General features: G+C 40.9%; 2 protein-coding genes across 10 annotated transcripts; one reads left to right on the top strand and one right to left on the bottom strand.

The window, feature by feature from the left end:
- Positions 1-275: 275 nt before the first annotated feature.
- Positions 276-2,155, top strand: LOC124259998 (cytosolic phospholipase A2-like). The gene is made up of 2 exons (XM_046694229.1): positions 276-522; positions 1,007-2,155. The coding sequence occupies exons 1-2, from the start codon at positions 276-278 to the stop codon at positions 1,663-1,665; spliced, it is 906 nt and encodes a 301-aa protein (XP_046550185.1). The 3' UTR covers positions 1,666-2,155.
- Positions 2,156-28,143: 25,988 nt separating this feature from the next.
- On the bottom strand, positions 28,144-69,172 carry LOC124259944 (transcription factor SFP1-like). Of its 9 annotated transcripts, XR_006893973.1 has the most exons (4): positions 67,991-69,172; positions 35,707-36,042; positions 31,046-31,424; positions 28,144-28,722 (listed from the first exon to the last, which is right to left on the bottom strand). XR_006893973.1 is itself a non-coding variant. In XM_046694209.1 (3 exons), exons 1-2 carry the CDS (start codon positions 68,844-68,846, stop codon positions 35,711-35,713), a joined length of 1,188 nt encoding a protein of 395 aa, XP_046550165.1. In that variant the 5' UTR covers positions 68,847-69,172; the 3' UTR covers positions 28,144-28,722; positions 35,707-35,710. The 9 variants fall into 9 exon arrangements, 7 of the variants coding, with proteins under 7 accessions (XP_046550165.1, XP_046550133.1, XP_046550155.1 ...); XM_046694209.1 differs by lacking the exon at positions 31,046-31,424; XM_046694177.1 differs by lacking the exon at positions 35,707-36,042.
- Positions 69,173-70,286: the final 1,114 nt, after the last annotated feature.

Below are 70,286 nucleotides of genomic sequence, written 5' to 3'. Positions count from 1 at the left end.
TGAGTCTGGACCAGACAGTCTAGTGATTGACATCATGAGCATCGATCTGCGTAATTTGGATACCAAGTCAACCAAGTCGGCAAACCTGACCACCCAAACCCGTTGCAGTGTGGGTTGCTGAAGACCAATTCTAATTCGGATAAAAACAATTAAGAAGAAACGGAACCATCACACATTATAAATTGATGGTCAGTTACACCACAGACAAGTCAACCCTATATTTTTCACACACTAATTAATGTATTTTATAAGCATTTATTAGAGTATGTGTGATAATGCCTGTTTGGACACTTGTTTGTTTGACCCGATATTTACTTATATGTTTTTCTCCTCAGGAACTTCTATTGGCTGAGACGTGGGCCAAACTGAACCGGTTACCATTCCCTCCAATTGACCCTACAGTGTTTGACAGAGAGGGACTGAAGGAACTGTACATCTTCAAACACCCCACAGACCCTCACTGCCCAGTCGTAATGCACTTCTGCCTCGTTAATATCAACTTCAGGAAATTCTCCAAACCTGGTAGGTGGACTATATTTAAAAAATACGAAGAGTGAGTGAGTGAGTTTAGTTTTACGCCGCTTTTAGCAATATTCCAGCAATATCACGGCGGGGACACAAGATATAAGCTACACAGTAAAGACAGTAAATTATGCAAGTTCGTCTTGGTCATTGCTACCAGTGCTTATTCTGGCCCTGGGCCCCGTTCCTCAAAGCGATCGTAGCGCTACGACAGTCGTAAGTCTATGTTAAAGTGTGGGAGTTACGATCATCTTAGCGCTACGATGGCTTTGAGGAACGGGGCCCTGAACACCTGATATTGTGTCAGATTTACAGAGATCAAAGCGTCAATACTATTTTTGTCTTGTACCGTTACCGTTATTTTTACCTGAGCAGGAAAACATTTTCTATAAATGGTGATATAGTTTGGTATTTTCACGTAAATCTAATTCAGAAAACTTGTGAAACTTGAACTGGAAAGTGACTGTAGTGTTTTGTTTTGCAGGGGTAGAAAGAACCACCAAAGAAGACCTTGAGTTTGCTGATTTCGACCTGTTTGACGATCCAGCTACTCCCTATTCCACTTTCAACTTCTGCTACACTCACCAACAGTTCCAACGCTTGTCGAAATTGACGGAGTTCAATACGCTGCTCCACGTGGATGACATAAAGAATGTCATTGCAGATAAGATTGAAACCAAGAGGTCATGTCCTCCAAGGCTTCCGTTCCAGTCAAAGGACATGAAGCTGTTGAGAATAAAGAGTGTCCAGGAGAGGAGAAGATTGAAGAAGTACCTTACACGCGTAGAAAGTATCCATGAGGCAAACTCCCCAACTGTCGAACCCACTAGTCCTTTCTTCACAGCACCGGAGGGTTTGGAGGATCTTCCAGAGAGTCCTGACCCAATGCACAGCGATGGGGCAAAGAGGAGGAGAGTGAAGTTAACGAGACAGGATACAGTTGGAACTTTAAACAGCATCACCGAATCTATTTCCCTGGATTCGCCTAAAGCACTTTCGGGGAAACAGTTTGACATGTCTCAAAACGGACTTCCCGACGAGGACATCGACAACGACTCCGACGGTTTTGAAGACATCTGGTACGATGCCCAGACATACCACTTCGACCCCAAAATGAACACCGTCACATCTTGTGCATCGTGAAAGGTTATATAGAACACAAGGGCTATAGTTCTTGAGTTTGGTGCTAACCGAATTCACTCACCTCCCATAGTGGGTAGATGCATGTTCGGTCGAGGCAGAAACAGGTGCTTGGAACACCGGGTGTTTAGGTGCCTTACACGACGAACTGTTCGGCATCCGCTTGGCCAACCTCTGATATCTCATGATAGAGGATAGCATCTCAGAATATTTTGTGAATTTGCTTGATAATTTGCCTTAATTTATTACCATGGTGATATCGTGTGTTACGAAAGTACTGTGCTCAACTTATTTATTGCAAGGCTTGGAACAGCCAGACTGTGAAACAGGATATGTGGGACCACTACATGACTTTAATGCTCCCATTCTGTGATGTGCAATAGAGTCACTATCTCGGCATTTTTACTAATTTTTGTATAGCTTTATTTATTGTTTTATTTGTAAGAAAAGAGTAAAACATGTCAATTTGAATAAATTGAAGATACGAATATAATGGTACTTTTCTTTACTTGACGCGAGAATACAATCCAACAGCGAGACCACTGTTACTGGCACCATAAATGGAAGGTTGTTACCTGTGAAGATCGAAGAATTGGTCTTCAGGAACCAGTGCATTTCGTAAAAGGCGACTAACGGGATCCGGCTCGATGACATGGCTGACACGTCATCGTATCCCGAGATCAGTGCTCATGTTAATCACTGGATTTCCTGGTCCATACTCGAGTATTTACAGACCACCCTCATAGGGCATCATTTATTTTATGTGTTCCACGTAGACAACAAATTCTGAACATGGGTCAGTCGGGGGAAAAAACAAACTTAATAAAGACAAATTTAAATGATCTGAATAATGTTCTTGATACACATTTATAGTTATTCTTATTACGAGTGTTTGGACTTGTGGCAGCGACTGATTATAAGATAAACATTTTTTTATGACGAGGCGGTACGTTTTAGGCGGTACGTCGGTGGTGTTGGAATGAAAAAAAGAAATAAAATAGAATAAAAAGAATAAAATTAGAAGGGTCGGTCGGTCGATGAGAAACACAAACAATATAAATGCTGCCCATATATATAGCTGAAACACTGCTGAGTGTGGCATTAAAACAAGGAAACAATTGTTTACAAACAACATCGTACAGCTGTAATACTACTGAAACAAGTATATACTCATGATATAGTCACAATTGTACAATCGACTCTGCTTTTAGCACAGATTTCTTATGGATGTGGAAAGGTTTTGTTACTTGTATACTAGGCACTTAAAGAAACTTTGCATACAAAAATTTAAAATCTAAATTTATCAAACCTGTGTAGACACATAAGGATTTAAACTCAAAGATTAGTGACATGTATCCAACATTCATGCACGTGCCACGTTCCGTGACGTCAGAGGGTTTGTCCTTGAGACGTGCAATACGTTGTTGCACGTGTATTCCGGGAAAGAGAAACATAGCAAATGAATGCCAAGCAATACTGTCACTTTGGAAAGCTCAACCCCTGCCCTTGCAATCGTTCAAAAAATTAAACGGCTATTGAAACGCATAGCATGCCAAGGCTAACGTCTGCACAACGTCATGAGGCCATTGGAATGGTCCGTGGGGGAATGTCTCAACGACAAGTGGCTGCACATTTCCACTGCCACCGGAACACCATTTCTGCACTGGTGAGACGCTACCAGAACACAAATGACGTCATCGATCGGCCACGTTCTGGACGTCCACGTGTAACAACGCCAAGACAGGACAGATGGATAAGGGGGACCCATCTTCGCCACAGGTTTCAGACTGCAGTGATGACTGCCCGAACCATCCCAGGACTTCGCTATGGATTTCTTGCAACACCACAACGTTGACTTACTGCCTTGGCCTGCAAATTCACCGGATCTCTCACCCATAGAGCATGTTACGGACGAAATGGATCGACGTCTACGCCGTCTTCCTCATCCGCCAGATAACGTCCTTGACCTTGCAACAGAACTTGAGAGAATCTGGCGTGACATCCCACAAGCCTTCCTTGCACGTTTGATAGGCACTATGCGTCGTCGATGCACTGCTGTTCTCAATGCCGATGGTGGACATACCCGTTATTGAGCTTGTGACATGGTCGTTTGACCCCTGTCCCGCTTGTGGACTCGTGACGTCATTGTGATTGACTTTTCAATTGAAATTCTCCCGACTTGTTATGGTCTCATGATCCCTCCATTAAAGTTTATATGTACCTTTGACATTGTTATCGTACTTATCAACTGGGATAATATTTTGACAATGCACAGTTTCTTTATGTGGCTAGTATATTTGCTATTGTTTGGCCAACTGGGAAAATGCCAAGTAGATAGGATCGTTGTTCGTTACAGACATAGCCGTAATCATCTCTCGTCTGATACTACTGTATTGACTTAAGCACTGGTTGACTTTAAGTGAGTGAGTGAGTATGGTTTTACGCCGCCTTTAGCAATATTCCATCCGTAGTCGGGAAGAAACACTCACTTCTTTAAAACTTAGTTTAATTTTGATTTTTTTTTTTAACAAAAGGACGAATCTGAAATGAAAAGGAACTGGTTTAATTATATTCCGACTGTTGTGGCCTCTCATCTGTATGCAGTCTTATTAAGTGCAAATAGCTGCGTAAGTGCGTGAGTTTAGTTTTACGCCGCTTTTAGCAATATCACGGCGGGAACACCAGAAATAGGCTTCACACATTGTACCCATGTGGGGAATCGAACCCGTGTCTTCGGTGTGACGAGCGAACGCTTTAACCACTAGGCTACCCCACCGACCCCGGCTGACTTTAAGTCATAAAACTATGTCAAAGTGAGTGAGTGAGTTTGATTTTACGCCGCTTTTAGCAATATTCCAGCAACATCACGACGGGGACACCAGAAATGGGCTTCACACATTGTACCCATGTGGGGAATCGAACCCGTGTCTTCGGTGTGACGAGCGAACGCTTTAACCACTAGGCTACCCCACCGACCCCGGCTGACTTTAAGTCATAAAACTATGTCAAAGTGAGTGAGTGAGTTTGATTTTACGCCGCTTTTAGCAATATTCCAGCAACATCACGACGGGGACACCAGAAATGGGCTTCACACATTGTACCCATGTGGGGAATCGAACCCGGGCCTTCCGCGTGACGAGCCAACGCTTTACCCACTAGGCTACCCCACCGCCCCAGAGCTATGTCAAACCACACTATTCAGCAAAGAGATATATTTGATAGTTCACACCGAGTTTGTCAGTTCTTTGGAACACATTTCACATCAGAAATGGAAGTAGCCGGACATATGTAAGGGATGTAACAAATGTTTTAACATTTCTTTACACTTCCAGTTTATATGAACGAACTGATTTAATTTGGCAATACACAGCTTGAGGGCTTGTGTCTTCTCAATGCTTCCTTGTCTTCATTTCTCGTTTAAATATGTTAACCCTTTGTTGAAATTATCAGCTTCCCGGGTACCCTTGAACAATAACGTGTACAGGCAGTTCTGGTGCCCATGGGGTCAAAATGGCCGCACGTGTTAGGACATCAGATTGGCGTTTAGGGCCATGAATAAGATTAGTCTGATGAACGTTACCTCATATCCTGTCAGCAAATATGTTGGGCATTACCTTTCCATTTAAGCGTTAGGTTAATATTCTTTTCATCAGTGACAGAACACAATCTTGTGAATCTTCTAACGTTAAGTGGGGAGGTGAAATAGCCTAGCGGTTAAAGCGTTGGCTCGTCACACCGGTCCGGGTTCGATTCCCCATATGGGAAACAATGTTTGAAGCCCATTTCTGATGTCCCTAATCGTGAAATTTCTGAAGTATTGCTAAAAGTGTCTTGAAGGCATTCCGCTCACTCATTAAAGCATTCCACTCATTCTGTCAGTAGTGAGTTGCTACCAGACTGCATTTACAGTTGTTAACAGAAACCCTAATGTGATTCTTAAGGGCACATTCTTTTTTTTCTAACACGTCATAAAAAACAGAAACGAGAGGGAATGAAAACAAACCCCGTTTTGATCTATGTCCCATGCATCGCCACCTAAAGAAAAAACAACAATACTTTTTAAAATTATATTTAGAAGTGATACAGATAGAGTAAGAATATACTCCGAAACGTCCTATTCCCCGTATTACAGAAGTTGACATCCATAAATTTCCTCTTTAATAAATTATATATTTCATCCAAATGTACCCATGAAGATCCGGGTTACAACTGGCCTTCCGTAACCCATGTTTGTCGTAGGTAACTAACGGGATCGGGTGGTCAGGCTCGCTGACTTGGTTGACACATGTCATCGTATCCCAATTACGTAAATCGATGCTCATGCTGTTCATCACTAGATTGTCTGGTCCAGACTTGATTATTTACAGACCGCCGCCATATAGCTGGAATATTGTTGAGTGCGGCGTTAAACAACAAACCAACCAACCAACCAATCATCCAAGTGTATTCAAGGTCAGTCTAACAAAGAGCATCCAGTGCGTGTTCAAAGATTGATAGTCCCCCTTTAACGTCCGGACTCGACGCACAGTAGACTCGCGGAATAACGTACTTATATGATGTATGGCCGTCCGTTTGTGTTGACCTCGACTGGAAGGGCGTTAATCCATCATTCAAACAAAGGAATCCCGCTTTTTGTTCTCCTGACATCGTCCGGGATTATTTGTCATTCTCTTAACTGGTTAATGCCTGGGCATGACTTTTGTTCGGTCGAGTTAATTATGAAGCTAAGCCCTGATTCTATGACGTTCACTGCGCCACCTGCTGATCACGTGCAGACTTCAAAGTGCGTCACGGAAGCCAGACTGAGAGATGTATACTCATTGGTCGAGCAGATTTGAAGCTGCACTGTGGTTGGTTTATATTCATTCAATCAAAACTAGTTTAATTCAGTTCGCTTAACGTGTAATTGTTAAAACCACAAATATTTGATTTTTACTAGTGGTGTACTGCACTGACTATTGATGAGGCAGTTTTGAGGGGAATTGTCTCCCTTGTTTACACGTTCGTTAGCTTCTTTGACATTATTTGTTGTTTCCGTTACAGTAACGTGTTATTGTTACCATCTAACATATGATGCCATGTATTTTTCTCAAACTTGATGTATGACGTGGGTTAACAATCTGTGAGAGGATCTCATCTGAGGGAGTGTGTAAGTCGATATAAGCTCCAGGACATCAAGTTGAGGCCCTGATTCAGTTGTTATTCAGTGGTCGACCGACATGACATACCTGTCTTTGTGCGATGGATGCTCGCCATTAATTGTACCATCAACTATCTCCTATTTTTATTTATAAACCGTTGCCATAGACCCTGTTTTAACCAGGTGTCCTATACCAAGTCATGTCCGTTACAACCAGGTGTCCTATACCAAGTCATGTCCGTTACAACCAGGTGTCCTATACCAAGCCATGTCCGTTTTAACCAGGTTTCCTATACCAAGCCATGTCCGATGTAACCAGGTGCCCTTTACCAAGCCATGTCCGATGTAACCAGGTGCCATATACCAAGCCATATACAGGTTTCCTATACCAAGCTATGCCCGTTGTAACCAGGTGCCCTATACCAAGCCATGTCCGATGTAACCAAGTGCCCTATACCAAGCTATGTCCGATGTAACCAGGTGCCCTATACCAAGCTATGTCCGTTGTAACAAGGTTCCCTATAACAAGCCATGTCCGATGTAACCAGGTTCCCTAAATCAAGCTATGTTCGTTGTAACAAGGTGCCATATACCAAGCCATGTAAGATGTAACCAGGTTCCCTACACCAAGCTATATACGATGTAACAAGGTGCCCTATACCAAGCCATGTCCAATGTAACCAGGTGCCCTATACCAAGCTATATCCGATGTAACGAAGTGCCCTATACCAAGCCATGTCCAATGTAACCAGGTGCCCTATACCAAGCTATATACGATGTAACCAAGTGCCCTTTACCAAGCCATGTCCAATGTAACCAGGTGCCCTATACCAAGCCATGTCCGATGTAACCAGGTGCCCTATACCAAGCCATGTCCAATGTAACCAGGTGCCCTATACCAAGCCATGTCCAATGTAACCAGGTGCCCTATACCAAGCCATGTCCAATGTAACCAGGTGCCCTATACCAAGCTATATCCGATGTAACCAGGTGCCCGATACCAAGCCATGTCCGATGTAACCAGGTTCCCTAACATATAAGTTATCACATCCTTACTCGGGACTGATAAAACTCCGTATTTCCCTCGACACGATGTGATAACGCATTTATCTAGCCGAATGTTTTTACTAAATCAAAAGAAAACAATACGCATCGAATCAACTTGTTGACAACAGCTGATCGATTGACCTCAATGCAGTGCACGTTACTAAAGGCTTGGCGATGCACGCTTTTCTCACTTAGCGTGGTCACCGAGGCGTGGCGGGATGATATGACTTTTGTACTCCCTGCTCGCGGATCGTGACGGGTGTAACCAGGTGCCCAATACCAAGCTATGTCCGATGTAACCAGGTTTCCTATACCAAGCTATGTCCGATGTAACCAGGTTTCCTATACCAAGCCATGTCCGATGTAACCAGGTTTCCTATACCAAGCCATGTCCGGTGTAACCCGGTGCCCTATACCAAGCCATGTCTGATGTAGGCAGGTGCCCTATACTATGCCATGTCCGGTGTAACCAGGTGCCCAATACCAAGCCATGTCCGGTGTAACCCGGTGCCCAATACCAAGCCATGTCTGATGTAGGCAGGCGCCCTATACTATGCCATGTCCGGTGTAACCAAGTGCCCAATACCAAGCCATGTCTGATGTAGGCAGGCGCCCTATACTATGCCATGTCCGGTGTAACCCGGTGCCCAATACCAAGCCATGTCCGATGTAACCAGGTTTCCTATACCAAGCCATGTCCGATGTCACCAGGTTTCCTATACCAAGCCATGTCCGATGTAACCAAGTGCCCTATACCAAGCTATGTCCGATGTAACCAGGTGCCCTATACCAAGCTATATACATTGTAACCAGGTTCCCTATAACAAGCCATGTCCGATGTAACCAGGTTCCCCATGCTGAGCCTTGTCCGATTTAACTAGGTTCCCCATGCTGAGCCTTGTCCGATTTAACCAGGTTCTCCATGCTGAGCCTTGTCCGATTTAACCAGGTTCCCTGATCAGTAGACATAACATAAAAAACCACCCCAACTACTGAGAAAACATATCAAAGTAAAATTAACTCAGGTACTCAGTTGTTTACATTTTTGTGTACTTAAAAACTTTTGCAGGCAACAATTACTTCATGAATAACTGAAACAGAAGTTTGTCATACAGTCCCTGAAAGAAATATGTCGAAGTAGGACGATGCAAGTCTGGAATATAAGTCAAGTCTAGATTTCATCATATTTTATTGTTATAATTTAGAAATCGTTTGTCGTTTGTTTCTCTGTAAAATATGTTCTTTTCAGAGACTAGGCGTTAGTCTAAGAAGGATGCATCATCTAATAGAGCTAATCTGATTCAGCTGAAAATCAGTCGCAGAAGCAGGAAATTCGAAGTAACTGACCGTGTTCGTGGAGAAGCTGATTCGCTCTTCCTGAATGAAATAGGATATGACAACTTGATAAAAAAAATGGGTCCTGTCGAACGAGAGAACAATGGAATGACATGGACCTTGGCAACAAGAGGAAACAGCACAGGCGACAGGAGAACCGTTGCCCACTCCCGTTTGTACATTTCCGGATGTAGTAGATTGGCATCTGGTATTCCGGCACATTAGGTGACTGGACCAGCGTTATCCCCTGCTGTTTGGTAATCGTGGATATAGTACATCAATACGACCCGTGAAGATCCTAGTTCAGTAACCCGTGTTTGTCGTAAGAGGCGACTAACGGGATCGGATGGTCAGACTCGCTGACTAGGTTGACACATGTCATAGGTTCCCACTTGCGTAGATCGATGCTCATGCTGTTGATCTCTGGATTGTTTGATCCAGACTCGTGTATTTACAGAACGCCGCCGAATATTGTTGAGTGCGGCGTAAAACTAAACTCACTCACTCGCCCATCAATACATTTTCTGCCGGTACCATAGGCGTTTGGACCAGCGTTGTCCCCTGTTGTTTTGATAATCGTGGATATAGTTCATCAATATCTTTAGGAGAAAGAATTAGCATTGCCCCCTCTTGTATATTGGTACAGTAGGCATTTATACACTAACCGCTCAATAACTACACCTTTCTACAATCCTTTCAAACGGAGGCAGTAAAATTATTACATCCAAATTAGGCGCCTTATTTAGTACCAGACATCTTTGAAAGCCCGAACACTATTTCAAGAGAATACGAAACTGGGACTCGTTAAGGAGTTTACAAATTCAGACGGGAATCTTTCATGTCACAGTACCATATACTCCATTATAATATTGATACACTTGTAATATATCCAAGAATTGTCTAGCGATACAAGGAGGCGATGTTGGCCTGGTGTCTTCAGGCGACGGATTTCGCCGTGCAGAGTTGCCTCCCTTAGGCATGTCAGAATCTCAAGCCGCTTCGAAATCGAATGATTGGTCTTTCACCTTTCCGAACTTTCTCCCAGACTCTTTAAAGTCCCCGCTGTGTACCCACTGACTCCTGGCTGTTTGAGATGCATTTATTCACATCTCATCTGGGAATACAGACTCACATCCTTCTTCACGGTTCTGCTTAATGGTTCGGAAATACTGATTTCGTGAGATGAACCATGTAAGATAACATCGCATAACACATCCCTATTTTCGTCACTTATCTTTTTGTGTCTGTATCCAAATGTATGCACAAGTTACTACGGCTTGCATTCTGTAACAATTAAATCATGTCCCGTTTCAAGATATTTCCTTAAGACTCTTAGAGACATGTACTAATTTTCTGAATGCAATTTAAACAGTGCACGTCTGACTTGCATTTTCTGAAAAGTGGCCCCTCCTGCTTGTCCTGATTGCTAAAGTTCCTCGAAGGACATTTTTCAGCTTGTTAGAGTTTTGTAACATATGTTATATTTGGGATTACACTTTCTCAGTTAAGTACAGATTTGAGTACTTTAGTTGGGTTGAGTCCCATCCAGGATTCGAACCCACACTCTCAGAGTCAGGCACCAATCGCTAGCCAAGTCAGCCGCCTAACCCACAAAAATGGAAGTCGGACAACTGGTAGTCTAGATCACGGGCTTTGGGCACATGTACCCCTCTGGGAACACCAGAAATGGGCTTCATACATTGTACGCATGTGGGGAATCGAACCCGAGTCTTCGGCGTGACGAGCAAACGCTTTAAGCACTAGGACACACACACACACACACACACACACACACACACACACACACACACACACACACACACACACACACACACACACACACACACACACACACACACACACACGCGCACGCACGCGCGCGCGCACACACACACACACACACACACACAGAGGCGCACACGCACGCGCGCGCGCACACACACACACCTCCGTTAAAGATGTCATCTGAGCAGATAACGACATAATAATTTCTCATTCAACTTTTCCATTGACATATAAACATAACAAACAAGATACCATCATGTACAGGGGATTAATTGCTGTGTACCATAATTGGCCTTTCCTGATGTGTGTGTGTGTGTGTGTGTGTGTGTGTGTGTCTGTGTTATTTTGCAATTCGTCGTTTTCATTTGGAGACAAACGGAATATACAAGTATTATATGTTATAGTTATAATGTCAAACATAAACGTTCAGAAACTCCTTTGTGAAAGAGCGCACATACAACCCTACTGAGTATGACAACGAGTATCTGTCTGATATGACAACGAAGATACTGTTAAATACTAATTCTTCCAACACGATGAAAGGGTTTCGTCGTTTGAGCTGCAACAATCATGACGGTTAACACAAAGCGACTCATATGACCCGTTCTACCGAATTTACATGACCCATTATTCTCCAAGGTATTATCATGAACATTTTAACTTTGGAATGTTCAGGTCTAGACGTTTAATGTAAACTACAAAAGGCCACTGTGCGTATTTCCAGTGAAGGTATGCCTTTAAATTATGCCAGCGTTCTAGCCTACCCTTCAAGCAGCGGTTGCTGTACTGTTCCTCTGTGTGAGAGCAGTCAAACGAGACCATCATGTATGTATTTGTAAGTCGTGTATTTTTTGCGAAAAAACGGCAATCGTGGACTCCTGAAAGCAACGTATTCCAAAGTTATTGTCATGTAGTAACATATTTATATAATAGACAGACAGGAAGCAATTACTGCAGAAATTGTGATGTTATACAATATTCACTCAATCGACGATCAAAATTGGACTTCACATAGACAGAGATATGGACAGACAGACAGACAGACAGACAGATAGATAGACAGACAGATAGACAGATAGATAGACAGACAGATAGATAGATAGATAGATAGATAGATAGATAGATAGATAGATAGATAGATAGATAGATCTAGGGGGCGGTATAGTAGCCTAGTGGTTAAAGCGTTCGCCCGTCACGTCGAAGAAGATTCCCCACATAGGTACAACGTGTGAAGCCCATTTCTGGTGTCACCCGCCGTGATATTGCTGGAATATCGCTAAAAGAGGCGTAAAACCATACTCACTCACTGTTGTTTCTCTAGATACTTCTTTATCTGTTACAATGTGTGAAGCCCATTTCTGGTGTCCCCCGCCGTGATGTTGCTGGAATATTGCTAAAAGCGGCGTAAAACCAAACTCAGTCAGTCAGTCAGTCTTTATCTGTGAAAGGATCTTAATACTTAAGCATTTTATTACATATTTTGTTAACTGTTCCATCTCTTGCTACTGTTGACAGCCTGCAGTTGCATTGTATCCATTCGCTGTAACATATAAAATTAAATTTATGCAATTGTACTATAGGCCTCACAGGTCATCTTCTACGATTTCAAGAGTCTGAGTCTGAGACTGAGTCACTCACTCACTGTCTACGGAAAGTTGAATTAACGTTGTTAAACTCCTAAGTAGACAGGATGCACGTGGTCAGGTTGATGCTCATGATGTCAGTCACTGAATTGTCTGGCCCAGAATATTGCTGAATGCGGTGTTAATCTATACAGATAGAAATGCATCAAAGTCACATATATTGACAGAAATCAACAATTTATTGAGATGTATTTACTTGTTTGCTTCTTAACTGAGTCTACTTGCATTGTTTGTTTACAAAATAAAACTGACATTTATAAACAAGACGGAATCTAAACTCATAATGGGTTGAAAAATATAAATCTACATTTTGTTTGCACAGTGAACCCATATCTCACTGATATTTTACGTTGTTAAACGCTCGTGAACACATGGCATCACTGATTTTGAGAGATCAATTCATATACAATGTTCTTTTCACAGCTTTTTCTCCTTTACACCCAATTGGTTCCTGGCGTCCTATATATTATATTACATTGACCCATGTCACGTGACGGGCGTTTAAGTCACGACAGACGAGCGGGGGAAACTGAATCTGCACACGTGACACCTAGTTCCCCCTTGAGTACATGGGAGTACATGGCGTCCAAGGTATCCACGCCTCCTGATTGGTCTATCTGTCATGATAATCACTTTATCGTTCTGTTTAATACTTGTGTGTGTCGTCATCCCGCGTCATGCACACGATCTCTGGAATGTTCAACTTTTCCGTTCAGTCTGTGCAATATCAAAATATTTGTATACAAAAGAAACCTTCAAATAAGTGCTAAGTCATCGTGAGTAGCATTACAGGGATTGACAGCGATGTGTGAATGAGTGTAGGTTTGGGGAAATCTGCATTGGCTTGGTGCTTTGAATATGTTGCAAGTCTGACATTGCCACACTTTTCACTCCTCTAATCTCCTCTAATTCATAAATATATGATGAGATTGATAGAGATGTGAAAGTGGGGTTAGCTGAACGAGGATCTTTCAGCAATATACCGCCAATATCACGACGGGGGACACCAGAAATGGGCTTCACACATTGTATCCATATGGGGAATCGAACCTTGGTCTTTGGTGTGATGAGCGAACGCTTTAACCATTATGCTACCCCACCGCCCCGTTGGTGAGATATCCACACTATGTAGCAGTATTGCGTTTCACATCAATGAAAAGTCTGACGCTTTATCGTCATGTGAATGATATAACGGGTTCAAATTTGATTTAAATTTGTGCTTTCATTATAAGCCTCAGTTTGCGTAATGTCACAATTTGGTTTGACATTAAACTGTGATCTGTGACAATAAAACTGAGATGGGCACATGTGACCTTAAAGTGTGATTTATCACGTTGTCACGTGATTATGGACTGATGTGATGTTATGCTGTTTTATGTGATCACGTGATTTCCGTATCCGATTTTGGTGTGATTTGTGGTGTGATAATCTTCGGAAATACCTGGGGCGGTGGGGTAGCACCCATTTCTGGTGTCCCCCGCCGTGATATTGCTGGAATATTGCTAAAACGGCGTAAAACCATACTCAGTCAGTGAGTCAATCGGAAATACCTAATTGTTTTGATGACATACTGTAATTTGTGGCGTGATATCCTTATGTGATGTAAGAAATTGTGAGGTCCCGCTACGAACTGTAACGGCGTGATATCATTGTAAGCATATTTTTTGAATGTGCGAGTGAGTGGGTGAGTGAGTGAGGTTTTACGTCGCTTTTTGCAATCCTATTCTATTCTATGTCATTACATTATATTTTCACGACAGTATGACGCAATATATGAGTGTTATTCGACATGGTCTGGAATGAAGATATCGTACAGCATATGTGTGTTGTAATGGAGTGAGTGAGTGAGCGAGCATGGTTTTAGGCCGTTTTTAGCAAAAGTCCAGCAATATCACGGCGGGGGGACACCAGAAATGGGCTTCACAAAATGTACCTGGGGAATCGAACCCGGGCCTTCGGCGTGAAAGGCGAACGTTTTATAACCACTAGGCTACCCGGCCGTTTCTTCAGATCATGGAGATAACCAAGTCACGGCGTTGGTTCCAACACTTGACAGGCATCGTGTTCGCTATCATCACCAGTCTCTGGTTACAGGCGGCTTGTTCTTACATGCATTCCCAATTAACGAGCTGACATAATAAGCACCCGGTTAGAATTCATCTACAGCAATCCATGCGTGGCATAAGAGGCGACGAACGGTATCGGGTGGTCAGGCTCACTGACATGGTTGACATGTATCCCAACCGTAGATCGATGTTCATGACGTCAGTCACTGGGTTGTGTAGTCCAGATTGGATATTTTCGGACCCCTGTCATATAACTTGAATATTGCGTGGCGTTAATTTAAACAACAAACAAGCAGTAATCAAACACAGTGATCCCTCTCAGAGATAACGACGATAAGTACAGCCTGGTTCCCTGGGTTTGTTGCGCCTGCGCTAACGCACAGTGTCGGAGCGTTAGCGCAGGCGCAACAGACCCAGGGAACCAGGCTGCGATAAGTACTGCACTCGTCTTGAATACTACCGGAAGTGACGTCACACAGAGATTTCTGTACAGATTAACACAATGTCGGCTTCCGTAAATACTGACCGTTAGCGTATCCGGTTACAATGAATAGGAATAGTGTTGTGGGTATGTGAGAAGTTACGTGGCGACGACAACGAAGATCTGTGACACCACAAAGCGATGTCGGCATGGACTGAGAAAATACTGCACGGAGATGTCCACCTCTCGCCCCTTTCGGCAATTCCCCTGTACCGATACAGCCTCGACCGGCACGGCTATGATATGATCACTATGGGCATATATTCAATTAAAATGACTTTCCGAAATACTATTAAAGAAACTGAACAAACCTGTAACAAGCACATATGGTGGATACAATGAAGAACAGGCACTAAGATGAAGAAGCCAAAATGGCCAAAAAACAAACAAACTCATTTTGTAGCACCGATAACTATATTTCAAGATTTGGGTATACAATCACATACGTATCGATAACCGGGCACAATGTCAATACCTGGTGTAACCTCCGCCAACTGGAATAAGATCCTTAATGCGCCAAACACGACCGCGGCCATACTAGGAGAGCAGCGACTTATATGCCGTGACCAATTGGACCCTTCCCAAACACGACCGCGGCCATACTAGGAGAGCAGCGACTTTTAAGCGTGACCTAGTGGACCCTTCCCAAACACGTCAAATTCCAGTTACGTCGAGCTTAACACTAAGCTAGTCGTACTGCTTTGTGCTCTTGGCATATAAAAGTACATGCGATAGGTCGTCTGGGTCTATACCAGTCTGATTTTAGGCAATTTTGTACCATTCTGTGGAAGTGACACTGTTTTCAACATGCCATTCGACGTGAACTGGTGAAGTCTTGTGATTCTGAGAAGGGGTGTACTCCCTTGGAATTATCGACTCGTGATCGATCTAAACGTTGACGGCCCTTAATGTCACTAGTTTCCTGATATGTTCTGGCCAATCAGCTGATAATCGATGGATGACATCCAACATCTTTTGCAATAGCCCTCAATGACATGCCAGCATTCTGCAAACCGATAAAATATAACTTGCTATCTTGTCAGTTGAGGAGTTGAGTTGTCTGTTGAGGAGGCCCCATATTTGCTTATCAACAACGAAATCAATTTTTTTTCCAAGTTATCGAGTTTTGAGACTGGGCCCTTATTCTCGAAACGTTCGTAGCCCTAAGAAATCTTAACTTTGATCGTAGCCAATGTGCTAAGAATGGGCTTAAGAAGTTCGTAGGGCTACGAACGTTTCGAGAATAGCAAGCCAGTTAACTAAAATTTGATATTTACTTAATGATAGGTACATACATGTGGTATACCCGAAGAGTCAATATTTTAGTCATATAAACAGACATAATTAAGACATGAATTTAAATGGTTATATTGGGGTTAAACATTATATGTGTTGCGATGCCGTTTCCCATGTATATGGAGGATATTATATCAGTGCCCATGTCATACTATCATGTTTACGACACGAGTTGCTAAATGTTGGTATTTCTCGAGCGAGAGCGAGGGGCATACCGATATTTAGGCACGAGTGTCGTAAACCTAGTATGATATGGGCACGAATATAATATTCTGTTAGTCGTCAAATTGAGGGAAATAAACCAAAATCTACTTACAAACATAGGCAGGCTACCCGCCTTCGACGCATGTAGAACGCAACGTCGCAGATGAAACGTGACGTCATAGCATTGTTCATGACGTCACGTCACAATGACAAAGTGAAATTTTGCCTAGGGCATCGTATGAAAAATATGAAACCCGATATTTTCGCCCTCTTAGGTAATAAATAGTATTTATTTATTACTCACCCGTTGAAGATATCACTGTTTAATAATTTTACAATGTTATTACACATTGTGTAATAAGATCACGTGGTGCCGTACGTATGACGTAAAACTGGTTTACAGTTATGACGTCACAATAATACCTCTGTCACAATACTATTAGACCTTGCTTGACTCGCGGAAAGCTGAGAGTCATCATCACACTCGTTGAATTCTTTGGAAAGAAGTACTTTGCTCGATATTAGTTTGCTAATGTTGGGTGAGTAATAAATAAAATACTAAACTATGTCCCGTGCAATACCATATTTATGAAACTCGTGAATGGTACTGGTATCTCGTATCACTCGTTTCATAAATATGGTATTACACCGGACATCGTTTAGTATTCTCTATATATCCCAGGGGCGATGGGGTAGCCTAGTGGTTAAATCGTTCGCTCGTTGTGCCGAAGACCCGGGTTCGATTCCCCACATGAGTACAATGTGTGGAGCCCATTTCTGGTGTCCCCCGCAGTGATATTGCTGGAATATTGCTAAACGCGGTGAAAAACCCAACTTTACTACTCGTCCGTGGAAGATAATGTAGTGTAATATTTTTACGGCAATATTACACTAGTGTAACACCGCTAGACGTATGACGTCATAATGGTTACAGTTATGACGTCACAATGCTAATACCTCTGTCACAATGGCATTAGACCTTGCTTGACTTGCGGAAAGCTGAGAGTCATTACACTTCGTATAGTCAGGGAGCTAAGGGCTATTTTCAGGGCATTTGGTTCAGATTCTTCCAAAAGCACCAAATTTGGCACAGAGGTAACTTAAGGCATACTAATTCGATTCCAGACGGGCGCCAAGATGGCGGCCCCCTGTGGCGGCCATATTGGACAAAAAACAAAATGGCCGCCACCCCGATTTAAGAATATTTTTTTCCTATGGTTGTATATGGTCATGTCACATATCAAATGAAAGATAATGAAAAGAGCTTTGTAATGATGTATACATTGATTTATTGTAACCAGTGTGACAGAGCTGACCGAAAACTTCAAAATATGATGCAAAACCCATCAAAATTCATACAATACTTGGAATTTGAAGATATTTTCACTTTGGAAATTGTCAATTCAGTGTTCGGTTTTAAGAGGTATCATATTGTAAGTGACTTAAAATGGAATTATGTAGAAATAATATTTATGTTTTAATCCTAAGATGTTTTACCTATAAAAAATATCCAGTCAGTAGTGAATCAGAGTACACCAGAATAACAATAGTATACACGGAATGTATATATTTTACTTGCACTGACTGTCAGTGATAGATATAGTAACTATTTTACCTAGTTACTGTCAGTATTTGTGCATCCTCCTTCACAATGGCAGAGGACTGTGCATCGTACACCAGCACTGTTGCATTTACACCTTCCCACACAGCCCTTTTTGCAAACACAGTGTAGGAGGATAGAACATGCTGCTGAAGCATCACTGAGGGTGGTCCATAGAGGTTGCCAGTTATGGCTGTCGTCTTTCTGCTAACCCCAATCACTGAAGTCAGGGATTTCCTGGTAAGCAATGGTTGCCTGCTCCCAAAAAAGAAACTCGTCTGCGGAATAGATCGTGTCACATGTTGAAACAACGCAGCTTGAGTAGGCAGAAGTTCTTCCAATGACCTGCTTCCAGTAGTGAAAAGGCGATGCCTTGCTTCATTCATGCGCCCTACTCCACAACTTCTGCTGCACATCAGTACAACAAATCTTTCAATCTGTTGAATGTGACTCGACTCAATCACGAAGTGTTCAGGATCCTGTGTGAGAGCCACTAGTGTGTCTGTCAGGTCAGGTAGACTTGTCCAGGTTGTCCATGCAGTCTTCTTTCCACATCCAAGAATATGTGAAGTTGTGTCACAGCAAGTAAGACTGTGGAAGAGGGGTAATGCCAAGGACTTTGATGTACCAAGATGAGAGTACATATCATGGATTGGGATGTCTTTGCACTTTTTACCAGTTCCAAATCCGACCCAGAGCTCTGTTAAGCCTAAGGTCTCAAAGACCCTTATTGCCAAAATCACAACATCGCTGTCAACAGTGCGAACATAGGCTGATGTGTGGCCGTGCTCTGCAGCATGTCGGAGATGTAGGATGATTCTTGTGTCAGCCTCGGTATGGTTGCATGGCTGTAGTGTACCCAGGTCACACTGTTGGTTTGAAAGCACATTTTCACAGTGGGTACTCAGGAGGAGCTTTCCATCCATATCCGTTTTGGAGATCTGACTGCTGCTGAATGAGAAGAATTCCCTTTGTTCTCCTCATTCTTGAGGAAACCACTGTTCGATTCATGTTTTGGTATCAGGGTGCTGCCATCACCAACTCTTGTTCTTGAACCAATCCCAGGCCTAAGATTATTACTCTCTGGGTAGTTATCCCATACCGCATCAATCCGTTGGGCTCCATTCTTCATCTGGGCCTCAAGATAAGGAATGACTTGAAGGGACACATAGTCAGAGAATGTTTTTGCTACTGTTGGGCGCAGCATGTGGATGACTGCTGCCATATCCAAAACCACGACTGTTGCTAGTTTGGAGCAGTTGTACGGCCAGTTGGTTCCTTGATACAGTCCAGTATGTCTGACTTTGTTCCAAATCTCACTGACCCTCTGTCAGCTAGGCTTGGTGGTTCCTTTTGATTTTCATACATGAAAAAGTCGGCCAAGTCTGCATCTGGGCGGGACTGCAAAGAAAGGAAGAGCTGTGTCACCAATATCATGTTTTGTTTCTGAACACCAACATCCTTAGGTTCTTTTCTCCTTGGGTCAGGTCGATTTGCAAAGGTCAGCATGTTATTTCTTTTGATTGCATCTGTTACAGGCACAGATATCTGCACCAGTCTCTCTTGGACATAATCTACATGCAGGGCTTTGCCAGCTTCAGAGATTTGTAACAGACTGTTCACGACAGACGGCTCCATGACAGTTTGGGTATCCAGAGCAACAAGCGTCTTTTTTAAATTTGACTTGTAAATGGTGTCCTTCCTCATGATGAGCTGTTGCCTGGGGTGAAAGGTCATGTGTTGATTCAAACTCCTTTACCATCCGCACACAGTCTGATCCTGCAAGCATATAAAGGGTAAGTGCTTCAGGATTCTCATAAAGACCAGTTGCTCCACCGTGTTCCTGGAGGGATTTGTTGGACTGTTCATGGGCTTGGTCCTTGGCCGTAAGACTGAACTTCTTGGATGATTTCTGAACGACATTGCCCTTCATAAATTCATCATGTATCTCAGGGTGATTCTTGCTAAGTTCAACCATGTCACGTACATGTACTGGAAGCCAACGTGCATAGTTTGTGTGGTCCAATGCGTGAAACCAATCACAAAGTTCGTCACATGATTGTACATAAAGTTGGAAGTCTCCTTCCCTCAAGGACCTCACAAAACGAGCTATGAGCAGTTCTAGTTCAATGATAGTAGACCAGTATTTGAACTGTGGAAAACTTTGAGAACGTTGATCCCACATGTTGAAGGATTCCGGTGGACCCATGACACCCTTGCAATATTCAGAATATGCATTCTGCTTGAGGATGTTCAGTGATATGAGGGAAACCTGGTGGGCATATCTTGTGCGCTTGATGTGATGCTCATGGAGGGTTGACTTAGCTCGACCAGATGTGAGGATCTCTGCTTGAGTTAGTACCGTTGCCCACCCTGAGTCACGAAGCAGCTTCCCTATCATTAGATGCATCTTGTCTTCGATGTGCAATGCACCCATCATAGCAAAACGCTTGTCTTCCCCGTAAGCATCTGGGAACTGCCATTGGACTGACTGACTGACTGAGTTTGGTTTTACGCCGCTTTTAGCAATATTCCAGCAACATCACGGCGGGGTACACCAGAAATGGGCTTAACACATTGTGCCCATGTGGGGATTCGAACCCGGGTCCTCGGCGTGACGAGCCAACGCTTTAACCATTAGGCTACCCCACCGCCCCACTGCCATTGGAGGAGTTTTATAATGGCATATAGTGGCTGATCTGCTCGAAGTACTGTGGTCTGGCCCGGGTGGCCCGGGTTTAAGAACCCGCACAGACAAATCCATAGCATGTTTCATAGAAGATGCAGATGCTGCTTTATCCGTGAAGAAAGAATATATACCAATCTCTGCTGGAGGTTTCACAGATCTGTCACTTGCAAGAGACGAGTTGTACCATGCCCAGGTGATGATGTCACCCTCTTCTACTGGACCCTTGTTCAATACCTCTGAGACGAGTGTAAGCCATGCCTGATCCTTATCCATTGAATCTTCTACAAGGAGACTTGGTCGAACTTGGTTTGTAGTAGATTTTGGAGCATAGACATCTCTCTCAGGGAGTTCTACTGGTTGTTGAATCGTATAAAAGTCCGGCAACTTTGGAGGGTTGTGTCCATTGGATCCTGTTTTATCGGAGCATGCTTTACTCCCATATTCTCCTTTGATAGATGATTGGTCACACTGAGTGCATAGCCATGAAATTCATCTTGTGAGAAATTTCCTTGTGCTTTGCTGTCAAGATTATCCACATCATGTGTAGTGAACCATATTATATTTTTTTTTTCTAAAATGGCATTTTCTACATAAATCGATAAGAAACTATAATAAAGCATGTTCTTAGAAAAGAAAGAGGATATATTTTGTATTTCTTCGTTTGTTTATTGACATTTTGATGTTTTTGGTCCACCCTCTAGATCTTATTTTCATCTAACTTCTTTAATATCATTCACACAAATGTTAAATTTATGACAATTGTATGACTAAAATGGCGGCCATTTTGTTTTGTACAATATGGCCGCCATTTTGTATTTTGTCCAATATCTTCACAGGCGCCCTTGGCGCCCGTCAGAAATAAGCTTAGTATGTCTTAAGCTACCTCTGTGCCAAATTTGGTGCTTTTGGAAGAATCTGAACCAAAATATCCCTATGCCCCTTGACTAGTAGGCAGTTTCTATCAAATTATGTTGGAGAGTAATAAACAGAATACTAAACTCGTTTCCGTGAAATATCATTTTTATTAAACTCGTGAAAGATTTAGTATCAAACTAGCTTTCGCTCGTTTAATATAAATGGTATTACATGTACACGGAGGGTCGTTTGGTATCCTCTACCACTTACTCACTTATATATCGAAAGGTATATATACTTTAAAGTCCCATTGACCAAGCTGAGTCTTCTTTAACACCAGCAAACTCTTGAATGTGGACCAACCATAGGGTATAATGTAGATGTAAAGTAGACTACGGTTATAACGAACTCGAGGGGACCACTTATTGTAGCTCGTTATAACACTACATAACATGCATTTCGACTAAAATATACAATATATAACGATATAATATGCCAGAGGCCTGGACCGAAAATATAACAGTTCGTTACACCTGTCAGTTCGATATAAGCGTGTTCGTAAAAAGTTGAGTGTAGTTGGACTTTACGTCACATCGGCATCAATCCATCCATATAGTGACGAGATCGAGTCTGCATTCATAATCCTTCTATGAACAAAGTCAAATGAGTTTGTTTTAAAAAAAAACCCATATATATTCATAACATTATTATTTACAAACAGAATATGTTATAGCACCAAATTTAAAAAAACCCCGCAATTCGGCATTGACATTACTTGGTTACAATTTATGATACAGGTCAACTTCCCTCAGGTAGTTAATAATGAGATGGCCACTCACGAGGGAACACAGATCTTTCAGATTTGTCGCTTTGTAATGTGAATCCCTTGCATTTGAAATGTCCGCACAGTCAAGCCGAATATGCTTGATAGTGAACACTTCATCTCCATCCGTTTTGAGAAGATAGTCATGTGTAAACCGACTGTGGCCAATTCGACATCGTCGTAGAACTACCTCATCACGTCTTGACTGACAACCCAAGTAGGTATAACCAATTGTTGGCTTCAGTTCATGAAGTTTATTTCTTCCTACTTGGGTGCCCCACCGTTTTTGCATGAGGTCCCGAGTATAACTTTTGATAGTTGGTTTGAAATCACTGTATGGGATCAGCAGTGGCGATAACGGCTTGTCAAAAGCTGCAGCATCGGCCTTTGTGTTGCCTGCTATGCCGACGTGACCCGGCAACCAGCGATGTCACAGTAGCCAGGAGAAAGATCGCTGTGAAGTTCTAAAATGTGCAGGATGATGGGCTGACTTGAAGTAACTGTATGAAGTGCCTGAAGGCAAAATAATAAATCAAATCAAATCAAATCAACTTTTTATTGTATGAAGGCCATAGGCCCATATACATGAAGTGTACATGGTACAGTAAAGGATCTATTAAACAAAAGATTCACATTTAAGTTCTACTCTTGAATGCATCTTTGAAATATAACATTACAGAATTTAAGTCTTGATAGTTTGTGGTTGCCATGAGACGAAACAAATTGTTGTACTGAAGGGCGATTTGTACATTCAATTGGTATGTATTTCTTTCGAATGTAAAAACAATGTTTATTAGTTATAAACGTAGTTTGCTGTCCCAACACAGCTTCAAAGACTAGTCATTCATCACCAGCAGTGAGTATGGTTTTACGCCACCGCAAGTTAGCAATATTCCAGCAATTCCAGGACAGGGGACACCAGAATTTGGCTTCAGACATTGTACCCATGTGGGGAATCGAATCGTCTACAGGGTGACGAGCGAACCCTTTAACCACAATGGAAATAATGGACTGGAACCTAAAATTGCAATACTGATACACATAATTTCACATTCACGTCTGGAGCAGGCGTTTCAAAAGATGAAGAAGATCTCACGAGTTACCTCCCTCTATGAGAAGCAAAATGTGAAAGGTTCCGTTATTTTGTTCATCGACTCTGAGAGTATGAACCAGTTACTAACCAGGGCCTAGATTTTCGAAGCTCTCTTAGCGCTAAGATAGTCGTAAGTTAATGTTAATGTATGGCACTTACGACTATCTTAGCGCTAAGAGAGCTTCGAAAATCTAGGCCCAGGTGAGGTGAGGTGAAATTGGGTTTTACGTCCTACTTGAGAATATTTCGCTCATATGACGACGTGCATGCGTGTATGTGCATGTGCGGCTGCTTGTACTGGCCCAGGTGAGGTGAGGTGAAATTGGGTTTTACGTCGTACTTGAGAATATTTCGCTAATATGACGACGTGCATGCGCACCCCGAGTGGGTTCCGAGGATTGGGGTGCACCCCACCCCACCCCCAACGAAAATCTTGTATCCGCCCCTGCATGCGTGTGTATGTGTATGTGCGGCTGCTTGTACTAGACCAGACTAAGCTGGTTTTATAGTGCCAGCTCACTGAGATACCATGCCGCAGTGAAGCATGAATACCCTACTCAGACACATTATACTGACTCCGAGCCGACCAGTCCTTGTTGTACCCAATAATGCCGAGCGCCAGGCAGGGACCAACAAGTACCATATTTTAACGTCTTTTGGTATAACGCGGTCGGGGATCGAACCGCGACCTTCCGCTCTCCGGGCAGTTACTAACCACATTGTGACCTTCTGTGAGTACACCAAATACTGGCATCATCTACTTGGCGGTGTATCATGTGTATTCTTGCAGCGCCGAACTCCAATCACGGACAAGATTTGTTTGTTGTTTAATGCCGCACTCATCAATATTCCAGCTATATGGCGGCGGTCTGTAAATAATCGAGTCTGGACAAGACAATCCAGTGATTAACCGCATGAACATCGATCGACACAATTGGGATACGATGACATGTGTCAGTCAACCAAGTCAGTCAGCCTGACCACCCGATCCCGTTAGTCGCCTCTTAGGACAAGCATGGGTTGCTGAAGATCGGTTCTAACCCGGATCTTCACAGATAAGCATCAAATGGTAGTTACCACTCACACCAAGGAGAGGTATATTCTGCCAGATAGGGAACCACAGAGACACCTACACTACTACTCAGACCAAGACTGAGGGGTGACATATTTATATACAAGTTTTCCATTAGCAGGAAACAACAAAATAACACAATAAAAAAACCATTTTATTAACGATACTGATGAAATGATTCAATCAAAATGACATAAAAATCATATTCATTTACATTATTGAACAATGAAATTTCTTAGTTTCATATATGAATATAATAAAATACAAATGAACTGAGGAAAAAAGCTTCTTTTGACATATGGTTAACAAAATTAGTGGTACAATATTTTACAGTTTGAGTGGTCAAGGAGAAACCATATATACCAACTCAGGACTCGAAAACCAACTTTCATCTTAACTTCCACTCTTTGTCACACCTTTCATCTTTCACATTCTTAAAAAGATCAGTAAAAATTATGCTTTGACATTGCATAAACAAAATTTAATATTAGAAAAGCAACAATTCTGAAAGTAGTGAGTGAGTGAGTATAGTTTTACGCCGCACTCAGCAATATTCCAGCCAAATATAGCAGAGGTGTGTAAATAATCGAGTCTGGACCAGACAATCCAGTGATCAACAGCGTGAGCATCGATCTCAGCGCAATTGGGAACTGATGACATGTGTCAACCAAGTCAGCGAGCCTGACCACCCATATGAATACTGAATGGTTTGAAAGCATATCACCTTCATAACTTGACACTGATGACTTACATTCAATGCATACATATATGTTGATGATATATTGCATGATATACTGATGTATTCTCACCATTTATGCATTGGGTGATCATATTTGAATATTAAAGTCATCACTGATATCTTCTTTGAGTAGTGGGGTGGGTGGGTAGCCTAGTGGTTAAAGCGTTGGCTCGTCACGCCGACCCGGGTTCGAATCCCCACATGGGTACAATGTGTGAAGCCCATTTCTGGTGTCCCCTGCCGGATGTTGCTGGAATATTGCTAAAAGCGGCGTAAAACCAAAATCAGTCAGTCACTCTTTGAGTGGCATATTTAGAAGTTGGAGAGTCAGAGGAAGGACAAACTTTATGGATGAACCACTTCTTTATTCATGTGAATGTTCAATATAGAAGTCGTTTATCCATAAAGTTTGTCCTCTCCCATCATTTATATCATGATTCAACTTCAACGCTTTTGCCAACTTCAACGCTTCTGCCAACTTCATCGCTTCTGCCAACTACAATAAATATGATATTTAGAGAAACAAAATATATTACGCATTTTCTGTCAACTACACTTCGTTTCGATCCGTGATTAGACGCAATATATATGATTGTGAATTCTTTGAATAATGTGGACCAAAGTTATAATTATTGGTAACTGCCAGTGGTCTGTGGTCTGTGTTTGCCGCGATTAGGACCCCATCTCGGGGGATCGACTTATGCACGAAACATACCATTTTGACACTGATTTTAAGGGTCAAGTTTGGGGGTCGTCTTATCCATGGGGTCGTCTTATAGACAGTAATATACGGTACTATGGAACTCTTTGAATGACATTTAGAAGTGCCACATGTAAAATGATAGAGGGTAATTTATGGATGTGAACTTCTGTAATTTGCTGAACAAAACATTTAAGGTATATTTGTACTCCTTCTTTCACCCTGAAATGACATGTTCCAATTATCACAGAAATTGACATCCCAAAACTCCTTCCCCCGTCATCCACAACTCTCCCATTAACTGTGCCACCCTTGCCCTCCTCTGTAGAGTAACCTGCCCCAGAGCACTTGTCAAATGTCAAATCTCAAACAATAGCACATTATTCTAAATGTATTTGTATGATGATCAGTGAATTGGGTCAAATGCTGTTTTAACACTTTGTTAGAGAGCAGATATAATGTTGGATGTTCAAGGTGAGGTGAAAACCTCCATTCACTCAGTGTTGGTCTGAGAGGGCAGGAATATGGGCCATTAATGTTTAGGTTTCAAAATCCTGTTGTTTTCAAAACATTTTTACTGTTAAAGTGAGCACCAGGACATGTTTATATAAAATTAGATTAAATCGAAAAAGAATTACATCAACCTCTGTTGTGCTTTGTTTTCAGAACTCAAGGATAACATAATTTCTGTTCTTTTTCTTTTGTAAAATCTCTTGGAGCAAGTGACCTTATTCTCATGTAAGATCTTGGTGTCGTGTGGCGTAAATAAGTCTGACAACACGGAATGAATGTTTCTATATAATAGGAAACTTTTGGACACGTCAAGAGACTGGATTCACTTCACAATATGTATAGCACAACACACAATTCTGCATTTTTCAACATGCTGTTTTTCTGATATTCTCATCCTAAGGTATACAATGATAAGGCAAGGAAGTGTTTTCATTTCTCCCACATCACTTGAATGTATGCCCTCATGTTATGATAACAACACAAATATTTCACTCAAATGTAAAACAGTCTTTACCTGATAGTAAGTCGGTGAGTATGGTTTTACGTCGCTTTTAGCAACATCCAGCAACATTACGGCGGGGGAAGCCAGAAATGGGCTTCACACATTGTACTCATGTTGGGAATCAAACCCAAGCCTTAGGCGTGACAGGTGAATGCTTTGACCACAAGGCTACCCACTGCCCCCTTTACCTGATAGCCCCCAAATGGTGACACAGTTTGAAACCCAGAAATGTACAGGTTATTTTTGAAACAACATCTATCAACACTGAAACAAGCATGCAATATTCAGCATGAAAATGTTGTCAACCATGCTTTTTGTTTGTGTGTTTAACACCATACTTAGCAATATTCCAGCTATATGATGGCAGTCTGTAGATATTCAAGTGTGGATTAGACAATCCAGTGATTGACATAATGAGCATTGATCTTCACACTTGGGTATGATGACATGTCAAGGCTCGATTTAAGAGATGTTAACCTACTTGCACCAGGTGCAACCTAAGATAAAAACCTAGTTGCACCAGCTAAATTCCAGTTGCAACGTAGTGTGTTAAAACGTCAGAGGTTTTGGTGCACATAAACATATTTCCGTGATGTTGTAGCCATGAAACCATAGCAACACAGAGACACAGCTGGTTCCAGTTTACTAGAGCTGTCATAGCCAAGAGGTGTCTATAACCAGCAATGTTTTGGTGCCATAGCTATCCAAAGTTTAGAAGAAATATGAGCTGACATATTTATGCTTATAATGTTAGATTTATTGTTGATTTATTTCTCGAAACTTGACTTGCACCTGGTGCAAGTTAGACTAATAACTAGGTTGCATTTTGTAATATTGGGTTGCACCAGTGCAAGTAACAAAGCACTAAATCGAGCCCTGCATGTGTCAACCACGTCAGCCATTAGTTGCCTTTTATGACAAGAGGAAGTTGCTGTGGACCAATTCCAACTCAGATCTTCACAAGTCTGCAACAAAGCATTATGAACAATGTCATCCATATTTCTTGTACCAGGGAGTCTGACATCTGCTGCTCATCCTCGTGGCATCAACCACGTTTCCATGGACACCAGAAGCTGTCATCTGTGAACATGTTTCTCTATATTTCTCCGACTTACAAAGATTTCCCTTCCATGACCATGTCATGAGTGACAAGCCGAACATGTCTTCTTGTGTCTCTGCAAGGCTCTAGGATGTCGGTACACTTTACCACAGACACAGGAATATGTCGTGTTGCCGTGGACACTTTCCACGTGGATCTGTTTGTTCTGAGGTCGCGTGAAGGTCTTGCCACAGTGTTCGCAGACATACAGCCCTTTCTTGTTACAGTCCACAGAGAAATCATCGGGAAATAGTTGCATTGTTTTACTGAGAAAAGGTAGGACCTGCTGTGAAGACAGTATAGTTCTAGAATCTTCTCCTCTGTACATGTCATGGTAAGAGTGGTTGTTGGACCTTTGGTTCCATCGGATTCCGAAACCTGAAAGCAACAAGAGGTAGCAGTGCTTTGAACAGTTCAACAGGATACATTTTCATATTTCCTCATGCTTGAAAACGGTATAAGTATCTATACCGAAAAGTCGCTAGTGTACAATAATAATAATAATAATAATACTTTATTGCCTATAAATAAGTTGATCATCCATAAAGACCTGTCATTCCTATATTCATATTGCTATTATTTGGGGTGTCAGGGTTTGGGACTGATTGACTCTTTTACACCACAGTCAATTTTTACACACATTACTTACTGGATCAGACTTGCTTGCCCCTGGTTTTACAAAAATAAATATTTATTGGACATGTTGGATGTCATGAAAATTATGTGTTGCACAAAAAAGGGGTGTTTTGCTTTCCTTTCAGGTAAATATGGACATGTTGAACAGAATTTTACCATGACTTACAAAAGTGGGGGTCCAGGGGACCCCATCATTAAATTCTATGGGTCGTTGCTGGTAATATGAGAGTCAAGTGGACAGTGGTCAAGTGGACAGTGGTCATGAGACAGTGGTCACATGGACAGTGGTCATGTAGACAGTGGTCATGTGGATAGTGGTCATGTGGACAGTGGTCATGTGGACAGTGGTCATGTGGATAGTGGTCATGTCGACTATGGACAGTGGTCATGTGGACAGTGGTCATGTGGACAGTGGTCATGTAGACAGTGGTCATGTAGACAGTGGTCATGTGGACAGTGGTCATGGCTGATGGGTGAAATTACCGACACACAGATAACTACTCTGTAGGTACACTGTCAGCATTTTTGTGTATCTCCCCGGACACCATATTTCTGGTTTTCTGCTTCCATCCTCTACATTAGCAGTGATGGAAATATGTCAGCCTTCTTCAACTATTCTGTAGGAAAGCATGTGATAACAGTTTTAATGCATGACAACTTGCATCCAGTCGTGTGAGAGTTGTTGTAGCTGATGTATGGTCAAGACTGTATGGTGTGATAAAAAAGAGGTTTCTGACTCCTTGAGTTGAGCTATCAGATTGTTAAGGGTAGCTGTAGTGTAACTTTGCCATGGACACTAAATGGGCAAATGGCCTCAACAATGAGCAGGTGATCAGATTTGTTTCACCAAAGTCAAAAACTTTCAGGAACTTTCTTCAGGCATTCCAAATGATAGTCCATCTGCTCCTTTCTGCACAATTTGGTCTTATAAGAGTGATCTACCATTTGAAAGTAATTTGTCAAAGATGCAGGGGTTTTTTTGTCACTGGTATCTTTAAGCATTGCCATACAGCCCAACACATGCATACACACACACTGCCAGGCACAAGCACACACTGACAGACACAGGCACACACTGACAGACACAGGCACACACTGACAGACAGACACTGGCACACACAGACAGACACAGGCACACATTGACAGACACAGGCACACACTCACAGACAGGCACACACTGACAGGCACAGGCACACACTGACAGACACAGGCAGAGAGACAGACACAGACACACTGACAGACAGACACAGACACACACTGACAGACAGACACAGGCACACACTGACAGACAGACACACACTCACAGACAGACACAGGCACACACTCACAGACAGACACAGGCACACACTCACAGACAGACACACATACACAGAAAATACTATGAATGGCCTCCTCCATGTGACATGCTGCTGTTAGTAAAACAACTAACACAAACTGTAACAGACCCTTTCTGTGAGTGAGTGAGGAGGACACTCTTGAAAGTGACTGTCAACACTATTTCACCTTATTCTCTATTTCTGTACGTATTGAACTAATGGCTGTTTGTTTGTTGTTTAATGCTGACTGAGCCATTTTCCAGCTGTATGACAGCGGTCTGTGTATACTCACATCTGGACCAGGAAATCCAGTGAAAGACATCATGTGCATCAACCTTAGCAATTGGGATAGGATGACATGTGCCAACCAAGTCAGCGAGCCTGACCACCCGATCCTGTTGGTCACCTCTAACGACAAGCATGGGTTGTTGAAGACCAATTCTAGCCCGTATCTTCATGGGTACAGTGAGTGAGTGAGTGAGTGAGTGAGTGAGTGAGTGAGTGAGTGAGTGAGTGACACATTGATCCTGAGCATCCATTCATTCCTATATTTGTCAACATTTAGACAGTATTAGACAGTCTTGCCACCAGTAGACCATCTAAACTAGAACTGTAAAGCTAGGACACTTCAGACTGATTAAACTAAGCCAACTGTAGACTGCCTGGCCAGATGTAGACAGTAGGTTGCCTGTTCTTCTAACACATCCAGTTGTAGAAAACCATCTGATACAACTCTCAGAAACATTTACCTGTCAGATGAAGACTATTGTTGTACACTGTCGGATTGACTGGCAACTTGTTTGGCCACAGAGCAGTCATTCCTGTGTCTGATCAAGTTACACGGATATTTATACTGCTTCCCACAAACACAAGTGTAAGTCTTAGTTCCATGGACGGCCTCAATGTGAAACTTTTTGTTATTGGAATTTGTGAATGTTTTGCCGCAATGTTCGCACTGCCAAAGTCTTTTCAACGAAGTACTGTCACCAAGCGGCAAAGAAAGGTATTCGTCAAAATTCTTAGTAAATGAACTTCCATATATTTTCCCAAAGTCAGCGTTGATATCTGCCCCCGATATAGCCTGGATATCTGCCCCTGATAAAGTCTGGCTTGGAATCAGTCCCAAACCTGCAAGCAACAAAAACAGGTCTAGTGACTTGGAAAGTTACCTCAACTAATAATTTCTTAAAATAGAGGAGTCATTTTTCATGTTTCACAATATTACTTAGATAGACAGATACAACATGACTTAAATGTGACTTTGGCAGCAAGTTCTTTTTCAGTACACAGTCGAACCCTATTTATCCAGACATTTTGGTTACACTCGGAAATCGTCTGGATAGTGAGGCGTCCGGTTAACTGGATCAAACAAGCAAAACGTATTGATTTAAATTTATTCATGTACAGTACAATTACAATGTAGTTAATCCTAATTAATGTGTTTTCATTACTGATGAGATGTTCTCACACCTGCTAAATCCTAATTAACAACTGAAGTGACATGCGTCCCAAGTGTTTTGATGGGTAATTAATCAATTCACATCAAACGCCTGCCGAGAGAGATTAACAAAGAATTCACTTAGTCGAGCGGTAAACATACACATACACATGCATATGCGCACAGATCTATCCATCTGGATACCAGGATCATTTTTCAATGGCAATCTATGGAAATGGTTTGAAAATTCTCCGTCTGGGTCCAGAAGCGCAGGGTCCGGCTAAGCGAGTACAATTACTGAAGGTAAGTTTCGTTTCACCTAAAAATCGTCCGAGGAGTTTCCGGATATACGGGGTCCGAGTAAACGGGGTTCGACTGTATGTACTTCAACATGTATGATGTCGTGTGGATCCTTGGGCTGATAAGTTTCCAGTACCGCAAGTTTGTGATCTCAGATAACTTATTACATCATGTGTTCTGGGTTATTTTGAGTTCCTTGGTTATTATGTACAGCTGTTATATTCGATCATTTTGTGTCTCTTTGTTCCGACAGCATGGCCATAAGCATCTTAACTCACTCCGCCCTGTGTCGACATCTAAACTCACAACACCTGTGAAGATCCGGGTTAGAATTTTCTTTTCTTTTTTTGTTCATCAGCAACCTATGCTTGTAGTAACAGGTGACTAACAGGGTCACATGACCAGGCTCGCCGACTTGGTCATCGTATGATAATTGTGCAGAGCAATGCTTATGATGCGAAGCACTGGACTGTTTGGTCCAGAATCGATTATTTATTCCTGAGTGCAGCATTAAACAACAAACAACACTTATAGAACATATTCCACCTTCTTTTGTCTTCAGTACATAATGGTCAAGGAAAACATTAGAGTTGGTATTTGGTGGGATTTCAAAAAACAGAATAGGTGCCATCAGTGTAAGCACTGATTACAACCGAGATTGGTGGTGACAATATGACCTCACAGATTGTAAGATCATATCCCTTACGGATCAGCCATTGGTTTCTCACATCCAGCCTTGATTTTACTATGACATTGCTGTAGAACAACACCCCCTCACAGAAATAAACAGAAAGACTCTTCAGTAAACCAATTTCAATCACTTACTCAGTAGCTTGTGTCTAGCATCACCTAAACATAGTATCCCAAACACTTGGTAAAACCAAACCTGGAGATCCTCTCATTCTGCTCCCGATGACATCAAGGAGATAAGGTATTCAAGAAGATAATGTATTCAAGGAGATAATGTACTCAAGGAGATAATGTATCCAAGGAGATAATGTATTCAAGGAGATAATGTATCCAAGGAGATAATGTATTCAAGGAGATAATGTATCCAAGGAGATAATGTATTCAAGGAGATAATGTATCCAAGGAGATAATGATAATGTATCCAATCCAAGGAGATAATGTATTCCAAGGAGATAATGTATTCAAGGAGATAATGTATCCAAGGAGATAATGTATTCAAGGAGATAATGTATTCAAGGAGATAATGTATTCAAGGAGATAATGTATTCAAGGAGATAATGTATTCAAGGAGATAATGTATTCAAGGAGATAATGTATTCACAAAACAATACATGTCTGATAGACAGAGATTGAAAATAGTAATGATTTTCAAGATATAATCAATGAATAATATATTTCAGGGCATGCACAGGACAATTCACCGTCATCAAGATCATTGTTAACATGATAAATTCAGAATACAATGATTACTTGATTTGCATCTTTTCACACTATTCTGTTGCTCAATTCCTGCAATACATTAAAATAGGGAATACACACTTAACATTGGTCTGGAGAGTGTGTTAGAATGGATTTATACCAGTCTTAGCCATATTACAACATTGCAGAGAAACCCTTGTGGGGTCTGAAACCAAGACTTTAGTGTGACATGATTTACAACACTCCCCCAGCCCTCATTTCGACTAGTGTATTATGTAACAGGAGTGTTTATGGAGGAAACAAGCAGTCTATCCTGATTTGCACATGATATTGGACTAATGGCCGTGTCTCATCACATCCAATGGACAGGAATATGATTTTCAGTAAAAGCATTTTAAAAGTGAATCCCAACAAAGCTGGTAGTGATGTATCACCAATCAATCACAGTTAAGACCAATTAACTTGAAATCATTGTTGAAATGATGATATAAGTCCATTCCCTCCAAGGAGTGAGTGAGTATGGTTTTATGCCACTTTTAGCAATATTCCAGCAATATCACGCAGGGACCCCAGAAATGGGGAATTGAACCGGCTTCTTCGGCGTGATGAGCAAACGTTTTAATCACTAGGCTATCCCACCGTCCAAACTCCAAAGAGGAACTCAAGTCCTTATACTTACATCTTCTCAAAGAAAAGAGTTCAAAACTGATTCAGTGTTTCCTAAAGTTTCCGGCTGAATCCAGATCTCTAAGCGCTAATGTTTCCTTGCCAACTGATTCCTTTAACCACATCGTGTATACCACTAACCCGTGAAGATTCGGGTTAGAACTGGTCCTCAGCAAACCATGCTTGTCGTAAGAGGCAACTAATGGGATCGGGTGGTCAGGCTCGCTGACTTGGTTGACACATGTCATCGTATCACAAATGTGCAGATTGATTCTCATGATGTTAATCACTGGATTGTCTGGCTTAGACTTGAACATTTACAGACTCCCACCAAATAGTGAGAGTGTGAGTATGAATTAACAATATTCCAGCAATATCACAGCATTCGTCACCACTCGCCCCTTTCCGTAACCTGCAAGAAGACTCATCCCCCTCTCGATGCTTGTTATGTGCGAAAATACGACAAACCAATCAGAATGCGCGTAAATGACTGCGGTGCTTTGGTAAATATAATCCCAAGTACTTAAATCGTTTATGGCATTATGTCACTTTTTAAAAAATCATGAAAAATGTATATCGTCATATCGAAAGTACAAAGAACTTAGCAGGATTTTGTTGTCTAATGTGAAGTTTTGGATAAGAATCATGCGACTGATAGTGAGAGATTCAAATACACGCACGTGCGTTTGTTGACATAACGGCTCTCATGGGTCCAACTGAGGGTGTCTCTGACAATCTTGCGGGCTTGCTATGGAGATTGTACGTGCGCTTCGACCAATTTTAGGAAATGTAATTATATCTCGCTACAAGTTTCAAAACAATAATATTATATTTGTATGTAACTAATCAACTTTAATCTTTAACATTGGGCATATATTTCAATTCTCTGGGAATATTTTAGTCTGACCTTCTTGTAGTCATATATTTTTCAGTGAATTCAGTTAAAATTCCACTTGTGGTATGACAGCAAGGTTACACGTATGTCCAGTTTGAGAAATATTATAAAAGTCATTTTTTGAGTTTCTGCTTTGGGATTTAATGTAGTGGTTTTTTTTTACAAATTTGATTTGCATATTCAATAAAACAAATCCCATTTGTGATTATTGAATCCTTTTCAGAAATATAATTGGAAATATAAGGTGAATATCTGGTAATAATTACGTCAGAATATGTCTTTAACAAATATGTTTTTTTCTTTCTATTAGTTGTACCAAGGAGGTTTAATTCTTTAGAATAAATAGCAAAACCAAAAAACAGCAATACAACGTACATGTGCTTCGGTGATTTTTAGAAACAATGGAATCAAACAGGGATAAGGTTATCGTTCCTGTTTGAAGTAGTTCTGATGTTCATGCGCCAATATGAAATCCTTCCAGAGGGGCACGAGTCACTATTCGGCTTGTCCCGGAATAACACGAGTTGGTCACGAATGATATCACAGCTAAGACCACCAGAAATGGGCTTCACACTTTGTGAGGGGAATCAAACCCAGGCATTCAGCAATACAAGCAAACACTTCTCGCACTAGGCTACCCAACCGCGCCCCCGCCATATAGCAGGAATATTGCTGAGCGTGGCGTTAAACAACCACAGAAAGTATATCACTACTCTAAACACCTGATTATATATTGTTTCCATGCTCCATCGCTATGGCACACTTCTTCCTATGACCAAACAGCCCGCGGGGGTACTTGTACACCTTCCCACAAACACACACATATGTCTTGACATTCCCTATCCCATGGACAGCCTCCATGTGGTACTTCTTGTTGCTAGGATTGGTGAAACTCTTGCCACATTCATCGCACTGCCACTGCCGTTTCATGGAGGAAAATGTTTCTGAATTGTCAGAAAATGTAAGTCTCGGGTCAAGGGACTGTTGTCCAATGGGGTAAAACAAATGACCTTGACCTGAATGTCTGGACAAATCCTGATCTGAACTCAAGCCATGACCTGAAACCAAAACAAACACAGTGACGGAGGCTGGTCATGAGATGGGAAACTCAGAGACTTGCTGTAAGATAATAACAATTCCTCTACACACGATATAGGGGTGTGGGGTAGCCTCGTGGTTAAAGCGTTCCTTTGTCGCGCTGAAGGCCTAGGTTCGATTCCCGAAATGGGTACAATGTGTGAAGCGCATTTCTGGTGTCCCTGCCATGATATTGCTGGATTATTGCTAAAAGCGGCGTAAAACTATACTCACTCGTCACTCACTCCACTCTAAGATATCAATGCAAGAGAATTACCACTATCTGTTGTGAGCAATTCCACTGATCATAAAAGGAAAATAGCTGTGAAAATTATGTGTATGCTCCATCGAAAAATAATGACCAGGTGTTTGTGAAGAGAGCATGTTCTGCACCATAGGCAGGAAAGCTAACCTTTCCCAGGAGAATATTAATAGCAAATGCTGCTGTTATCATAATGTTGCACAGATATAACTGTGTCACGGCTTATCAATCTACTGATGGTCCGCAAGCAGCCATTGGTTTGGTGTGGTTTGTTTGTTGCTTAATGCCACACTCAGCAATATTCCAGCTATATGGCGGCGGTCTGGACCAGAAAATCCAGTGATCAACAGTATGATCATTGATCTACATAACTGGGATAAGAAGACATGTGTCAACCAAGTCAGCCTCATCCTGCAGTGTTCCAGTGGCGCTGGCCATCACATATTTCTGTATTGAAATGTCATGAAAGTGTACGAAGCGCTCGTAAAAGGTTTGGATCTGGTCCTTTCTTACAACCTGCATATACAATAGTGGGGCAACAATATACAAACTGATGATATATTAAACAATGCCATTAAATGGAACTCAGACCAAATAAAACTAGACTTTAAAGTTAAAACACTTCTGGTGATGTGTGGTATAAAAGCTTAGGTGATATTTCATCATCAGAACATAATGTCCAGTTACCTTATTTCATGTGTATAAATAATTGTCACAGATGATTCTGAAGAAACAACAACTCACACAGATTATTGTTCAAACTATCAGAACTACATTAAACTGCAGTTAATGAACCTAAGGGAAACACTCATTTCAGTTTGTTATAACTGTAATTTGTCAACTGTACACAGCATTCGAAATAATAGCCGACCAGGAGGCCCAGCGCTGGTTGTTATTGTATCGGGCCGGCAGTTTCAAATATTTGCAGGCCCTTGTGGCCTTCAGTAACTTATCTGTCTTTTTTCCCCACAGGAATCTTCACCTTAGGTTTTTTGTTTTGTTTATTAACGTTCGGGAATCATCCATGATCCATCATGTTACGATAACTTATAGTTTCACTTCCTGGTATTTCAGCGCTTTGCGTGTAGGAATGTCAACACCAGTCTTTCACAAATAAAAACGTCTCTCTGTGCCATTGGCTTCGCTAATTGATTTTGTAGAAACAGTGTGATACTGTGTACAGTTTAGTCGATTTTCTTTTTATTGGTGTGACTTTAACAAAATGGGCCTGCAGATTTCATTCAGGGCCTGTAGATTTTAAAGCCTGCAGGCGGCAGCAGGCCCTGATGGCCAACTGGCAAATTAAAGTATTGCAAACACTGACTGTACAGCAAGTGGTTAGGACAAAAAAAGGTCATTTTATCCGTCAGTTCACAAGTGTGTTTGATATAAACAAAGTTTGCTGTATTTGTTTTTGAAATTCAGTCAAAGCTCATTCAATAGGCTCTGCTGGCAAACTTATTTTCCTGCAAAATATACCTTTGGAATATTAGCCACTGTTGAAATTCGTATGGCCTGGAAGATACAAAGATCTCAAATTCCAAGTGTAACACATTCTTTACATTTTACTCATCCATAATCATGATAAAGCTAACATTTGAAATTATATTATTACGACAACCAGGTAAAATTATTTTAAAAAAGTGAATGCAATCTTTGTGACAGTAATTGTTCCCACTGACTGAGATTGACTCAATACCTATTAGTGTTGGGAATTGGTTGAAATCTCACAATTGATGATTGCTTCATTACCAACGAACAATCATCGAAAAAAATTGGTTAGTGGTATTTTTCAGATTTTCCTACCAAGGTTGTTATTGTACATATGTATAACATGATGCAACTTGCTACTTTAAAGTGATCAGTAATATATCATGAACATAAACTTTCTGTAGTCTTCAAGAAATATTCAGTCATGACTTTTCAGTTAGTGAAGTGAGTTTTCTAAGAATTAAACAAGTTTTCAGGCCCTGACAACTTCGAAGATATGTTCCATCGTCAAGTGTTTCAAACACTAAAACAGCAGTTCCAAAATCGTTTGTGTTCGATTATGAGAAAATGTGATCGATTGCTTGGACGTTTGGTCACTTCGACCAATCTTCATTTATTTCAATTAATCGGAACACCACTAATACCTATAATGCTTCATAACCAGGGATCGGCGGGGTAGCCAAGTCTTAAAGCATTGGTTCATCACGCCGAAGACCCGGTTTCGATTCCCCACATGGGTACAATGTGTGAAGCCCATTTCTGGTGTCCCCCGCCGTGACATTGCTGGAATATTGCTAAATGCAGTGTAAAACTGAACTCACTCACTCACTCATAACCAATTCTCTGTAGTTCAGACGCAATATGACAGAGCATCTGACACCTCGTGGACCTGAGACTTGAAGATGGACCTTATGCGGTACCATCATTTACTAGTGCTACAGCAAACTCACTATGAGGTGAATACAATGTTTTATTAATATATAGAAATGAATTTAAAATAACAAACATGTCATGTAATCATGTATGTTGAAACATTTCAACATTTTTTGTTAAGAAAAATATGAGGGTGAGCGAGTTATTATTTTACGTCACATTGGCAATATTTCAGCCATATCGTGACGAGCCACATTTATACATAAATCGTCAAGCAAAAAAGCATTACACTGTTGTAAATATGATAGTAGTGACCCTGAATGACTTGAATTCATGAAGTGATACAGTTTGATTCTGCGAATATGCGAGTGAATCGTAACTGGACTAAGATAAACATTAAATATTTTCAGCTATCCAGATGAATGTTATTTGGTATTTGTTCGAGGACCAGAGCAGTTTTCTAAATGCTCTTAACTTGTCCTAAAATCATATAAATATTCACTTTGTCATGTTTTTGTTCCTTTTGAGGTTAAAAACTTTCCTGACTTTCTATCACATTTAAATCTAAGATTTTTACAGTCCTCTTGTTATATACGTTGGTTAGTTGTTTAATGCCGCACTCAGCAATATTCCGGCTATATGGTGGCGGTCTATGAATAATTGAGTCTGGACCAGACAATCCAGTGATCAACAGCATGAGCATCGAGCTACGCAATTGGGATGCGATGACATGAGTCAACCAAGTCAGTGAGCCTGACCACCCGATCCCGTTAGTCGCCTCTTACGATAAACATGGGTTACTGAAGTCATTTGTGACAAACTTTAAATCATGGACCAGACAAAAAGACATGTCCATTAATCAGATTCTCAGCCAATGTTCTTCACTAGTGATGGTACAAGATCTAGGAACGAATGCCATTTTATCACATTCTTTGAAATAGATCATAAATATCAGACTTTCAACATGTTCTGGCATGCAAGAGAATCAATCTGCATTAGCAGACAGGTCTTTCAATGGACGAAGAACAAGATTCACCTAATCATGTTCCTTGGTGCAGCTCACATGTCCCAGAATTTCTGTGTCTTCTCAATGCTCTCATGTATTTGTACACCTTCCCACACTCACACGGAAACACAGCATGGTTATGTACGGACTCAAAGTGAACCTTCTTGCTTCCAGATTCGGTAAACTGCTTCCCACAAATCTCACACTGAAACTGTTTGGAATTTCTGGGTCTAGAAGTGTCAAAGGTAACTTGCTGGAAAAACAAATCTTCCCCTAAAGGAAAGAGATTTTCGGAGTGTAGAGTTTGTCCCCTTGGTGCTTGTGTTCTGCTAGCATCCAAACTCATTGTACTTTCAGTTAATGTCTGCTTTGCATAGACACAGCCATTACCTGAAAGTAACAAAAAGTCAAATCTGAGACTGAAGAAAATTAACAGAACTCATTTATTTTCATATGAATTCCTGTTTTTGCAAAACCTTTGAACTGTCTTGGTGTTACAAACCTGTAAAATTTATCGATGTTTTTTCAAAACCCTGGAATTGTCTTTGTATTTCCAGACAAAGAAACAAAACATATCAACATGAGGTTAATTACAGTACAGTACCAGTTACAGTACCAAACCTGCAGAATATAGGCAAACAAGTAGAGCTCATGACGGAAGCAACGCCAATTCACCAGATGGCCGTTACGCAATGCCTAGTGTTTGCCCAACATATTGTTGGTGGTACATACCGGGGTACTTGTTCGGTATGCTGCTCAATAACATCAAGTTTAGAAACATAATTGTGAAGTTGAATGTGAGCAAAGGCCACTAACATTTACATTTTTCACATTTAAGACACTCTCACATTCACTTGCATATTTGCATTGTATGTGTAGTGATATTATAAGTTGTATGCTTCTCGAGGGTAATACAGTCAGATGTACGCCTCTTAGTAATGTTCAGTGTTACCCACTGGTACCACAGGGTAATACGGTCTGATGTACGCCTCTTAGTAATGTTCAGTGTTACCCACTGGTACCACAGGGTAATACGGTCTGATGTATGCCTCTTTGTAATGTTCAGTGTTACCCACTGGTACCACAGGGTAATACGGTCTGATGTATGCCTCTTTGTAATGTTCAGCGTTACCCACTGGTACCACAGGGTAATACGGTCTGATGTATGCCTCTTTGTAATGTTCAGTGTTACCCGAGCCGGTAGGAAGGATGAACACATTTCGATACGTATGGTTGTGAATCTTGAGAGTCAAGAACTTATTTCTTGGTGAAAAACAAACTTATAAGAGTGTGGTGTGATGTTCTTGCTGGAAAACCATGTGAGTGAGTGAGTGAGTGAGTGAGTGAGTGAGTGAGTGAGTGAGTGAGTGAGTGAGTGAGTGAGTGAGTGAGTGAGTGAGTGAGTGAGTGAGTGAGTGAGTGAGTGAGTGAGTGAGTGAGTGAGTGAGTGAGTGAGTGAGTGAGTGAGTGAGTGAGTGAGTGAGTGAGTGAGTGAGTGAGTGAGTGTTTTCGCGGCCTTAGCAATATTCCAGCAATATCACAGCAGGAGCACCAGAAATGTGTTTCACACATTGTACCATGTAGGAAATCGTGAGTGAGTGAGTTGGGTTTTATACCACTTTTAGCAATATTCCAACAATATCATGGCGGAGTACACCAGAAATGGGCTTCAGAAAACCAACAGAGTACAAATGAGTATGTCAGGTTGGTTAAACATACTTTTGAAGTGTATTCCAGTTGGTAGTGTCTCTCCTTACAGTGGGCCCTCAACCACAGGTGTGGTGCTGAAAAACCCCTAGAAACATAACCAGGGAGTGAGTGAGTGAGTATGATGTTACGCCACTTTTACTAAGGTTCCAGCAATATCACGACGGGGACATCAGAAATGGACTTCACACACTATACCCATGTGAGGCAATGATCCAGTGTCTTTGAGCCTAATGGTTAAAGCGTTGGCTTGTCACACCGAAGACCCGGGTTCGAATCCCCACATGGGTACAATGTGTTAAGCCCATTTCTGGTGTCCCCTGCCGTGATGTTGCTGGAATATTGCTAAAAGCGGCGTAAAACAAACTCAGTCAGTCAGTTCAGTGTCTTTGTCATTTCCAGCAAATGTTTTAACATCTAGGCTAGCCCATTACTCCCTACATACTCAGGTTGAACCAGGAATTGAACCCAAATCTTCCAGCATGCGCAAAGGATGCATCTCTGATTGGCAACTGTCGGACCCACACCCCATCAGTGTACAAGTCCTGCATAAAGTTCTTCAACCTCTTTTTGAGACCCGGCAAACGTGTCTCTTTCACTAAAGACCCTGGACACATAATATCAAGTGAAAAATATAAAATGATTAATACACAATATTTATTGATTTCCTTTGACGAAAATGTTCAACAAGATGCAAATACACACATTCAATGATCTATATCATTTCTTCACACCTTGCAAGTACACAATATGCCTTCCTGAATATGTCAAAAGTCTTCATGAATATGATGAATAAGGTGAGCACAGTTCCTGTGTGTGAACAGTCTGACACACACATGACCCCTACATGATAGAATTATGCATCAATCATTCTCCCTCTACATGTAATATTAAAACCAACGTTTAACTAAAAGTCTTCATGAATATGATGAATAAGGGGAGCACAGTTCCTGTGTGTGAACAGTCTGACACACACATGACCCCTACATGATAGAATTATGCATCAATCATTCTCCCTCTAATTCTACATGAAATATTTAAACCAACGTTTAACTAAACTTGTACATTGCACAGCTAGCTGACAGTTCTAGTCTGGTCAGAAATACGCTTTTCATTTATTGTGTCCATGGTTAATTTTCTTCAGTCTAACACTGACTTATCTACCTATAACACGCTCTTCTTGTGTGATTGATGTAAATTATTATTTTGCTAATCAATCCAAAAGTGCATGGAGCAATAAGCAGGAGCCAAAAGTGATTATTTATCATTTCTGATTGATCCACAAAATGAAACAGGTGTCGCTTTAGATATGCCTCTGTGCAGTACAAATCCATAACAGATGTCATCCATAACAGTGAGTGAGTGAGTGGAGTGAAGAGTATGTCAGTTATATCATGGCTTGTCAGTTATATCATGGCTTGTCAGTTATATCATGGCTTGTCAGTTATATCATGGCTTGTCAGCTTGATGTAGGAGGAAAGCCCTAAATGATGTAGGTCTGAGACACTTATAACTTTGTTGAAATCCATGAGACATGGTGCTGACAAGCCCAGAAAAATGATCGGAGTGAACTGGGATTTGAATCCACAATCACAGGTTCCTGGCACTCCCAAGGGACACAACTCTGCGAAGCAATCTACAGCGCTTCTGACAACAAGGCCAAAATTGACCTCAATATGACGGATCTCCTCCTTTCAGATATGTGATGAGTTTAGTTTTTTATGCCCCTTTTAGCAGGGGACTCCAGAAATCACGACAGTGGACACAAGAAATGAGCTTCACACATTGTACCCATGTGGGGAATCAGATCCGGGTCTTTGGCATGATGGGCAAACACTTCAACCACTAAGCTACACCATGCCCCTCCTTCAGATATGAAAGTCAGTGGCCCCTGTCTGTTGAAGCTGCATTTTATTGGCCATGAGATGTATTGGACAGTCTTTGATGTGTCTGAACAAGCCTGGCTGGTACTTATACACTTTTCCACACACACATGAAAATGTTTTATTTTCATGAACAGATTCAGTATGATATTTCCGAGCTGTCGGTGTGGCAAACGATTTGCCGCAAATTGAACAAGGAAACTTATTCTCAAAGCTAGCAGCATCAGTCTGGACTCTTTGCAAGATCACGGAGGCATCAGCATCGAAAAACAACGGCATGTCAGGTAGTGTTTGCCTGAAGGAGTCATTGAATGGCTTAATGTTTCTATGGTTTGGATCTATGAACCCTCTCCCTGCCTCCCTCGGGTTACTTTCAGGCTGAGAGATGGCCTTGCCGGCATGCACACTCTCCGAAGTGCAACCTGAAAGTAACAAAAAGGACTTTTGGTCTTCGACAGGCATTCATAGGTTGGATGATTTAAACTGCTTCACTGGGTTATGGAGTTGGTTAATAGTATTGTGAGTGGAAGTCTACAGGTAGGAGCTGTACTGGGCAATATTTGAGATATACCTGACGTTACTTGAGCTGTAGCTGACAATACCTGGACTGCAGGTGTGAATATTTGAGCGGGGCAATATTTGAGATATACCTGACGATATTTGAGCTGTAGCTGACAATACCTGAACTGCAGGTGTGAATATTTGAGCTATGGTTCACAATACCTGATCTGCAGGTGTGAATATTTGAGCTATGGTTGACAATACCTGGACTGCAGGTGTAAATATTTGAGCTGTAGCTGACAATACCTGAACTACAGGTGTAAATATTTGAGCTGTAGCTGACAATACCTGAACTGCAGGTGTAAATATTTGAGCTGTAGTTGACAATACGGTAACGTAACACTGAGCTGTAGGCGTGAATATTTGAACTACAGCTGTCAATACCTGGGCTGCACTTCACAAAGCGATCAGAGCGCTACGACTATCGTATCTCCTAAATAGTTAAGACAGTCGTAGGGCCAAGATCGCGTTGTGAAACAGGGCCCAGAACTACAGGTTTGAATAACTGAGCAGCTGTTGACAATACACATACCTGAACGGCAGGTGGGAATATTTTAACAACATTTGGCACATCATATGAACTGCTGTTGAGCTCTTTGCAATATCTCCACGGCAGCTGACAGTAACTGAGCCACAGGGGGGCTACATCTGGCAACAGTGTGCTACTACTGGCAATACTTACTCGACCTGTGAAGATCTGGGTTGGAATTGATCTTCAGCAACCCATGCTTGTCGTAAAAGGCGACTAATGGGATCGGGTGGTCAGGCCCGCTGAACTGGTTGACACATGTCATCGTATACAACTTGCGTAGATTGATGCTCATGCTATTGATCACTGGACTGTTTGATAGACTAGATTATTATAGCCTGTCACCATATAGCTAGAGTATTAAATTCTGAGTGCAGCATTAAACAACAAACCAACCAAACCTACAGTTGCTGTAGTTAGTAACATAGTAGCTGCAATGACAGTGTATTGACATCTGTAGTTAGTAACATAGTAGCTGCAATGACAGTGTATTGACATCTGTAGTTAGTAACATAATAGCTGCAATGACAGTGTATTCACATCTGTAGTTAGTAACATAGTAGCTGCAATGACAGTGTATTGACATCTGTAGTTAGTAACATAGTAGCTGCAATGACAGTGTATTGACATCTGTAGTTGGTAACATAGTAGCTGCAATGACAGTGTTTGTACTACGGTATTGACATCTGTAGTTAGCAACGTAGTAGCTGCAATGACAGTGTTTGTACTACGGTATTGACATCTGTAGTTAGTAACGTAGTAGCTGCAATGACAGTGTTTGTACTACGGTATTGACATCTGTAGTTAGCAACATAGTAGCTGCAATGACAGTGTTTGTACTACGGTATTGACATCTGTAGTTAGTAACATAGTAGCTGCAATGACAGTGTTTGTACTACGGTATTGACATCTGTAGTTAGCAACATAGTAGCTGCAATGACAGTGTTTGTACTACGGTATTGACATCTGTAGTTAGTAACATAGTAGCTGCAATGACAGGGTTTGTACTACGGTATTGACATCTGTAGTTAGTAACATAGTAGCTGCAATGACAGTGTTTGTACTACGGTATTGACACCTGTAGTTAGCAACATAGTAGCTGCAATGACAGTGTTTGTACTACGGTATTGACATCTGTAGTTCGCAACATAGTAGCTGCAATGACAGTGTTTGTACTACGGTATTGACATCTGCAGTTAGTAACATAGTAGCTGCAATGACAGGGTTTGTACTACGGTATTGACATCTGTAGTTAGTAACATAGTAGCTGCAATGACAGTGTTTGTACTACGGTATTGACATCTGTAGTTAGCAACATAGTAGCTGCAATGACAGTGTTTGTACTACGGTATTGACATCTGTAGTTAGCAACATAGTAGCTGCAATGACAGTGTTTGTTCGAAGGTATTGACATCTGTAGTTAGTAACATAGTAGCTGCAATGACAGTGTTTGTACTACGGTATTGACATCTGTAGTTAGTAACATAGTAGCTGCAAAGACAGTGTTTGTACTACGGTATTGACACCTGTAGTTAGCAACATAGTAGCTGCAATGACAGTGTTTGTACTACGGTATTGACATCTGTAGTTAGTAACATAGTAGCTGCAATGACAGTGTTTGTACTACGGTATTGACATCTGCAGTTAGCAACATAGTAGCTGCAATGACAGTGTTTGTACTACGGTATTGACATCTGTAGTTAGGAACATAGTAGCTGCAATGACAGTGTTTGTACTACGGTATTGACATCTGTAGTTAGCAACATAGTAGCTGCAATGACAGTGTTTGTACTACGGTATTGACATCTGTAGTTAGCAACATAGTAGCTGCAATGACAGTGTTTGTACTACGGTATTGACACCTGTAGTTAGTAACATAGTAGCTGCAATGACAGTGTTTGTACTACGGTATTGACACCTGTAGTTAGCAACATAGTAGCTGCAATGACAGTGTTTGTACTACGGTATTGACATCTGCAGTTAGCAACATAGTAGCTGCAATGACAGTGTTTGTACTACGGTATTGACATCTGTAGTTAGCAACATAGTAGCTGCAATGACAGTGTTTGTACTACGGTATTGACATCTGTAGTTAGCAACATAGTAGCTGCAATGACAGTGTTTGTACTACGGTATTGACACCTGTAGTTAGCAACATAGTAGCTGCAATGACAGTGTTTGTACTACGGTATTGACACCTGTAGTTAGTAACATAGTAGCTGCAATGACAGTGTTTGTACTACGGTATTGACACCTGTAGTTAGTAACATAGTAGCTGCAATGACAGTGTTTGTACTACGGTATTGACACCTGTAGTTAGCAACATAGTAGCTGCAATGACAGTGTTTGTACTACGGTATTGACATCTGCAGTTAGTAACATAGTAGCTGCAATGACAGGGTTTGTACTACGGTATTGACACCTGTAGTTAGCAACATAGTAGCTGCAATGACAGTGTTTGTACTACGGTATTGACATCTGTAGTTAGTAACATAGTAGCTGCAATGACAGTGTTTGTACTACGGTATTGACATCTGTAGTTAGTAACATAGTAGCTGCAATGACAGTGTTTGTACTACGGTATTGACATCTGTAGTTAGTAACATAGTAGCTGCAATGACAGTGTTTGTACTCACGGTATTGACATCTGTAGTTAGTAACATAGTAGCTGCAATGACAGTGTTTGTACTCACGGTATTGACATCTGTAGTTAGCAACATAGTAGCTGCAATGACAGTGTTTGTACTCACGGTATTGACATCTGTAGTTAGCAACATAGTAGCTGCAATGACAGTGTTTGTACTACGGTATTGACACCTGTAGTTAGTAACATAGTAGCTGCAATGACAGTGTTTGTACTACGGTATTGACACCTGTAGTTAGCAACATAGTAGCTGCAATGACAGTGTTTGTACTACGGTATTGACATCTGCAGTTAGCAACATAGTAGCTGCAATGACAGTGTTTGTACTACGGTATTGACATCTGTAGTTAGGAACATAGTAGCTGCAATGACAGTGTTTGTACTACGGTATTGACATCTGTAGTTAGTAACATAGTAGCTGCAATGACAGTGTTTGTACTACGGTATTGACATCTGTAGTTAGTAACATAGTAGCTGCAATGACAGTGTTTGTACTACGGTATTGACATCTGTAGTTAGCAACATAGTAGCTGCAATGACAGTGTTTGTACTACGGTATTGACATCTGTAGTTAGTAACATAGTAGCTGCAATGACAGTGTTTGTACTACGGTATTGACATCTGTAGTTAGTAACATAGTAGCTGCAATGACAGTGTTTGTACTACGGTATTGACATCTGTAGTTAGTAACATAGTAGCTGCAATGACAGGGTTTGTACTACGGTATTGACATCTGTAGTTAGCAACATAGTAGCTGCAATGACAGTGTATTGACATCTGTAGTTAGGAACATAGTAGCTGCAATGACAGTGTTTGTACTACGGTATTGACATCTGTAGTTAGTAACATAGTATTATATGATGTGATCTGTGTAATCAGGAGCAGGGTCGTCTAAACACATGGACACACTGGGCAGTTGGCCTGGCCCCAGAAACATAGCGGTTTATTCTAATCTATATAAGCTGTGACTTGTTGTTTAATGCCGCACTCAGCGGTATTCCAGCTGTATGGCGCCTGTCTGTAAATAATCGAGTTGGGACCTGACTATCCAGTGATCAACATCATGAGCATCTATCTAAGCAATTGGGATGCGATGATACGTGTCAACCAAGTCAGCGAGCCTAACCACCTGATTTCCATTAGTTGCCTTTTACGACAAGCATAGGTTGCTGAAGATCATTCAAACCCGCATCATCACGCCTTGCTGTCAATAAGTAAATAAATACTACCCAAATTTACTACACTGTAAATATTTGTTACTGGAAAATGCATATTTACCATGTGTTTAACAAACAAAAGGAACAATAGCTATATTAATGTTTCTAATTTTTACAGGTGAATAACCCGGGGGATATAATACTGTTGAGACGACCATGGTCAGGACCATGTCACTGCTCGGCTGATGATGTAAAAATTACTCCTTCAGTACAATAATACATTTAGCATACCATGGATCAAATTCAAAGTAATTTATACAAGATAGCATCCATATGAAATATTAACTGGAGAATGTGATTACCATAAAAACACTAAAAATGTAAATTTCAGATAGATATTTGATCATCCGGATCATGCAGTACACAATCACGACAATATAAGGAAATTTATGTACAGTGAACATCTGGGTAATTTCAGTTTGCTCATGTTAAGCCTAGCATTGTTTTGTACCAAATTGGGATTTATTTTGAAATACAAACACAGAGTCAGTGTGAATCAGATTTATTTGATCATGGTTTACTCACAAGGAGTGTTGCCAGGCAACTGAACTATGCTGTTATCTACAGCATATATAAATATGATGTGTTTTCTACACTAAACATATTCAGATCAGTAGCTATCTTACATTGTTGAACAGGAACAAAGTTTATCAATATGATTGGTATTTGTTTATTGTATCACGCTGCACTCAGCAATATTACAGATATATGGCAACTGTCTGTAAATAATCGAGTCTGGACCAGACAATCCAGTGATCTACATCATGACTGACTGACTGAGTTTGGTTTTACGCCGCTTTTAGCAATATTCCAGCAACATCACGGCGGGGGACACCAGAAATGGGCTTCACACATTGTACCCATGTGGGGATTCGAACCCAGGTCTTCGGCGTGACGAGCCAACGCTTTAACCACTAGGCTACCCCACCGTCCCTTCTACATCATGAGCATCGATGAGTAACTATGCAGCTGGGAAACGATGACATGTGTCAACCAAGTCAGTGAGCCTGACCACCCGATCCCATTAGTCGCGTCTTACGACAAGTCATGTGGGTTGCTGAAGACCAATACTAACCCAGATCGTCACGGTTTATATGATCACTGAGCAATCACCAATGATAATATCAGAACAAACATTTTCCCGCGTCGTAAACACAAATTCGTAACTCATAAAGGTAATATCATGCTCATTGGGTGTTGTTACAATTCATTCACATATTCATTGAATCCAACCCTTCATGAATTCACCTTATTTCCAATCACTTGAATCAAATATCCATGATTTTTTAATAAAGGACTGTTTTACATTGATTTGGGTGTTATTTATTAAAGTGAGATGCAAAATGGAATATCATCCAGTAGGGATGCCACGATACATCGATACTTTTTCTAAGATGACACAATAATCGATACATTCAAAACTGTATCGATATTTAGTTTGGAAAGTATCAGTTTAAATGTTTATGTACTTTTTACATTTTGCATTTGTATCATGTTTTGTTATGAGAGTTATAAATAATTATTTTTCATACACAAAGATGGGAAATTAGAACTTTTTAATCCCTGAGAATAAAAAATGTTGATCTTTTCATGGACAATTATAAAATATGAAATATTAATGTCCCAAGTGTAATCAAATTTACGCAATAATGCCGCGAAAATAGGTATCGTGGTACATATCGAATCGTGACATGGGTATCGTGATACGTATTGATTCATGAAACTTATGCATCATGACATCCTTATAATATAGCAAGGCAGGAAGATAGTCCGCACTTTTACACTGATGTGGTCTCTGGTTATTGTCACGATAAATTAACACTGTCAACATGGTCAAACGTGAAATAATGTACTTTGCTATCGTGTTACTGAATATAATGAAAAATACATCAGCTGCTGACATCTTATTGTATTTGTCACCAAATATTGATGATATGTATCATATTTGCTTCTAGTGGATTGGCTACAGCGCTAACGTTCATAATAATTTTGGAATTCCACCTCCCTATTCCGTACTTTCGGAATACCATGAGAGATGTGCATGTGCATAGGAATCAGTACGCGTGTTTATAGGAATCGGTTAGTATCAGAAGTTTTGGACTGAGTTGAATATTGTGAATATCGCCAGAGTTTTGGTGTTTCGCAGGACATGCTACGAGGAGTGTGCAAGAAGTTCTTCAGAGGCGGTTCACTGGGTTTTATGGACAGTGTTATCGAAGTTTAGCTACTAAGATATCTGACCTATACCGACGCGGGTCGTGGTCTGTTCGCCTGGAATTACCAATAAGGCGATGGCCCGCGGGGAGACAAAGAACTGGGCAATGAGGTCGTGAAGACGACACGCCACAGTATTTTTGAACTGGCAGATACATCGTCATCTCCGAAAGTGGAAACCAGTGCTCCCGCGGGGAGAGAAACTGACAATAACTTGAGAACAGCGGATTTTTCAGGCGTTGGCGCTACTGAAAGTAGTCAAAATGCCTTGTCAACAAATTTGTTGGAGCCAGAGTCGGGGAAGCCCACACGGGCAGGAACAGGTACGTCTCCCCTTGACGCTATGTTAATGTCTATGACTATGATGATGAAGCATCAGCAACAACAGTCAGATGTGATGCAACAGATTGGCTCGACATTGGCCGATGTCAGTCAGAAATTAGCAAGCAGATCACCACAGGTGACAGGAACTTCCGCAGTTTTACAAGACTCTCCGAGTGCATCCGGAAGTAAACAAAGTGGCCATGACGGGGAGGTCAGTGTAGATGGTTACTCCAATGTTTCGGAGGATGAGTATGATGGCCCTGATTTTTCTGATCAGATTGTGTCAAAATGCACACAGCAGGATGATGCTTCCCCAGACGATGTTCCTGACGATATTAATGACGTGAATAAACTTGTCAAGGAACTCCGAGACTTTTTGGGTGATAACGAAGAAACATCAGATAAGAGGATTCACAACGACTTAGCTAAATCGGTCAATGAGGGATTTCTAAAACCCCCTAAGCTCGGGAAACTGAAGATTCTGATGGACAAATATAAACAGCCTCGTAACTGTGAGGCACTACAGGTTCCCAAGGCAAATGAAGACATTTGGGGACAGGCCAAAGCACATACTCGTACCAAAGATATAAAGTCTCAACAAGCACAAGGCCTTATGATAAAAGCCATGATCCCTCTGGTGGGACTGATGAAATCAGTGTTAGAGAAGAAAGATCTCAACATCAGAACAGTAATTCAGCAAGCCACAGATGCCATTTGCCTTTTAGCAGGGGCACATGCTGAAATCAACATCATTCGCAGAGAAAGTTTTCGACAAAATCTGAGTGGACCTTATAAGAAACTGTGCACTACTACAGCCACCACTACTTGTTTGGGGATGATATCAACAAACAGATCAGAGACATCACTGACGCTACCCAAATAGGGAAGAAAATGTCTCAAGATCGGGGAAGGCTGAAATCTTACAGCATGTTCAGTGGTGGCCAGAGATATGAGCCTTACAATACTTTTGATCAAAGACATAGGTTCCGCTCGGGGAAGTTCATGCCAGGCAGAGGTGGGAAAAGCCAGATTCGTGGACGAGGCAACAACAGCAACGAGGCAACAACAGCAACGAGGCAACAACAGCAACCAACAGAGTCATTTTTTGCACAAGCGACCCAGAGACCTGCCCAGGAAATAGCAAAAGGACACTCCACTGGAGAGGATAGCAATCAGGTGGGAAACAGTGTTTCTAAATTAAAGAATACCCAGCTCAATTTTCAAGCAGGACAAACTAAATACCACTTACATAAGTGGGAAATGCTCACTTCAGACAAATGGCTACTTAATTGTGTGACAGGTGTGAATATTGATTTTACTGAGTTGCCTAAACAACACTTTGTGCCTAAACCCATTCTGTTTCAATGCAGTTAATGGATACAGCTTAACCAAGAAATAAAAGCTATGATACATAAGGGCATTATTGAAAGGTGTGATCATTTGGAAGGGGAATATATTTTAATATTTTCACATCAGTCAAGAAAGATAATTCCTTGAGAATTATTTTGAATCTTAAGTCCCTCAATAACATTGTTGACACAAATCACTTTAAAATGGAGACGCTAAAGTCAGCACTATTTAGTTCACAAAGATTGTTATGTTGCCTCTATTGATCTGAAGGATGCCTATTTTTCCATTCCTGTAAATCAACATGACAGGAAATATTTAAGCTTCTACTGGAAAGATGCACTCTACCAATTCACTTGTATGACTTGCTTCTACGCCCCAAATATTTACCAAGTTACTAAAGCCAGTGTTTGCCACCTTGAGGGAACAGGGTTTTTCCAATACTTCCTACATTGATGACTCGTTGCTAGTTGGGAAAGATGAACAACCCTGTGTTGATGTGCACTATACAACAACACAGCTGGATACTTTAGGTTTTACTATTCACCCCGACAAATCTGTGTTTGTACCAACCAAGCAGATGACTTACTTAGGTTTTGTGATCAACAGTGAGACAATCATGAATGACAGTAACTTTGACTAAAGAGAAAACTGAGAAGATAGTGAAACTTGTTCAGAAGTATCAAAGGCCAAAGTTATTTCTATCAGAGAATTGTCGGCGCTTACTGGGTAACTGAATGCAAGCACCTTCGGAATGAATCATGCTCCTCTTTTCTATAAGAGATTGGAGATTTTCAGAAACAGAAGTCTAAAATGTCAAAAGGGAGCTTCGATGGATTAGTTGGAACTTGATCAGTTATTTAAAGAGGTTCTAAGTTGGTGGATAGAGAATGCAGGAAATTCCCCTCAGCCTATACAGCAAACGCAGCCAGACTTAACAGTTATGTCAGATGCTTCAAAAACAGGTTGGGGGGGTGGGGAGTGATGAGAACAGGACAGGACAGGTGGCCTGTGGACCAAGGAAGAAAGTGAACAGCACATAAACTCTTTGGAACTTTTGGCTGCTTTTCTAACTTTGCAATCATTGTGCTCACAACAGAATGTACATATCCGACATTTAATTGACAACACTATAGCAGTATCTTACATTAACAATATGGGAGGCATCAAATCTAGTTGAAATGACATTACTAGAGACATGTGGCTCTGGTGCAAGGAGCGGAAGATTTGGATATCAGCAGCTCACTTACCTGGGGCAGACAACACAGAGGCAGACTGGTTATCTAGAGATGTGAACGATGACATAGAATGGCAGCTAGCCTTCGATAGACTATGCTGTGTGTTTGGGGAAGCCAACAAGAGCCTTATTTGCACCTAGGTTAAACAAACAACTTGACCATTATGTATCATGGTGCCCGGTTATGTATCATGGTGCCCGGTTATGTATCATGGTGTTCCGTTATGTATCATGGTGTCCCGACCCAGGGGCAGAAGCTGTGGATGCATTTTCCTTGTTCTGGGGACATCTTACATATATATTATGTGCCATTTCAGTGTTATCGGACGGATTCTGCAGGCAATACAACAGAAGGAGGCAGGAGTGTTGATGATAGCGCCGGTATGGCCAACACAGTTTGGTTCAGCAGGCTGCTGAACTTACTGACAGACTGTCCAAGGCTGCTGCCAAAGTCACAATACCTTCTAAAGTTAGCAAACCAACCTGACAGGCAACAACCACTCCAAGGAATGCTGAAACTTGCAGCATTCAGGTTATCAGGGAAGGACTACAGGGTCAAGGAATACAGGAACCAGTTGCAGATATTATTCTGCAATCATGGCGCAATTCAACCCACAGACAATATGGGACATATTTCCGCAAGTGGTTGTTGTTTGGGCGTGCAAAGGATACTAGTCCCATTTCACCACCTCTGATCGAAGGGCTAAATTTTCTGCAGGAGCTCTTTGCTCAAGGACTAAGCTATTCTGCTGTTAATACTGCACGGTCTGCTTTATCAACAATAGCATTGGTTGACGATGTAAAGTTTGGACAACACCCATTGGTGATCAGATTCATGAAGGGCATTTTCAATCTTCGACCCACATTGCCAAGATACAATGTGACATGGAATGTGTCTGTTGAGATACAGTATTTGAGAGACCTTTCAGATGACAACTTGAAAAGTGTGACTATAAAACTTGCTATGCTGATGGTCTTGTTATCATGGCAACGCCTTCAATCTCTGACGTTGATAGACTGTAGGAATGTAGATGTGTTAGATAATAGTGTAAAGATTAGGGCTGCAACGAATACACTATGTGGTGAATATGATACGTATCATGAATTTTGGGTAACGAATACGAATGATTATTCACGAATATAATATTGTAGTTAAGTGATTGATGCACTTTATGGAACGTCCATGTTGACAGTTTTGATTTGTCAAAGCAATAACAAGTGATCTCATGACACTCAAATTTGGTATGTAATAGTTATAGTCGACAGTACCATGTGCACTCTTGGCAAACTAACATGACTTGCACTACTGCAATGCTAGTACATGTTCCATTCTTGCATATCTCACTTTGGAAAGGACATAAGGGTTCAAGTTAAACAAGCTCCCCTTAACAAAATCGTAAATATTCGTTAATATTCGGTTCTGGTGACCACGAATAACGAATTGAATTCATGAAGGGCTACGGCTCGATTCAGCGAATATGCGAGAATCATTACAGCCCTAGTAAAGATTAGGTATGGTGACTTGCTCAAACAATCTAGACCTGGATACCACCAAAGTGAATTGACACTTACAGGGTTCCTGACCCTCGCCTGTGTGTGGTCCGCAACCTGCAACAGTATTTAGTTCTGACTGAACCCATTAGGGGTGAAGAGACTGCACGTTTTATTAGTTTTCATAAACCCCATCGAAGAGTGTCTAAAGATACTCTGTCCAGATGGATCAGGATTGTGCTATCACAGGCTGGTATAGACTTGACCATCTTCAAGCCACACAGTATTAGATCTGGATCAACAAGTGCAGCATCACAGGCTAATGTCCCATTGCCAACCATAATTAGGACTGCAGGATGGAGCAGTGACTGTGTATTCAGAAAGTTTTATGACAAACCAGTAGCAAAATGGAGGGCAGTTCAGTGAAGTCATCCTAAATCTACATGTGCCAAACTTGTAGCTATTCCATGTGCCAAACTTGCAGCTATTCCATGTGCCAAACTTGTAGCTATTCAATGTGCCAAACTTGTAGCTATTCCATGTGCCAAACTTGTAGCTATTCCATGTGCCAATACAGCTGTGTTACTAAAACTGTTTATGATGTCAGTCTTGTTCTTACTCATTATTACCGAAAATATGGTTTTGCTCTAAAAATCTCATGGTATTCGGAAAGTAAGGAATAGGCGGTGGAATTTAATAATTAAACGAGACTTACCTGTGAGTTGAAGTTTGATATAAATTCCACTGACCTATGAAGTACTGAGAGGTAACATGCCCTCCTATCCCATCTCTATTGGCACAGGCGAACCATATTAGGTCATATCGCAGCCCAAAATGTGAAATAACCTTTCTGAACAAGCACTCGGAGTGCCTAGTGGCAGCAAGAGTTGTATACTCCCCAGGGAGTTGAGATTGATAATATGATGTGCCGTTGAGATTGACATCCAATGATTGAGGGAAAAATACCAGTGCTTTGAGCATGCACTAGTTGCGTGGATGTGCGCTATATAAATATACTTAATTTTTACTTTTACAGCTGATTCCTATGTGCAAGCGCACCTCTCATGTTATCCCTCAGTACTTCATAGGTCAGTGGAATTCATATCAACCTTCAACTTACAGGTAAGTCTCGCTTAAGTCTTAAATTTTCTGTATCATGTTTATACCTATAAATAAACAACCTTGACACAAATCAAAAGCTAATTACATTGTACATATTTGTAACTTTGAGAGATCTTTCCTCCACGTGACGTTTAGACAGCATATTCCACTTTCTCAGCTTCCCCAATACACAAGGAACCTTGTTCAGAAAGGTTATTTCACATTTTGGGCTGCGATATAACCTAGTAGTTGCAAACATAAGTTCATCAAAGTAAAAAAATATTATCTCAGTAGTAGTGTTGGGAATTGGTTAAAATCACATAATTGATGATTGGTTCATTACAACTGATCAAGCATAGAAAATAATTGGTTAGCATCATTTATGAAATTTTACCGGGTTATTTTTGTTAATACACAAAAACATGAAGGAAAAACATGTAGTTCTTTGGGGTGTTTTTTGCAAATTGCACATCTTTAAAAGATGACTTGTATGTTAGGAACATAAATTTCTTGGGGTCTTTAAGATAAATTCATTTGTGACTTGGAACGAGCTTGCAGTGCTCATAAAATGTAACTGACAAAACCAACCATGTGAAAAATATTGTTAATGCAAACAGTGTTCCAGAATCGTTTGTGTTCGATTATGAGAAAACATGATCGATTGCTTGGTCGTTTAGTCACTGTGACCAATCTTCGATTATTTCAATTAATCGGACCACCACTACTCAGTAGTTAATGTCACAAAGACTACACAAGCTACACATCTTCAATTCACTGTTCCCGTGGTTCTACTGACAGTTCTGAGATTCCAGCTTTGAACTCAGCAAAATGTCTCAGAACATTCTATGTGCCATCAAAACAACTCATTTCCTATGCAGACACTACCATATATGATATGACATGATGTATGGGTAATGCTAATCGCATGATCCACCTGCACAAACCGATTTTAGTGCTACGATAATCGTAACCCAAATATTTTAACATCGACTCAAGATAGTCGTAGTGCTAAGATTGCTTTGTGCACATGGGCCCTGGACAATGCTTAGAGCTGAGTCAATCTGGTCTGCCAAATCATTCTCGGCTGAAGTTGGAATCCTTAATTAATCTTTTCTCCAGGGACCCATTTCACAAAGCTCCCTTAAGCCTAAGATCTCGTAACTTTTCTCGTAGCATTCGTACCTCCTCAGTGTTCACGAATGGTGTTTCAAAGTAACAGGACATTGGGTCCTGTAAGTTTCAGATGTCTGTCTGACCCACTGAAAATTCACAGGACCCATAGAATAAAATTAAACACACATTTCAGATTTAACATTTCTTATAATTGGCATTGAAATTATAAACTCACATAAGATTTATAAACAGCAAACAAGTGTCACATGTCACATACAACAACTTCAGTCAAAGTCATTGTGAAATATACAGTCAGACACTGGGGCTGGCGGGTTGTAGACTTCTATCGGACCGTTGGCGAATCTGCCAGATTTGTCAGAGGGTCAGACGTTATTCGTGAACTTTGCCTCCTATATTGTAACATAGGAAGTACGAATGCTACGAGAAAGGTTACGAGATCTTAGGCTTACGAGAGCTTTGTGAAACGGGCCCTGGGTCTGAGAGACTTGTGGGCCATTTAATGATGCTTCGATCCATGTAATCTTCAACACACTCTGGAACCATCCATAACCCACTTTCCAAGCCTTTTCCATCATATTACTTTCACATTCTGTGTGAGAAGCTGACTTTGATACTGGACACAAGACTTCCTGTGAGCTAACAGCCCTGTCCGATATTTATAAGTCTTGCCGCACAGACACTCAAAGGTCAGGTGATCATGAATAGCCTCCTTATGATAGTTGAGGGCACACGGGTCACTAAAGGCCTTGTCACACTGGGGGCAGGGGAACTGTTTCCTGGGGGTGAGTCTGAATGGGGGCTGTTGCGTGTAGGAGATATCCCCCTGGTTCAACACCATAACGGGGGGAACTCTCTGCTGCAGGGGCCTGGTCGGGACTAATGGAAAATCAGCCATTGTTTGGTTCAATCTCTCCCTACGGTCCCGATAACCTGAAAGCAACAAAAAACCAGGACTGGAGATCTTGAACCAATGGCATAAAGGAAATAACCCTACCGATGCCATGAAGGAAATAACCCTACTGATGGCTTGAAGGAAATAACCTTACTGATGGCATGTAGCGCTTTGAGCACCCACTTAGTGGTTGGATTTAAGGCAATATAAATTTCCATTATTATTATTATTATTATTATGGAAACCTTACCGATAGCATGTACGGAAATAACCCTACCGATACCATGTACGGAAATAACCCTACCGATGGCATCTATGGAAATAACCCTAAAACTGGCACCTTTTGAAATAACCCTACCAATGGCATGTACGGAAATAACTCCACCAATGGCATGTACAGAAATAACCCTACTGATGGCATCTACAAAAATAACCCTAAAACTGGCACTTTTTTAAATATCCCCACCACGATATGTCCAGAAATAACCCTAAAACTGGCATCTATGAAATAACCCTTCTAATGGTATGTACGGAAATAACCCTACTAATTGTATATATTGAAATATTCCTACCAATGACATCAATAAGTATTCACACCATAAGCATAAAATACATTTAACCTCTGCAACTAAAAGGAACAATACACACATTCTTCCTCAACAAACATCACCTGAATTAATCTACGGAACAAATCCCTTTCACATCTGACTAACACATGACTAACCATAACAAAACACACAATGTTGGAGAAACAAACTGTTCTTGAGTATGTCCACTTCTCTGTTTGAAGTTTTTTTAACACATGGATACAAAGTAACATCCTGTCATTGTATGGCATCACGGATAGTGGGCACATATTCTAGCACGTCTAAAATAATGTGCACGTGTTTACACATTTCCGTGTAGTTTCTAACATGCTGTAACGTTCCACAGATTAATATATACATGACATCAGGCAACAAGGTTACAATGAGTGAGTGAGTATACTTTTATGCCGCTTTTAACAATATTCCAGCAATATCACGGTAGGGGACACCAGAAATGGGCTCCACACATTTGTACTCGAACCCGGGCTTTCGGTGTGACGAGCGGACGCTTTAACCATTAGGCTACCCAAACGCCCCAGGTTACAACACAGTGATGTTATAATTGTTTTAACTATTGCGGCACTACTGTCAATTTTCCAGCAAGGATTACAACAATTATGCATTTTATTATCAAAAGTGACAAAATTCAAGAAATGTCTTGCATGTTCTTGGTTTGATTACTTCACACTAGCAATAGACAGACCAACCAGATTGCAATCTAGCCCTGAAACATGACAGTTTACACAGTAAACTCATCAAACCAGGATTTTACATCAGCATTGCAAGAAATGGTATGAAAGTACATGACGTGTAACAATACGATAAGGCCAGGATATGATACATATCCCAGATAATGCAGGTGTGATATGATTCATTTCCCGAAACAGTACTTTCATGTCATTAGCTCAGATCTCTTGCTTTCTGCAACAGAAACATAACCGGAATATGTTGTGTTTAAGTCAAAGAAAGTGAAGATAATATACTGTTGGGGAGAGAAACACATAAGGTCGGTAGCACTGTGCTGGTTCTGCTATCACAGCCCAACAGGAAATACGGGAAAAAGGATCCTCCCCAGAACGACCATCTACGCTCTTTTTCAAATGTGCTTAAACAGCAAACACAGGGTTTTACATAGCTCTTCGAAACTGGGAGTCCTGGGGACTCAGGGCATATTTTTTTTGAGAGTCCATTTCCAAAATTGGGGGTCCATCAATTTGCATTAAATCAATGATAATGAATGCTTCCCATTTGATAATGATTATGTTAAGATATGTGTTACTTTCAATGTCATTAGAATAATGATTGTAAATAGAATGTTTATAGTTTTATATGGGATATCATTACAAACTCAGAAAGTTCTTTCCCAGAAACAAATTATATTACGTCCACAAGGACGCACAGGATTTTAGTTTGGGGGTACTTCACCAAATTTCTGTGCCCAATACGCAGGAATCTTGCGTCCCGTAAAACCCTGGAAACATACATACTTCTTTGGCTCTATATGTTATTACTATTCAGGCTAATTACAGATTCCGTTAAGTCTGCAGTGTTGATATTGTCCATTTGTCAACAGGTCTTGCCTTACAACAAGATGGATCCGTAAAATGTTGGAGAAAGCTTCCAAAAGGCACATGTCACGTTCAAACAAAATACTGTGACCATATACCTTGGTGCATGAGACAATGCCACCCTGGGTTATCGAGGGCAGCACTACATGGGTTTACAAGCTGGACAACTCTTCACGTGAAACACACTACATGGGTTTAGAAGCTGGACAACTCTTCACGTGAAACACACTACATGGGTTTAGAAGCTGGACAACTCTTCACGTGAAACACTGCCACCCCCGGGTCATCGAGGGCAGCACTACATGGGTTTAGAAGCTGGACAACTCTTCACGTGAAACACACTACATGGGTTTAGAGGCTGGACAACTCTTCACGTGAAACACACTACATGGGTTTAGAAGCTGGACAACTCTTCACGTGAAACACTGCCACCCCCGGGTCATCGAGGGCAGCACTACATGGGTTTAGAAGCTGGACAACTCTTCACGTGAAACACACTACATGGGTTTAGAGGCTGGACAACTCTTCACGTGAAACACACTACATGGGTTTAGAAGCTGGACAACTCTTCACGTGAAACACACTACATGGGTTTAGAAGCTGGACAACTCTTCACGTGAAACACTGCCACCCCCGGGTCATCGAGGGCAGCACTACATGGGTTTAGAAGCTGGACAACTCTTCACGTGAAACACACTACATGGGTTAGAAGCTGGACAACTCTTCACGTGAAACACACTACATGGGTTTAGAGGCTGGACAACTCTTCACGTGAAACACTAAGCTGGTTCTGTACTTGTAAACCTTCCCGCACGGACACTGGAACTTAATCTTATCATGGATGGCCTCTCTATGATAGTTCAGGCCACAGCTATCACCAAACACCTTGTCACACTGCTGACAAGCATACTGCTTAGTCTTTCTTCCTGCGTTACTAAGTCTCTTTCTATTTACAGTAAAGTCAGGTCTGCCCAGATAGTTTGTAGATGTCAGTGCTGGGGACTGATCGAGATATGAATCTAGAAATGAATTTGTCTGCCTCTCTGAATATTCAGGTGTTGGATAATCTGAAAGCAACAAAAGTATGATCTAAATATCAGATCAGCGAATACTTTTGTAAATGTATTTCAATGCTACGAATTGTTAAAACACTTGTTCTTATTTTAACAAAATCAGTATCAAGAGTTACACTGTCATGATAACAATTTTGGATGTCAAACTACTATTTGGGAACAACAGTGAAATCTCAGTTTAAATCTTGTATATATTCCTGTGATTATTTGGTACCCTGCACTTGTAGCAAACTATCCATAAAGTCTACTGACTAATGAGTATGGTTTTACTATGCTTCTAGCAATATTCCACCAATATCAGTGTTATCACAGGGGGGGCAACAGAAGAAATGGGCTTCGCACACTGTAACCATGTGGGCCTTAGGTGTGACAAGCTAACCACTTGGCTACCCCATCGACTCCTACTGACTAATTAGAAACCCTGACAAATGGATTAGTGATCAGCTTGATGATCCCTTGAAAAGCATTTCAGATTCATCACTGCATGTGAGCTGAGAGAGGGAAGAACACTGAAAACCATGAGCACAAGTCAGGTGAAAATCCTGGAAACCGTAAAGCACAGCCTTCGCATTGTGGGTGTTCTTTAACATGTTTTCAATAATTTGTTGCTTAACGCTGCCCTCAGCAATATTCCAGCTAAATGGTGGCGGTCTGTTAATCTTCGAGTCTGGACCAGACAATCCAGTGATCAATACCATGAACATCGATCGACGCAATTGGGATACGATGACATGTGTCAACCAAGTCGGTTGACCACCCGCTCTCGTTAGTCGCCTCTTACGACAAGCATAGGTTGCTGAAGACCAATTCTAACCCTGATCTTCAAGGGTCGTTTTCAGTGGTATATAGTCAAGGGTGCAGAGGATCTTGCAAAGTGTAAATCCTGTAACAACATGTAATAAACTTGCTGATTACAATTATTCAGTGAAATAGTCCTGTGTCACAATAAATATGGTTCACTGTGTAACTAACAAATAGATGAGAATGAGTATTGGATTACACCACTTTTTGCTATATTCAACAATATCAAAATATATCACGGTTTCGAACACCAAAAATAGGCTTCACACATTGTACTCATGTTGGGCGTCACATGACTGGTTTGCGTGGGACAGGGCAAAGGGAGGTAACTCGTGGGTGAGTGTATTTATACCTACGCTTCGAGAACTTCAAGGGATTCAAGTGTTCCACTACCATTCGAAGAGGAATGGGAGATAAGCAAAAGATCATGAGTCAGGATAAGGAAAAATTCACGGTTTGGAACACCAGAAATAGGCTTCACACATTGTACCCATGTGGGCTACCTATGTATATCAGCAAGTTTTATGGATAACAAGTACTTTTTATTCTTTTTATGACATTTCAGAGCTATTTATGTTCGTCCAACTTCCAAATACCTTTTAAGAACTTTCCTACCAAGTTCAAATGAAAAGCAAGAAAACTTGATGATAACATAAGCATATTCTTGTGAATATGGTGAAATCTATTCCAATACACAACAATTTGTGTACTTCATGAAACCATTCCGACTATAAATGGGCTAACACTTTACAGAACTTGCTGTACCTCGAAGACAAATTGTGTACAGTCCCAAACCTTTCCCTGTACAGATTGGCCAGTGGAGGAATGGACTACATATAAGAACAGAGTCTTGCCGTACCACGTTCGCTATGGTAACAGAACAGGAATTCTTTTCAAAACTGGTTTTGTTCCAGAATAGATCAACCAATTGATGCAAAGCATCACTGTGGGATAACAACAATTTTGGACACCTATTCTACCAGCATTAGGAATAGAACCTTGGTCTTCATCTTCAAACATTGTAGGGAATCGAACCTTGGTCTTCATCTTCAAACATTGTAGGGAATCGAACCATGGTCTTTAGCATGATGGACAAATACTTATTATAAACAACTAGGCTACACCATGGACTCGAGTATCCATTGTGACCCACATATAAACAGTAATTGTGTTACACCAGTAAGATCCACTGGTGCCTATCCAGAAAGTTATCTTGTTCCTACGATGATGTTTAACAGTATATGCATTACACAGAAAAAATGTAAAAAAGAAAAAACCCAAACAAATTCAAGCCACACCACTGCAGCCTGTGGGCAAGGTTGACAAAACAGTGGTTGATAGCAAGAGCACCAACCATCCACAGTGATGAGTGACCATGACAGTTTTTTTTAAAAACAATTTGGTATTTTAACCAAGACTCGAAAGATCAGCTCATACAACCAGCAGTGATTACAAGAGGCCTCTATTGGTGTGGAATTGGTCCTGTATTTTAACCAATAGTCCGAACATAAGCTCACAACAACAGTGATTCTAAATGTAGATAAAGCTGACTTCTCATGCGTTCAGAGGCCATTTTGATTGATTTATAAGTCAATGTGTTCAATCTCCTGAATGAGATCCACAATACGCTAGTTCACTGGACAATGTAATCTTTCTGAACATGCTTTGATGTAAAACGTGCACACAGTTATTTCTACACCACAGCAAGTAAGACAGTGTGTGCTGAACGATCTGCAGCCATCTAGATAGTACTTATTGTATTTCCTAAATAACACAAGTGCTGGAGCCATTGATCAAATAATCGGTCATTTTATCAATCTTGCTTGTGTCAGCATTTATCGATGAGCTCATTTATATTCATAAAAACTGAAACATCAAAGTAAACTTTAGAAAGTATGTTTCATTTTGTTGTGTTTGTAACATCAAGGTATAACAACTGATAAGTTTCCTTACTCGTAAAATGGCAATGTGAGTGTGTGAGTGTGAGTGTGTGAGTGTGTGAGTGTGAGTGTGTGAGTGTGTGAGTGTGTGAGTGTGAGTGTGTGAGTGTGTGAGTGTGTGACTTTAGCTTAACGCCGCACTCAGCAATATTCCAGCCATATGGCGCCCGTCTGTAAATAATCAAGTCTTGACCAAACAATCCAGTGATCAACAGCATGAGCATCGATCTGCGCAATTGGGATACAATGATGTGTGCCAACCAAGTCAGCGAGCCCGACCACCCGATCCCGTTAGTTGCCTCTTACGACAAGCATGGGTTGCTGAAGATCAATATTCTAAACGGCAATGTGAACAACATACTCGTGTCGCGCGTGTCTCAACAGGAAGTATCCTTGATCGTCTTGATGGTGGTAGTAATCGTTGTCTGTTTCGTTTGCACAATATTATGATTATGTCCCACTTTTGCCCACATGAGTTTGTGGTGGGGTTTACTATTATGATTGATTAATGAGCGAATGCAGAGCTCAGATTATCGATCTGCATATTGTGAGCAACAACCAGCACTAATTATACATTGTCCATTCAATCTACATTCTGTCATTGTGAGCTACAACAAGCACTAATTATACATTGTCCAGCACTAATTATAATCTCCATTTATTCTGTCATTGTGAGCTACAACCAGCACTAATTATACATTGTCCATTTAATCTACATTCTGTCACTGTGAGCAACAACCAGCACTAATTATACATTGTCCATTCAATCTACATTCTGTCATTGTGAGCTACAACCAGCACTAATTATACATTGTCCATTTAATCTACATTCTGTCACTGTGAGCTACAACCAGCATTAATTATACATTGTCCATTTAATCTACATTCTGTCATTGTGAGCTACAACCAGCACTAATTATACATTGTCCATTTAATCTACATTCTGTCACTGTGAGCAACAACCAGCACTAATTATACATTGTCCATTCAATCTACATTCTGTCATTGTGAGCTACAACCAGCACTAATTATACATTGTCCATTTAATCTACATTCTGTCACTGTGAGCTACAACCAGCACTAATTATACATTGTCCATTTAATCTACATTCTGTCATTGTGAGCTACAACCAGCACTAATTATACATTGTCCATTTAATCTACATTCTGTCACTGTAAATACACCATGTCATCAACAGCTCGTGAACAGGTTAGATGGAGTGTTGTTTCACGCTACACTCAGCAATATTCCAGCTATATGGCAGCGGTCTGTAAATAATCGAGTCTGAACCAGATAATCCAGTGATTGACAGCATGAGCATCGATCTGCGCAGTTGGGATACAAGGACATGTGTCAACCAAGTCAGCGAGTCTGACCATCCGATCCCGTTAGTCGCCTCTTAAGACAAGCATGGGTTGTTGAAGACCAATTCTAACCCGGACCTTCACGGGTGGTCATGAAAAGACAACTACATCAGCACATCTGCTGCAGATCCCTGAACAGCTGTTCCAACCTGTGGACAATGTACTGGCAATGTTGTATCAAATAAGATCTCTGGGGTCCTTCAGCCGTTGATGTTAATACACTCATATGAAACCTTATTTATAAACATTATGAAAGTGATTTAAGTGTTCGTTCAAACAGTGATGATTATCGCACAAAATCAGTCATTTGAAAATTGGACAATCAGGCATAAGTAGATTATTTTTCTTTCCTTTGTGTATTTGTTTCAAAATAGAAACCATGAACGTCTTTAGTCAAATCAAATGCAAACGACTGATGTATATTCAACGTTACGTTAATACATGTAAGACTATATGAGTTGGTTGAGCCATATTACTCAATGTCTGCAGGTACTATTTGTCACTTACTATTTTAATGATCCAAATATTGTGTAATTCTGATAAAAGTCCATATAATTTAACAACACAATATGTCCATGCATATCCACCACACATTCTTATACAGATCCAAAGTAACAGTTAACATTGTGAGTAACATCGGTATATGTGCTATAGTAATGAATGATTATTGCTTGACACCGCATCTGCAGTTTCCAACTATTCAAGGCGAGATTACTATAGGTCTGTGACGTTTAAGTACGTGAATAATGATTGACTATTTGTCTTTACCCTTGAAATAACTGTGTGATTCTGTGAATATGTTTCACTTTGTCTGCTAACTATGTTAACAAGAGACATCACAAGATGACAAATCCCCCCCCGGCCCCAACATATTTGAAAGAACAAATCATCTGACAGTTACTTAAAGTCAAACTTGATTTTTTTTAAAACTACATCCGAATGGAAACCGGGAAAAATTAAAATGACAAAAATCCGCAAACAGCAAAAGGCACCACTTTGGGATCTGCCTCATATATTTGTAAATAGCAAAAGGCACCACTTTAGGTTCTGTTTAATATATCTACCAATGTTTGTTGAAAAATATTGAATGGTATTTGAGCTATGCTCCGGAAACAAAATGATTACGGATGGGCGGAAGGGCAGACAGACGAGGTGCCGAAGTTTATCATTTGTAGCCATTTCTATACTCATTTATTGAAGCTGTATGTCTATGTGTCCTGTTACTCCTAATCACTTCACTACGTAATCTACGTCTTATACAGTTGTACTCAATTTTATCGTGTTTTCTGACTTTTGGAACATGTAGAAAGCAAGAGCTTTTCAGGATCATCATACACCTGAATATTTTCAGAAATTCTCAGAAAATATGTCAGTGCTTAAAAGAATCGCATACACTAAATTCCATCCTCATCCAATAGAGCTGCTTGGAAGTGTATAACAGATGTGCATTTCTTGGGACCAAACCAATGAAATGATTATAATAAGTAGATGTCAAATGAGTCCTTCTCCCGACAAACCTGTGAAGGTCCAGGTTAGAACTGGTCTTGAGGAGCCCATGCTTGTCATAAAAGGCCGACTAACAGGGCCCGACCAAGGCCCGACTAACAGGGCCCGACCAAGGCCCGACGCACAGGGCCCGACTAACAATTGCTAAGATCGAGGCACATGATGTAAATCCCTCGATTGCCTGGTCCAGACTAGACTATTTACAGATTGCTGCCATATAGCTGGAATATTGGTGAGTGTGGCTTTAAAAAACAACAACATACAAACCCTCTTCCCAGATGAATACCGTGTGATCCCCGCCATTGCCCGACACTTCATCAATGTGTAGAGAAACAACTATAAGGCATGTTTGTACCAGAGACAGGGCTGGCTGACGATACAGATCATAGAGATCCATAATTGTTAACTAAATATTGACTGATTATTGACAAGACACTGTGCAAAACTGCACAAAACAGCTGAAAGAAATGAACTTATTGCACGTCACTGTTGAGTAGTGACATATGGATTACTAACAAGAAAGCATCCTGAACATGATTTGGAAGCTGCCCATGTTTTAAGTCCTAACTTTGTGTATTTTAAAGTAAGCTTAAAGTTTATAGGCACCTGAAGACCAATTCTAACATGGGTATATTTTCATAATAAAAATACAGTTTTTATGTCGGAAAGATTTCCGCCCGTATCCCCCGTATTTTTTTAATCATTATATGACTAAGAATATACGCCTATGTTTTTTTTATAAACAGTCTATACCTAAACCTAAACCCTAAAATCTAACCCCAAACCTAACCCTAAACCCTCGAAATAATCCTAATAAATAGAATACATTTCAAGCGGGGGTTACGGTCGGAACTCTTACCTTTATGTCAAAGAGGTTTTTACATATTCATAGGTGATGGAGGCACGTAGTGTATACAAGATTTGGAAGTATTAACCATGCAAACAATGAACAGAAAATAAATATGTACAAATTGCTGTGGTCAATTCTAGAGGCTATATCGAAGCATGGTGGAATAATCCAAGGGTGAGATACTGTTTCATAGTGAACAATAGATGTGATTTGGGTTAATAGAAACCCTGTCAAAGCAAATCTTTCAACTATTTTTGTGCATGTTTTTTGCCTTGGTCCAAAATTCATATGACATCTCTGGAAATAATCACCAAAAGTATAGTTACCGTCATTGCTGAAATCAACTTCGTTGTCATCGCCATCGTCGTTTTCATCCTGGAATACTAAAAAGTCATCTGCATTTTGGTCACTATATCCTGCTTGACTAGTACTGGGTTTGGTGTAATCTGGCACATGTGGAACATTTTGTTGGTACGATGAGGATGAAGAACCGGGTGAATGAGTGGGCTGTGTATGAGAAAGTCGATCTAAAGCTGATTGGGACGTTTGCGTGTGAGGTACATCTGATGAAAAGTCTATTTGCATGTATGGAACTTCTTTCTTGACACCATCAGCAGTCTGTGGAGGAGGCTCGATTTCTATCAAGTCAGGTTCTCCTGGCTCTGTTTTAACTGTAACATTACCGAGTGGTCTTATGTTGTTGGACGAATGTTGACTGTTCTGAAAGCTGAACCCTCGACGGGGGTTTGGAGATTTGGTTTTTGTCCTCTTCGGAGAGTCATGAAATGAATTTCTACTTGATTTTGCTTGCACTGGCATTGTAACAGACTGTTCATGAGTTCTTTTGCCTGGGTTTACAGTTGGTAATGAATGATCCACACTGCTAGAATTTAGATCAAAGTCTGTGCTTTCCTGCGGCATCAGTGATCTATCTACATCAAAGACTGATAGTTTCAATGTTTTGCATTCACTTTTTGATATCACACTTGCACCTGATGACACGCCATCAACTTTGAAAGTCAATTTATTTGATTTTACAAGAACCGAAATGTTTGCATCTTGTGTTGTGCCGTAAGAGTTGACGGAAGCCGGGAATTCCATATCGGAGCTTCCCTTCTGTAGAGTAGCACATAAACTACACAAATCAATTGGAATAGTGAATTCAAGAGTTTCAATAAACATTGTTTTTGATTTCAACAAGACCCTAGTAAGAAATAAACGCCTTTAGCCGAACCGATACGGTCTCACAAAACAATTCGAACCACTAAAAATCAATTCAGTGGGTAGCGTGGAAGCAGGTGCGCGAAATTTGAAGCGTCGAGTGCTTTGTCGACCTTTCCTTTACTGGAGTCCGACACATTTATGAAATGGCTTCATAAATCACATCCCTAATTACAGTTTCTGTAAAGGTATCTGTAACACCAGATCTACATCCTCTTCAAATTGCGAAACACCACAAAATCGCTGCATACAATTTATCCCCAAGCTTTTATCTCTTCGGCGGCCATGCCAGGTCTTGTCAAGGGAAGTAACCCCGTCCGTAATCGTCTTTCTTTTCCAGAGCTCGTTGTCGAAGACAGTGCAAAACCATCCAAATTAATCGTGGCATATAATTATGTCTTCATACTTTGGTAAACGAATGGTACAAAATGCAAAATGAGATAAATTATTACTCTGAGCTTTTGACAAAGCCGAGAAAATCGTCTGAAAAACGCACGGATCAATTTAAAAATAGATACATCAGACCATTCAATAGATAAAGCCAAGTACAATGTACACGTGTAATCAATGTGAAATGACAAATTTATATATATGAAGTCGTTCGGTTTGAAGGGGAAACTTTACATTTACGATGATGTATTGATTTATTGATTTATTTGGGGTTTTTTGGACGAGGGAAACAAATGAAAAACAAACAATAAATAGGAAAATCGATGACCATGCTGCAATATAGAGGTGAGAATATATGTTGGGTGCACAATTTCAGTGAGGCATTCAGGCACACACACACACACGTATGTATGTTTGTATGTACGATTATTAGTCTGTCATAAAGTCCCTGAAATATATAATACAAGAAAGCCCATGCAAGGCTTTCGTCTTGAAAATGTGGCAAGTCTAGATTACCATGCACAGTTCTGAACATGAAGACAGGCTATGGGCTCCTTACATTTTGAGATATGTTCATTTCAGAGATTGAATTATTACTAGTACGAGTATGTATATAGTCAGACTTTCACTGCAGTGTGAGATAGTGTCTGCATAATTTTAGAATCGAACCAAACGTTAACAAATTGTTATGAAACTGATCAGATATGTTCTTTGATGAATGAAACCTTGACTTCGATTATTTCAACAATGGCATGTTTGGACCTACGACACAAAACACATAAGTAAGGGGGGGGGGAATTCAAACTACTTTTCTAATATTTGAACACGAGCAAATATTTGACGCAACTTGATTTCTACAGATGTATATAACCCAGCCAAATTATATGCTGTAAATAGATAAGAGTCTCGACCAGACAATCCAGTGATCAACATCATGAGCATCGATCTACGCCACTGAGATACGATGACATATGTTACCCAAGTAAACATTACAAGTTTGACCATCCAATC

Source organism: Haliotis rubra, unplaced genomic scaffold, assembly GCF_003918875.1.
Source record: "Haliotis rubra isolate DU_JTF1 unplaced genomic scaffold, ASM391887v1 Scf1185, whole genome shotgun sequence".
In the NCBI taxonomy this organism is placed as follows: domain Eukaryota; kingdom Metazoa; phylum Mollusca; class Gastropoda; order Lepetellida; family Haliotidae; genus Haliotis; species Haliotis rubra.
This window is presented reverse-complemented; position numbering and strand designations above follow the sequence as displayed.

Coding starts and splice junctions, on each gene's coding strand:
- LOC124259998 (XM_046694229.1), top strand. CDS start 276: ATGCCTGTTTGGACACTTGTTTGTTTGACCCGATATTTACTTATATGT. Junction 523..1,006: donor CAGGAAATTCTCCAAACCTG/GTAGGTGGACTA, acceptor TTTGTTTTGCAG/GGGTAGAAAGAACCACCAAA.
- LOC124259944 (XM_046694170.1), bottom strand. CDS start 68,846: ATGTTTATTGAAACTCTTGAATTCACTATTCCAATTGATTTGTGTAGT. Junction 43,706..67,990: donor AGTTGATTTCAGCAATGACG/GTAACTATACTT, acceptor TGTTACTTTCAG/GTTGCACTTCGGAGAGTGTG.